General features: G+C 44.4%; 2 protein-coding genes, 1 non-coding gene and 4 pseudogenes across 7 annotated transcripts; 3 read left to right on the forward strand and 4 right to left on the reverse strand.

Moving 5' to 3' along the window:
* Positions 1–11,752: 11,752 nt before the first annotated feature.
* On the reverse strand, positions 11,753–13,076 carry LOC123462252 (annotated as a pseudogene).
* Positions 13,077–16,241: 3,165 nt separating this feature from the next.
* LOC123462255 lies at positions 16,242–17,060 on the forward strand (annotated as a pseudogene).
* A 17,752-nt stretch (positions 17,061–34,812) lies between these two features.
* On the reverse strand, positions 34,813–37,047 carry LOC123462254 (E3 ubiquitin-protein ligase Mdm2-like). 5 transcript variants are annotated; one of them, XM_045155368.1, is made up of 3 exons: positions 36,740–37,047; positions 36,491–36,583; positions 34,813–35,677 (listed from the first exon to the last, which is right to left on the reverse strand). In XM_045155368.1, exons 1-3 carry the CDS (start codon positions 37,042–37,044, stop codon positions 34,813–34,815), a joined length of 1,263 nt encoding a protein of 420 aa, XP_045011303.1. In that variant the 5' UTR covers positions 37,045–37,047. The 5 variants fall into 5 exon arrangements, with proteins under 5 accessions (XP_045011303.1, XP_045011301.1, XP_045011299.1 ...); XM_045155366.1 differs by lacking the exon at positions 36,491–36,583 and having other exon boundaries at positions 34,813–35,403; positions 35,461–35,630; positions 36,894–37,044; XM_045155364.1 differs by having other exon boundaries at positions 34,813–35,468; positions 35,595–35,677; positions 36,491–37,044.
* A 3,072-nt stretch (positions 37,048–40,119) lies between these two features.
* Positions 40,120–42,686, reverse strand: LOC123462248 (pre-mRNA-splicing factor SYF1-like). Its single transcript, XM_045155362.1, is given in 4 exon segments — positions 40,120–40,926; positions 40,928–41,382; positions 41,385–42,416; positions 42,419–42,686. Coding segments are annotated over 4 exon segments (2,562 nt in total).
* Positions 42,687–53,334: 10,648 nt separating this feature from the next.
* LOC123462317 lies at positions 53,335–54,569 on the reverse strand (annotated as a pseudogene).
* A 2,680-nt stretch (positions 54,570–57,249) lies between these two features.
* On the forward strand, positions 57,250–58,638 carry LOC123462251 (annotated as a pseudogene).
* Positions 58,639–67,787: 9,149 nt separating this feature from the next.
* Positions 67,788–67,952, forward strand: LOC123462663. Its single transcript, XR_006638445.1, has one exon. It is a non-coding gene; the product is annotated as a U1 spliceosomal RNA (small nuclear RNA).
* Positions 67,953–71,720: the final 3,768 nt, after the last annotated feature.

Here is a 71,720-nt window from a genome sequence, read left to right on the forward strand (position 1 = left end):
TGACCTTGGTGGTCTGAGGCAGGCTGCTACAGCCTATGGTGCGAGTTACTAAGGCTTACAGTGTAGGCTACTAAGGCTTACAGTGTGGGCTCTTAAGGCTTATGGTGCAGGCTATTTACAGAAACCAAATAAGTGGTTCACTTTATTACTCATTTCCCATCCTTGAGGGCTATCTCATGCCCTTTTACCTAGTTTTATATTAGGAGTGGGCTCTGATACAATGAGAAGAGGGATTCTTTACTTGCTTCTGACAGAGAGTAAAACCTGGAGTTTGAGGTATGCAGGTGGCCCGTTTAAGCTCCCTTTGGAGCGTGATAGTATTTCTGAGCTTCTGAATTCTTGGGCCTTTCAGTCTTGTAGGAAAAAACCCCCGCAGGGGGTCCCCCACGCTCTGCCCGGATAAGGCGACACCCCAAATCACTCACGAGAAGCGGTCTTGATGCAAACTGCAAGAGGATTTTATTCCAAGAGCGCTGGGGTCCACAGTCGTACACCTCACAGGGGTAGAGGACTGCAGAGCCCCGAATGCAGGAACAGGACAGTTTTACAGGGTTTCTAACAAAGCCTGTGCATTAGACCAATCATTTTCTAATATTAGGAGCCTCTCAGGGTGTTAGCCAGTCAGTGTGTGCCACCCCATAGTTTCTAAGCCAATTAGTTTATGGCCTTGGTGGTCAGCATTTGCGCAGGTCCTTGGGTGGGAGTAGCAGAGTGTGGTACCAGTCTCCTTATGACCTTGGAGGTCAGCCTTTGTGCAATTCCTTAGGTGGGGGTAGCAGAGTATGGTATCAGCCTCCTGTGACCTTGGTGGTCTGAGGCAGGCTGTTAGAGCTTATGGTGCGAGCTACTAAGGCTAACAGTGTGGGCTATTAAGGCTTATAGTGTAAGGCTTATAGTGCAGGCTATTTACAGAAACCAAATAAGTGGTTCACTTCATTACTCATTTCCCATCCTTGAGGGCTATCTCATGCCCTTTTACCTAGTTTTATATTAGGAGTGGGCTCTGATATAATGAGAAGAGGGATTCTTTACTTGCTTCCAACAGAGAGTAAAGCCTGGAGTTTGAGGTATGCAGGTGTGTCTGGAAGATAGTATTTTGTCTGATCTTGAACTAGAGACCCTTTCATCAGTCTTCCTCCCAAGTGCTAGATTTACAGATGTGAATTCACACATCCAACGCTGTTTGTTGAACTTTCTGTCCCCACCTCTCTTGTTCTTCCCAGTTGAAAGGTCCCATTTTTATTTTATTTTTGATTTTTCAAGGTAGGGTCTCACTCTAGCCCAGGCTGAGCTGGAATTTTAAAGTTTATTTATTTATTTTTATCTGAGAAAAGGAAGAAAGGGAGAGAGAGAGTTAAAGATAGAGAATGGGTGCACCAGGGCTTCTAGGCACTGCAAACGAACTGCAGAGGCATGTGCCACCTTGCGCATCTGGCTTACGTGGGACCTGGAGAATCAAACCTGGGTCCTTAGGCTTTGCAGGTAAGCACCTTAACTGTGAAGCCATCTCTAGCCCAAGACCTGGAGATTTAGAATTCACATAAATTGTTCAAGAAAGGTAAAACAGATGATCATTTGAAAGTGCTTTGGCCAAGAGCTAGGAAAAGAAACACTTTGGCATTGACTAATGATGGTGTGAAGTGAGTGGCCCATGCCTAGAATAGGAAGCTAAGGCAAGATGACTGCCTGAGATTGAGGCCAGCCTGGTCTACAGAGTGTGTGTCTCTCTCTCTCCCTCATACATACACACTAACAAATATAAACACAGGCAGTGCGCGTGCGAGAGAGAGAGAGAGAGAGAGAGAGAGAAAGGGCACAACAGGGCCTCCAACCACTGTAAACAAATTCCACATGTATGTGGCCCCATGTGCATCTGGCTTACATGGGTCCTGGAGAGTCGAACCAGGATCCTCTGGCTTTGCAGGCAAATGCCTTAACTGCTAAACCATCTCTCCAGCCCTGTGGCGCATGCTTTTAATCCAAGCACTTAGGAGGCAGAGGTAGGAGGATCGCTGTAAGTTCAAGGTTCACCTGAGACAACATAGTGAATCCCGGGCCAGCCTGGGCTAGAGTGAGACCCTACCTTGAAAAACCAAAATTAAAAAGAAAAAGAAAAAGAAAGTCAAAAAAATATTGACTAAACTACAAATTTAAGCTATTTTTTTTTATTTTAAGATTTTGCTTTTTATTTTTTGTTCTTGTTTTTGTTTTTTGTTTTTCAAGGTAGGGTCTCACTCTGGCCCAGGCTGACCTGGAATTAACTCTGTAGTCTCAGGGTAGCCTTCAACTCATGGCAATCCTCCTACCTCTGCCTCCCGAGTGCTGGGATTAAAGGCGTGCGCCACCACACCCGGCTTTGCTTTTTATTTTTAAACAGGGTCTCATTGAGCTTCCCAGGTTGGCCTTGTACTTGCTCTGTAGCCTAGCAGACCTCTATCTTTACGATCTCCTGCCTCAGCCTCCCAAGTAGCTGGGGTTATAGGCCTGTGCTTTTAGATCCACGTAATGCTATATATTTGAGGCAAAACTCAAGTGTTTAAGATAAATTCATAAAGTGTTTTTTCTTCTTTAGGGTAACCTTCAGTTGCTGCAGAACTGCCTTGCGGTTTTAAATGCAGACACATAAGCCATGCTCCACGTTACTCTTACAGAGGGCTGCCTTCCTTCAAATCTTCTTTCTGTTTTCTTACTGATGTTAAGCATTTCTGCTCACCGAAATCAACAACCAAGCAGCTGACAGCGCGTCTCCTCTCCTCCGAAAACAGTGGGCCGTGCTGTGCGCAGGCAGGGCCAGCCAGACCGTAGGGTGAAACGCTGGACTGTTCACTGGGCAGCGGGCTGTCATCGAGCACGGGTCCTACCAAGAAGCCCAAAGTCAAACTTTTTTTTAAAGTAGTCTTGCTGTGTTCATTTTATACATAGTAATTCTCCTGGCTGCTACTTTTATTTACCTTTAAGTTACCTCTGAAATTTAACCTTTCAGAATACATTGTTCAAACATGATAAAGATTGCCTTGAATTTTTAAAATTTTTTAAAAAAGTGTTGTATACCTGTCATTCTGTCATGTAGCCTTGTAAAGCATCTTACACTTACGGTTAACTAAAAGACATGCTTTGGGTCAGAATTTATGTCGTCTTTATAAGTTTGATTTCTGAGGAAAAACATGCATTAGTATGTTTGCCTTAAACTTGTGGACTAAGCCAATTATTGTAAAATAACCAGTGATGACAGTGGTAGTTTTTAACTCTGTGGTCATTGTATCAGACTAAAATTTGGAGTAGTTTTTAAGAAATCTACTCCAACATTATGCTTTACAGCATAGGTCTTAGATTTATATATTTTTTTATTCCTTTAAAAAAAGTGGCCTGTTGAATCAAGTTCACCAATCCCTTCTTTTTTTGTTCTATCTTTGCCTGGTTTTGGTATCAAGGTGATGCTGGCCTCATAGAAGGAGTATGGTAGAATTCCTTCTTATTCTATTTCCTGGAAATGCTTAAGAAGCAATGGTGTTAGCTCTTCCTTAAAAGTCTGGTAAAATTCAGCAGTGAATCCATCCAGGCCTGGGCTTTTTTTAGTTGGGAGATTATAGATAACTGTTCGGATCTCCATGTTTGTTATAGGTCTATTTAAGTGATTAATCTCATTTTGATTTAATTTAGGTAGGTCATATAGATCAAGGAAATCATCCATTTCTTTCAGATTTTCATACTTTGTGGAGTATATGCTTTTATAGTATGTCCCTATGATTTTTTGAATTTCTCTGGAATCTGTTGTGATGTTCCCTTGTTCATCTCCGATTTTATTAATTTGTGTCTCTTCTCTCTTTCTTTTGGTCAGATTTGCTAAGGGTTTATTAATCTTGTTTATCCTTTCAAAGAACCAACTCTTTGTTTCATTAATTCTTTGGATTGTTCTTTTTGTTTCTATTTCATTAATTTCTGCCCTAATCTTTATTATTTCTTCCCGTCTACTGATTTTTGGTTTGCTTTGTTCTTTTTCCAAGGCTTTAAGGCGAAGCATTAGGTCATTTACTTGCGACCTTTCTAATTTCTTAATATAGGCACTTAAGGCTATAAATTTACCTCTTAGAACTGCCTTCATTGTGTCCCAGAGATTTTGGTATGTTGTGTTCTCATTATCACTTGCCTCTATAACTGTTTTGATTTCCTTTTTGATTTCTTCATTGGCCCATTCATCATTTCGTAGTGTATTGTTTAGTTTCCATGATTTTGTGTATGCTCTATAGCCTTTCTTGCTACTGATTTGTAGTTAATTCCATTGTGGTCAGATAGAATGCAAGGAATTATTTCAATTTTCCTCAATTTGTTAAGATTTGCTATGGGTCCTAATATATGGTCTATTTTAGAGAATGTTCCATGTGCTGCTGAAAAGAATGTATATTCTGCAGCCTTTGGATGGAATGTTCTGTATACATCTGTTAAGTCCATTCTTTCTATGACCTCATTTAGTCCAGATGCCTCTCTGTTTATTTTTTCCCGGTGTCCTGCATCTTCTTTGATTCCTTTTATTTCCTCTTTGATTCCTTTGATTTGTTCTTTGACTTCTTTGAACATCTTTACAATCATTCTTTTGAAATCTTTCTCAGGGATTTCCTGTAACTCATTCTCAGTGGAGGTCATTTATGATGCATTAATACTTTTTGGTGGATTTATATTGTCTTGATTTTTAATGTTTCTTGTGTTATAATCTATATATTTTTGCATCTTTGATTATGTTAATGCTTGTGTTTACTAGCTAGCTGGGTATTCATAGTTGTATTAATTGATCTGATATTATATATCTTCAGGGTAGGAGCTTAAGGTGTTAGGTGTGGCTCTTAAGACTCTCAGAGTATCTACAAAGGTGTTCCTAGGGGTTGGGTTTGCTTGCTATGGGAGTATTCAAGTAGGCTGAGTGGAACAAAATACAGATAGATTCTAAAATATATGTAAACAATGTACACATTCAATGAAAGACAGCACCGAGTATTTATGCAAGAGTAGACATTATAACAATCAGATCATCTATCAACAAAGAGGTTAAGATTTCTGATCTGCTGAGGGTTCCAAGTCAGCTTGTGACCAAGTGAGATCCTTCCCTGGTGCAATCCTAGTTACCTTTTTGGATGAATTTGGTCTCAGTTATGCGTCCCTCTTTGGTTCCCTGTGGGTTCAAGTAGGCTGGCTGGATCGCTGGACTGCTGTTCTGTTTTCTGGAGCTGGGCACTGGCTTTTCTTGTGGGGCAAGCCAAGCTTGGCAACTGTGGCCCCACAGACCTGGCACTGCCACTGCTGGATCTGCCGCTGCTGCTGCTGGAGCCGGTGAGGCCAATGCCAGAGCTGGTGATGCCAGTACCGGAGCTGGAGTCGGGGCTGCCGCTGCTGGGGCCACTGCTTCCAGAGCCTCTTAGGTCTGCCTATGTGGGCTCTAGATGCCCTGCATCTCTCCTACTTCTCTGCTGATTTTTTTTTTCAATTAAAAAAGCATATTTTAGGGCTGGAGAGATGGCTTAGCGGTTAAGCGCTTGCCTGTGAAGCCTAAGGACCCCGGTTCAAGGCTCAGTTCCCCAGGTCCCACGTTAGCCAGATGCACAAGGGGGCGCACGCGTCTGGAGTTCGTTTGCAGAGGCTGGAAGCCCTGGCGCGCCCATTCTCTCTCTCTCCCTCTATCTGTCTTTCTGTGTCTCTTGCTCTCAAATAAAAAAAAAAAAGCCAGGGATGGCTTTAAAAAAAAAAAAAGCATATTTTATTTATTTGAGAGCGAGAAAGAGGCAGATGAAGGAGAGAGTGCAGAGGGAGAATGGGCACGCCAGGGCCTCCAGCCACTGCAAACGAACTCCAGACACATGCACCACCTTGTGCATCTGGCTCACGTGGGTCCTGGGGAATTGAACCAGGGTCCTTTGGCTTTGCAGACAAGTGCTCTAACCACTAAGAAATCTCTCCAGCCTTTAAAAAAATACTTTTATGCCAGGAGTGGTGGCCTACTTTTAATTCCAGCACTCGTGAGGGAGAGGTAGGAAGGATCACAGTGACTTTCAGGCCACCCTGAGACTACATAGTGAATTCTAGGTAAGCCTGAGCTATAGCAAGACTCTATCTTGAAAAAAACAAGCGAATAAAACATATATATGTATGTATGTATATATATATATATGTATATGTATATGTGTATGTGTGTATATATATATATATGTATATATATATATATAGTTTGTTTCAGACACATATGTATGTATGTATGCATATATATATATATGTGTGTGTGTTTGTGTGTATATATATGTATGTGTGTATATATATAAACATAGAGGTCTTGGGCCAGGGGTCTTCCGTCCTCCAAACAGAAGAGTGGACGCTTTCTTCTTTGGAAAGCTCCAGATGCCGAAGGAAACAACACTGCCAGCCGTTCACGTTCCACAGTGGGAAGCTCACCTGGTCTCCTTGCAGTGAAGACCACGGACAGGGGACAGAGCTGCTCATCAGCCTTCGACCCTGACACCTAACATGTCTGCTGCTTTTTAAATTTCTTATACACCTCACTTTTTAGTAAAAGTGTGTATTTTGCTGGGTATTCTTTGCCTTTTCCTCCACTAGGCTGCTTTGGTTTGGTTCCTAAGCCACCATCTTAACTGGAAGTCCTAGCCATTCTTTTTCTTTTTCAATTTTTAAGTTAACAACTTCCATCATTATAAGATTATCCCATGTAAATACCCTCCCTCCCCCCACTTTCCACTTTGAAACTCCATACACCCCATCTCAATCAGTCTCTCATTTATATTGATGTCCCGATCTTCTCCGCCTAACTTTGATGGTCTTGTGTTGGTAGTGTCAGGCACTGTGAGGTCATGGATATCCAAGCCATTTGTTTCTGGTGGGGAGCATGTTGTAAGTAGTTCTACCCTTCATTGTCTTTTACATTCTTTCTGCCACCTCTTCCACAATAAATCGTGAGCCCTGGAAGGTGTGATAGAGATATTGCAATACTGAACACACTCGCCAATCTTTCCAGCACAATGATGCTTTCAGAGTCATCCCAAAGTCACTGACATCTGAAAAGAGAAGATTCTCTACCACAAGTGACAGTAGCATTAATATAAGGGTATGAACATGAAGAGAAGAGCTTACTGGGCCATTTGATAAGCATAGTATATGCATTTTCTACAGAATGTTTTAATTTCATTAACTGTGTTCTTCATTGCTAGTAATTCTGACTGGTTTTTCTTTATTATTTCTTTTTCCTTATTTATGTCTTGTATCGCCTCCTTTATTTCATTAAATTGGTGTCTTGCATCTTCTTTGATTTCCTCTTTGATTCTTTTGATTTCCTCTTTGATTATTTGATTTGTTCTTTGACCTCTTTGAACATATTTACAATCATTCTTTTGAAATCTTGATCATCATGATCCTCCTAGCTCTGCCTTCCAAGTGCTGGGATTAAAGGAGTGTGCCACAATGCCAAGCAGAATTTCGCTTTTTGAATATACTTTTTTATTTTACATTAGGAAGAGCGAGAGAGAGTGAGAAAAATGGCATGCCAGGACCTCAGCCACTGTAATCAAACTCCAGAGGCTTGTGCCAACTAGTAGGCATGTGTGACCTTGCGCTTGCCTCTCCTCCGTGTGTCTTGCTAAGATTGGATCTGAAGAGTTGGAGATGGGTCATAGGCTTTACAGGCAAGCACCTTAATTACTAAGCCAACTCTCCATACCTTAACATAGCGCTCCACTGATAAACTGTATAATTATAGACAAACCATAATTTCCTACCCCCTCTATTTCCTTTTCCCAACTCCACTCTCCATCATGTATTCTCTGAATTGGTCTCTTCATTATTTTGATGTCATCTCTTCCTCCTATTATGCAGGTCTTGTGTACTTGATAACTCAGTCCTCTCATCCATGAAATGGGGGTTGAAAATCCTAGTGACATTACAGAAAACCATTGTGATGCTTCAGTAGGAATAGATAGACATCCTGAGAGCTGTTTAAAACACATACCAGCTCAATCTTCATCAGATATTATAATCAGTGCTCTTACTGCTATTAACAAACATTTAAGTACAATAATAAATGATACTCGATTTTGAGATATGATGTAAAGGTTATGTATTACATTGAGTCTAAGGTGGGTTTTTCAACATTAATCTCAAAAAGCTGTGGTGACCTTAATTTTGCTATATTTCCAGCCCAACATCCCACTAGGTATGCTTGTGGGCAGCACCTCCATGCTTGGCTAAACTGCTGTTGATCACACACTTCACCCCCTCTCTCATGGAAATGACACTTATAATTTTGGATGTTTTCATCTGTAATTGGCATGATTTAAACTTTTCTGTTAATACACAACATAAAAACAGCATCCAAGTAACCTTCCACAATAATCACCATGTCTGTGGCAGTTTTAGTCAACTCACTAGCAGCATTTCAGTACGTTTTATTTCTCTAAAGAACTATAGGTTCTTTAAAGCGTTTGAATAACAAAACGGCTCCAAAAAACCCACTCCAAACAAGGTAATCCTTCCTTTGATATACAAGAAACATTCAGCTAAAGGAATGTCAGAGTGCAAAAAATAAGTACAGAAGCCCCATTATATACTCGATATATACATTCTCTATTTTGGTAGACAACTCACTATTTAGTTGCCAATAGACTGCTACTAAGGGGGGAGGTACTAATAGGGGATTTGGGAACCAGCTAAGAGTTGGGTTTTGCTCTCCTAAATGAAGCTCTGGTACCTAGGCTCATCCACGGTGTACAGGACAAGATGCTGAGGAGCCTGTGGTGGGAATAAGACCCAGCATCCTCCATGACAGCAGCTCTTGGGGCTCCCTTCTCTCCTCTCCCATGGGCCAAGCCCAGAAGGGTGGCACTTCTCCGCCTTAGGCCCTGCTGCCAATCGCCCTTCCCGGCTGTCACACCTGTGGTCTCTCTTACTTTTTTTTCTTGTCCTTTGGGAAACGTGGTACATCCTAAGCATGATGAGATTGCGTATCTTGTCAACATCCACCAGGCAAGCATCTTTGGGTATCTTTCCCAAAGACTTGAACCCTGGCAGGAATCCAGCCTGCTCTGGTTTGGAAGCCCAGTACCCAAAGGACAGGAATCGCTTCATGGCAGAGTTTATGGCCTTGCTGGCCGCTTCTTTCCTGCAAGACTCTATCCCCCTCCTTTATCCCAGTTCAGCTTGTATTCACCCTCCCTCCCCACCACACTGTCTGTCTATAGTCCCCCCCACAGCCCTTCCAATAAGAATATTAGTAACCCAAGTCCCCAGTATTAGTGCTCATACTAAGCTATGCTAGTCTCAAGCACCATCAGAACACGCCACTGAAAGATGCTCTGCCTTACCATCTGTGGAACACTCAGACAAGAGGCAGCAGCAGCATCTGGTTGCCTAGAAACGTCATGAATCCATTGTGACAAAGTGGGCAGGTGCCAGCATGCCTCAGGACCAGTGACTACTGAGCCACATCCTCCAGCCTATCCTCTCCAATGATGGTTGACTAGAATTCCCATGAGATGTCAAACATAGACAAGACTTGGACAAGGGTTCTAGTCAAACTCTGTTTAGGGCCTGCGGAAAGCAGTCTTTGAGTGAAACTCATTTAAAGTAATGTGAAACTTGAGGGTCCCAGGAATCTCCTGTACACCTCTAAAATTTCAAATTGTGACCCTAGAAGGATCATGAAATCCCGGCTAGCTTGGGTTACATGGAAAGGTGCTTCCTCAAATTAAACAAGCCACTCTTAGATTCGCAATACATGCTGTCCCTTTCCCTCCCACATCACCTGCTAGCTAAACTCCATCGACTGGGATTCCACAACATTCTGTAACAATTTTTTTTTTCATGTTTTAAAAAGTATTTATTGCAAAGAATGCTGGACACAGTGCAATGCATGGTTGAAATCCAACGCCATCCATTCTAGGGAGAGCAGGATGATGCCTGCGGCCCAGGCACCTTGCAGCCACTCCAAGGCAGCTGAGGGAGGGGCTGTTCCCACGCATGCCCTAACTCCCAGACACACCTCTGCCCCATGCAGTCCCTCTTGTAACATGGCTCCTGCCTCCTCCTCCGTGCAGAGATGAAAGGCCTCGGTGGTCTTTTTGCAGGTGATATCAGGTAGATTCACAGCTGCCGACCAAAGGGATTCTCTATGGCTAACAAGTATGTCCAGATGACAAAAGTCACCCAAACTTGGAGAGACACAAAAGCAAAGGTTACACTCCCCATGTCCCAAAGGCAACAGTATGGTCTTCTGGACCCAAGATGGGGCTTAGGGCTCTGACAGGAATCGAGCCAAAGAGGGTCAGGCTCATTCCAGACATTTATTCCTGTTTGTCTACAGCTTTGACGAGAGAGAGAGAGAGAGAGAGAGAGAGAAAAGGGAAGAAGGGAAGGAGGGAGGGAGATGGAGGCCACTTGTCAGGACCAGGGACACTGACTTCTCTTAGGGCCTGGTGGACTGTGCAGGCTACAGATAGACAATGGGAGTGGCAAGGCTGAAAAGGCCCAGACTTGGAAAGGCTCTTGGATGTAGGGATCTGGCTTACCAAGGTCCCGTTTGTGGGCAGTGGAGCACCAGCCACTGGTATGGGTTCCAGCCCTGCATGTCAGTCTGTTGGCTAGCTGAGAAACTGAGCCATAATCGGCTTCATAAACCTACAAGAACTTAGAGGCTCCACAAGGTTGTTTTTATCAGACTCCCATGACATGAGACAAAGTTGTGACGGGCTGAGGACTTCTCCTTGGGCTAGTGGCTGCCTCCAAGGCCTGTTTTCCTCCTTCCTCAGTGCAACATGTGGACGGTAACAAACACCAGGGAGGAGCTAACAAGACTAAGGGTAGCTCTGAGCCACTCACAGCAAAGAACATCCTTGCCAGTGGTGCATAGTCCTGTGTGGACAGAGGTGACAATGACCAGGGAAGGAGAGCCCAGGCTCCTTGAGCACTTTGGTGTGTGCACAGTGAAGGTATCCAGGACAGCTGGCCCATCTTTCCATGGTCACCCAGTTCAGTTCTTGAGAACAGCTGGGCATATTTCGGCATAGGCCTTGGTAGAAGTCAGGAAAGGGCACCTCCAATGTTCCCTTTCCCTTCAGTGTCACCATGTGCCAAAACAAGCATGCTGTTCGAGGAATGCCGAATATGGGCGACTGCCCAATGGGCCTGGCCAGCGGCTGCAGCGCTTCCATTCCTGGAAGGGAGGGATGGGGAGAGTTGGCCTCGTCTTGAATAGGAGATACTCAGCACCCCAGGAAGACCTGGCTATGAAGAGGACAGGAAGAGCCCGGCCAGGGGTTGCCTTGTGCACCCAGGCAGCTGAGCCACAGTGAGGACTTGTCCGTGAGATGTTCCCTTTCACATTTAGGGCTGCACACTTCACAAAGCCACAACAAAGGGGCCAGAAAGTGGGGCAAAGGAGGAACTCAACCAGCTGCACAGCAAATAGCCTGGGGATTCTGAGCATATCAGCAGCCACATCCAACCCTGTCGCTGGCTGTCAACAAGAAGACCCTGGGCTAGGCTGAGGGCTCTGGGCCCTGCCAGCCAGGCACAGCTTCGACGGTGCTCCTGCATGGTGACAATGCCCCTAATGTAAACACGAGAGGAACCTGGAATGACCTCGTGTGGAGACTCAACCAACTCCTGCACAGGGGCCTCAGTGGATGGCATGTGGTCACTGGTGAGCAGAGACTGTGACAAGGGCTTCCTCTGGAGGCCTGGAGATGTCTACATTCTGCGGCCTGTCTCAGTGTGTATTCACAGCTGCCACTGTCAAGAATATGGACTTCACTTTACAACCGTAAGCCACAAGGGTCAGCTTCAGGACCGTGTGTAGGGGACACTTGAGGTAGGCCAGCTGTTCTGCTGCCTTGTCTTTGAAGTGTGCCAGGCGGCCTCGCATCACAGCCTGGTGGCAGATGACCAGCACGTTCTCCTGTCTCTCCAATTCCAAGATGACAGGCTCCAGTCGCTGGACCAGGTCCTCATAGGACTCACCCTTCGGATACCGGTAACGGTACTTGTCCTGGTCCTGCAGGGCGAACTCCAGTGGATAAATGGCCTGAATATCCTCGTATGTCATTTCCTCACAGACACCCGCATCTATCTCGTTGAGGACCTTCCAATGCTCATAGGGCACACCCAATGCTTTGTGGTCTGGATGGTTCTTTTCATCTGGCTGGTCCAGACCTTCAGATCCTTGATGTTCTGGTGGCTGATGAACTGAGTCAGACTCTTGGCAAACTCCCTGCCCCAGGGAGATAGTCCTGGGTCCCAGCCAATCTGGCCCTTGAGGTTGAGCTCGCTCTCCCCATGCCGGCACAGGTAGATGGAGCGGGGAGTCACATGGATGTTCATGAGGTAATATACGATTCGGCTCTGGATGTGGTCAGCTACACGGTTCACCATGTAGCTCTGCCCTGCGTCCATGATCTTGATGTAGGATAGATCCCTGTCCAGGTCCTCATCCAGTGGCTCATAGGAGTTCTCATAGCACTCGATGAGCCTCATGTAATCCTCTGTGGCTAACATAATCAGGGCTGCCCAGGTTCACTTACACGATGTTGGCAGCTATGACCTCAGGATCCATACAGATAGACTCAATGAAGAAGGTCTTGTAGCCATTCTGCTCCCCAAAATTAAAGATGGTTGCTCTCCGTTCTCTGGTGGTATTAGTTGCATCAAAAACCGACACATGTCCCCCATCCTCACTGAGAAAACCCCGCATGTCACAGAGAGCTGCTGGAGCACACTGCTTCTGGATTTTCAGGCTCTCTTCATCGTCTGGGAGGAAAAACTCAAAAGATTTATACGTCTTGACCATGTCCCGGTGATACTGGCCAAAGTTGAATTCCCGAGTGTGCACACCAATCCAGTTCAGGTAGTGGGTCAGCATCTCATAAATGTAGGTCTTGACCCTGGCAGGCAGGCCCACCATGGAGATGAGTGTCGGGCAGTTGGTCATGCAAACACCATGTTGGTTGGCAGGCGTGCAGAGCCGGCCGGCTGTTGCTGTAGGGCAACCAGATCTTCTTCCGGGGATTCTGGGTCAATTCTCTTGAGGACACCATCCCTCATTCCCCCACAATCCCCCTCCCACCACCACCCACGCCCACCGCCAGGCCGGGATGAATCAATCGGACTGCGTCCACATTCTGTAACAATTTAATGTAACCCCTTACTATTTGATATAACCCCTGAAGCCTATTTTCCTTTTAAGTTTTTTTTTTTTTTTTCTCTCCATATTGTTTTAGAGAGGAAGAGAGGTAAAGACATAATTGCCACACAGGGCCTCATCCACTACCATTGATCTCTAGACGCTTTTGCCACCTAGTGGCCATGTGGGAGATTGCACTTGCCTCCCTATTGGTTATTTGGTATACGTGGGATCAGCAGAGTTGAACATGGGTCTTTAGGCATCCCTGTCAAGTGCCTTAACCACTAAGCAATCTCTCTAATGCATGCCTATGTTCTCTAAGGAGTTTGAAACCGAATAAATATTTTAAGACTCAGTTTACCCATTTCATCTTATTCTCTAGTAAAAGCCTGTATTCTAGGAAAGCATAATATAACTTCAATGATCTGACAGATATGTCTATAAAGGACTGAAAGTGAGAGAGATAGTAAGAGCTTTTGTGGGCTTTGAGCATCAATGGGATTTCAAGCTCATGAATTGGACCTGCCATCTTCAGCATGAGGCACCAATATTGAGGAAGTGATGACTCCCTTGACCCCTGCCTCTTTCTCTACTGATATTTCTGGCACAATCATTGATCCTTGGGAAGAAGCCATAATCAGGTGTAATTATGATTATTAATGCACTGCCAAACCTCTGCCCAGACTTCTCAAGGATTGTAAATTCTCTTAAATGTACCTCAAGATTTTTCCCTAAATAAAATGAATAATTCATAATATAATCTTTGTTGTTGAAGATAGAAGAAAAAGTAGGGTGGGTTTATCTCACAAGCAGTGGTTAACTGCCCTAGGTGAACCCAACATTTTGGTGGATCTCCTACAGTCCTGGAGTGTCAGAACCTCCTCACTCATTCTCAATCAACTGTATCCATTTAAAGGTAGCCCTATAGGGATGGAGAGATGGCTTAGCAATTAAGGCACGTGCCTGTATAGCCTAAGGACCCATTTTCCATTCCCTAATACCCACCTACACCAGAAGCACAAGATGACACCTGTATCTGGAGTTTGTTTGCAGTGGCTAGTGGCCCAGGGGCACCCATTCTCTCTCTATATCTATCTCTTCCTCTCTCTGTCTTACTCTTTTTCTTTCTCAAATAAATAAATAAATTGTTTTTTATCTAAATGTATTAGCCATACAGTTTCTAAGTTTCTTGCCCACATAACTCCCAGAATCAGGGGGTTTCTCCCTCAAATACCAATAACCCTACAGAGGAAGGCCTCAGAGGAAAGGGGTAGAGGAGAAGTAGTATGAGAAGAATTTTCTACAAAGCAAATTTAAAATACAATAAAGGTCTTCTTATCTACAGAAAAGGAAAAAGGCTGGGGTACCAGATTATATATATATCCTTTCATTCTCAACTTAGGTTTCAGTTTGTAATAGTGGCACCCCATGTCAGCCAGTTTGATTCTCTTTTTGGGTTTGAGGAGCGAGCAAGTTCTATGATGGACTTGACTGGACGTGGTGATACATGACACATTGCTACTAACGCAGCATTCTGGAGGCAGGAGTAGGTGGTTGGCTAAGCTCAAAACTCACCTTGACTGCAGACTAAGTTCCAGGATAGCCCGAGGTATACTGAGACCCTCCTATTTAGGAGAGGAAAACAGAAAAAGAAAAGAAAAACCCTTTTTCATACAGATGTCAGATCTGGGCGTTCCATTGGTCAGACTAAACGTGGGCTGGAAGGATGCAGAGTCATGCCCAGTGCTGGAGCCCACTGTGGTAGCTCGAGATGCGGAGTTCCTCTGCACCTTGGGGTGGGGGATGGATAGAGGGAGCAGCCCTCCTGCACAGTGAGGCTCAGGGCTTTCAGGTCTCCAAGTGAATGCTTCCTGGGCTACTGCTAGCTTGATGAGCTGGCTTCTCTTGCAAACTAGGCTTGAGGCCAACTGCCTATATCAGGAGAGCTCAGGACCATGTGCTCTCCAAGGGAATGTTTATGAGTGTCCTCTTGATGCTCTGGGGCCCCCAGTGTTGTCTACCACTTAGCATACTGACATAAACTTTTGGACCCACTGTGAGTCTATGAGTAACAGGCATAGGAATCTCTAAATCATTATAAGATGGCTCAGTGTTTTAAAGTTTTAACTGGTATTGATGAGGATTCATAGCCTCCATTTTCCCTGACATTTGTTATTTATGGCTTTGTTGTAGTTACTCTAATTTGTTATTAGTTCATTGTAATTTGATATGTATATTCTTAGAAATTCATGATCCTAGGCTCTGCAAAATGATCAGTGTTAGTGACATTTAAAATTAACCACAATTCAGTGTGTTCATTACACAGGAATGGCAGAAATATTGAAATAATAAAGTTTTTAGGATACCTTATGAACATGCAAAAACAATACTTATGTCTGAATATGAAATCAGGAATACTATATGATTTACAATAGCATCAAAACCTTTAAAACTGTTGACAATAGAATGAGGCTAACCTGTGGAAGCATACACTGCAAACTATCAAAGGTATGAAAGAAATGATAGGCCTGCCTCCAGAGAGCCCCAACTTGTAGGCTTGGCTTTCGTCAATGGTCTGAGGGGTTAGCGGGGTGTCGGACCCCAAGGCAAACCTGGCGCCCAAAGAAGATGCTGGGGAAGTGTGGTTACAAGATTCATGTTATCCATGAACCCGGAACCCTGAGGAGACCAGGTCACCGGCCAAGCCACAGGGCGCTGCGGGGCTCGGTCTCCAGAGGTCACTGTCGCGGAGGTCGCGAACACTGCTCTCCCGCGTACCGGGGACAGCGACGCCGCCCGCAGCGTTCCTCGGGCTTCCTCCCCTCGGTGGACGGGTCCGGAGTCGTGTACGCGGAGATGGCCTGGCTATCCTGCCCCGTGAGCCTGAGACCTCGCAGCGGAGGGTCGCGGCTTCTGGAGCTTCCCGGAAATCCCCACCCACGCGCGAACGCGGGACAGTGCCGGGGGGCGGGGCCAGGCTCGTCCAATGGGAAGATCTGGTCCCGCCCTCCCGCCCTGGTCCCCTGCATCCCTCCGCTCTCCTCCCCTCCAGGGTTTCCAGTGCCAGGTTTTCAGGAAGATGTGCAAGAAAGCTGAGGCCTACCTCTGGACCACTGATCCGGTGCATCTTTCCAAGGATCTTCAGCAGTGGAAGCGCCTGAGGAGAGATATTTTATATCTCATCTTCTGGCTTTCTTTGCGGCCAATGACAGCATGTAAAAGGAAACTTGGTAGACCGATTTAGCCAAGGAGTTCAAATTACAGAAGCCCGCTCTTTCTCTGGGTTCCAAATTGCTATGGAAACATACATTCTGAGATATACAGGCTCCTTGTTGACACTTATATTAAAGATTCCAAAGAAATGGAATTCTTTTTCAATGCCTGTTTGAAGAAGTCCGAGGACCTTCCATTGGATTGGGGACAAAAGCGCTACTTCTGCAGAACGTGTTACAGCTCTTACTACTGTGGAAGGAATCTTTTGTGGGCTCAAGTAACAGGGACTGTTGCTGCCCTCACTTTTTCCAAGGAGCTTATTCGAGGAGATGAAGGTCAACACTGTGATTTTGCCCATCTGGGGTTCGAGCACCTGGTACACAGACCATCAGAGCACCGAGTTAAGGAAATAATTATTAATGCTGTCAGGAGGGAACAGGACTTCCTCACAGAAGCCTGCCTGTGAAGCTCACAGGGGTGAATTGCACGTTAATGAAGCAGTACATTGAAAACGCGGTGGACGGGCTTATATTGGAGCTGGGTTTAATAATTTTCAGAGTAGAAAACCGATTTGACTTTGAAAAGCAAGACTACCTTCTTTGAGAAGAGAGCAGGTGAGTATGAGAGGTCAGGAGTGATGTCAAGCCCAACAAAGAAGTCTTATACCTTGGATGCTGATTTCTAAGTGAACTGACTGGAGATGGGCTCTGTATTTTTTCCTGACATCTCCCCTTGTTATGAACAATCAGTTAATCCAACTACACTATGCATTGTCATTAAAGTTGATTAACGGCATCTGTAAAACCGTGTAGCTACCTCAACCAATCCTGTTCACTAATGCTGGAGGTGTCACTTGGAAAGAAAAGGCATATTTAAAACAAAAGCTACTCGGATTCTTGGAGAAGACTGTATCCTTGCTGTCTTTTGCAAGCCTTCTGGCTGCCCCAGACTTCATCCTGGCATTCACTGGAAGGCTGGGCTTTACCCTGAATGGTCACTTCCACGGGCAGTTGAAATGCTAGCCTTACAGTCTCAAATCAGGCTTCAACGTTTACCTACCTAGTTTGTAAATAAAACAAGCACTTTACACGCAAACATTGTACTGTCGGTGGGGGGAGCCTGATTTATTATTTTCCATAGCAAGTACCTAGTATTCTGTTTACCACTGGTGGTAGCCCATTCAAAATTTACTTAGTGACATAAGAAGGTTAATATTGACCTAGCGTAATTTTTTAAGCTTTGTTCACTTTAAGGAATTTGAAATGCTCTTTAGTTAGCTTTAAAGTCAGTCCACTGCTTCTGTAAAGCGTAGTCTGGTGTCAGTAGTAGACTGGGTTTTGCCCCTGTAGCCTGATACGGTGTCATGGTATCTGCTTTCACAGCCAAGGTCTTTGAGCACAGGGACTTCTAACGTAGAGTCACTAGGAATTGAGGAATGATCTGTGCCAACTGCTGGTGGCTGGGTCTTTACCTGATGCAATTTCACTCTGTCTCTAGAGTCACACTTTACCGACTGCCTGGTTAACATGGAGAGATTCTTGAGCAGGCTTCCTAGGTAGCAGCTAAGATCTTATTACAACTTCTCAAATCATCGTACAAAGGGAGCCATCTAACATCTTGCTCCTGTGAAGTGTTAAGATAGGACTGAAGTTTCCTCCTATAAGTTGTTTCTTCTCATTTTCACGTGTGAAGGCATACTGTACTGTTGAGACTTGATCCATTTATGTTAACACTTGTCTCTTAAATTGGATGGGATTTTTATTGTGTGCTCTTTTTTTAATACATTGGGGTGGAGACATCGCCCAGCATTTTCTTGAAGTTTGTAAATGGTAAAATGACTAAATTCTATCATTTGCTTAGATGTAAGTATCACCTGGCGAATTGTTATTTTATTTTATGCTTTAGGGACAAGCCTTGACTGGCCTGGAACTCACTATGTAGACCAGGCTGGCCCCAAATCTGCTAGGATGACAGGCACATACTACCATGCCCTGTCCACCAGGTGGATAATTAAGCGTTAGTAGAAAACTAGTGCTGCATGAACTATGTGTTCCATTCAAAGACAAGAATACACACTTGTGCAGTAGTGGCAAACAGCCTTTTTGGGTGAGCAACTGCCTTCCAATTGGACATGGGGCCTGCTCAGTGGAAGAGAATTCATATCTGGTACAGAAAACCAAGCCATCTCCAGATGGTCAGGAAAACCACAATATTGAGAGAGATGCCCCAGCATTCCCTGTACAAGATGAGTGGATTCCCTTGTTAAAGTGTCTCTCAAGCTCCTGGGCATATCTCCTTTAATCAAAACTGCTCTCACCTTTGCTGGGAGAATCTAATATTTTATAAGTAGCAGGGAATTTTGGAGAGAACCATGACCCATGAAAACAAGGAAAGACTGCTGAATACCCACAACGAGATGGGCCACCTCTACCACATCTGCTAGGATTCAGAAGAAAATACTAGGCAGCCTTCTACACCTAGGAAAATAGCAACGTTGTGGTGAACTGAAGCACATCAGCGCAGACACACACAGATTACAAAGCAGTCAGCGCTAACTGACCACCTGCTGAGGCACAGCAACTGTTGAGGAAGAAGAGATGGGTAGGTTGTAACAGCCAAAAAGCAGGTATAAATACCCTGAAACATAATACCCCCAGAGACAGGCCCACATCACCCCACAGTGAACACCCAGAAACCTAGTGAGGAGGGCCCCCCAGGAAAAAGGTGATGGGGGAGGCCACATATTACAACAAATGTTAAAGAATTATGTATTCAATAAAAATGTTACCAAATAAAGCCAGGCATGGTGGCGCACACCTCTAATCCCAGCACTTGAGAGGCAGAGGTAGAAGGATTGCCATGACTTCAAGGCCACCCTGAGACTACATAGTGAATGCCAGGTCAGCCTGGAGTAGAGTGAAACTCCACCTCAAAAATACAAAACAAAACAAAAAATTACCAAATAAAAAATGAGAGGGAGGGCTGGAGAGATGGCTTAGCGGTTAAGCGCTTGCCTGTGAAGCCTAAGGATCTCGGTTCGAGGCTCGGTTCCCCAGGTCCTGCGTTAGCCAGATGCACAAGGGGGCGCACGCGTCTGGAGTTCGTTTGCAGAGGCTGGAAGCCCTGGCGCGCCCATTCTGTCTCTCTCCCTCTATCTGTCTTTCTCTCTGTGTCTGTTGCTCTCAAATAAATAAATAAAAAATAAAAATAAAAAAAATTAAGCAAAAGTAGGCTAATCCTTTTTAAAAAATAGACTCTTTCTTGCTCCCCCAACTATATAAAGGAAGGAAATTTAAAAATTATTTATTAATATGATTTCTAAATTACAGTAAGATAAATTTAAGCCCACAAATCCTTAACTAAATTTCAAATTTACTTTATTGTAGGAAATGTATGCCCAGTCAGGTATACCTATCATTTCGTATTTTCCTTTGGTTTGTTTTATAAAGCCTCTGAGTTCTCACAGTACTGACTGTTCAAAGGAGAAAGTCAACTACTCTCAATTATACGCACGATTGTCTCTCAGTAGTGGTCAATGTAAAATGATAACAGTTACCAAACTTAAGAATACGGGCTAAAATTATCCATACTAAGGAAAGGAAAAGTCTATTCATATTTGAGAATTTTACCTTTGTATGTACATGACATTGCTCCACTTTTTATTTGTTTGCTTGTTTGTGTGATTTTCAAGATAGGGTCTCACTCTGACCTGGAATTCACTCTGTATTCTCAGAATGGCCTCAAACTAACACCAATCTTCCTACCACTGCCTCCCTAGTGCTGGGATTAAAGGCATGTGCCCCCACGCCTGGCACATTGCTCCCATTTTAAAGTTCCAGGATCAGGTGGAGCAGGCACTTGGAAAGCCTTCAGAATAAAAACATAAAATCAGGGCTGGAGAGATGGCTTAGCGGTTAAGTGCTTGCCTGTGAAGCCAAAGACCCCGGTTCGAGGCTCGGTTCCCCAGGTCCCACGTTAGCCAGATGCACAAGGGGGCGCACGCATCTAGAGTTCGTTTGCAGTGGCTGGAGGCCCTGTCGCGCCCATTCTCTCTCTCTCCCTCTATCTGTCTTTCTCTCTGTGTCTGTTGCTCTCAAATAAATAAATAAATAATTTAAAAAAAACATAAAATCATGGATGAGTTTGGGTTCTTCTGAAAATCAAGTGAAAGATCAGCTGGCTGCATACTAAATGACATTCTTAATGAATATTTTTAAAGATAAGCTGTTAAATAGGCTATTACCACTTTCTCTGCTTCAAAACTTATCCTATGCAATATTTAATGAATTTAATCATATTTCCATATCAATGAGTGATAGACAAAGACCAAGAATATTTTCAGACAAATAGTGTCTCTAGAAGGCTCAAATGAAAACCCAATTGCTACCTCACCTATCTTGCAGCTACCTGAGTTGACATGACCACAATGACAGAACAAGCCTGAAATGTATCCTTTTCCCTCTCTATACCCTGTATCTTAGTGAATAAGCTGTGAGCTAAAAATTGGCAGTCTTGGGTCTTTAGCATTGAAATCAAAAATATAAAAGACCCTACTATTTCCTTTACCCCAAACAGAACAGGGAGTCTCTGAATCTTTTTGTGTTATGAAGCTATATTTACTCAAGTCAATTAAAGAAAACTGTACATATTTTTACTGGCCATACCATTATAAGAGAGAATAAAACCCATTTTAGAAGCAATTGTTTGTCCTACATATGACATATGCACAAGAAAATAATTGTATTAATAATACCACACATATAGACATCCAAGAGGAGATATTACTGGAAAAGCAGAATTCAGGTCTTCCTTCCTATAGTATTTTACAACCTCAACAGACTCTCAGTAAGAAGGCCTCAGAATAGACTGGTTAACTATTACAGTTCTGAACCGTGTTTTCAGCCAGTCCTCCCCATCCTGCACATGACAAGGACATGGCCCTCACGTGTCATCGCCTCTGGGCCATTCATCCAACTTGTATTCTGCTAGCATTCATAGTTCCCTTTGTTGTACTCTAAATTGATCCAAAGCATATATTTGCACAATCTTCACCGGTACAGAGACTCTTCGGGTACTGCAAATTGTTTTAATATTGTTCAACACTAACCTCAAATGTTATTAGTTTCTACAATTAAACAAAAACCACTTATTTTTAGAATACTCGTGTATTCTGCATTTTAATTTACTTTTTTGACATAGAAATATAATGTAGCCCAGGTTCACCTGGAATTCACCATGTAGTCTCAGGGTGGACTTGAACTCACGGTGATCCTCCTACCTCAATTCATCTTTCCTACAGTGCTTAGTACTACCCAAAGCACACCTGCTCCTCCAGGAACCTCTTCTATTTCAATTCTTACATTCTAACATGGACCTGCTTGTGTACTTGTCTCATTTTTTCCTCAGAGATATCACTATTCTCTCCCATTTTATTATAAGATTGTTCACCTGTGTGATGACAGGTAAGTAAGGCTTCTAGCCCCAATGTTAAGGGACATGTGTTCAAAGGCATTATGGCTACTTAGTAAATTCAGATAAGTCTCCCAAATCCTGAAATTGTGTGGGTTTTGATATATTCTAACTTAGCTATGAGAAAGGAAAATAAATAACAAGAGAATCTAGCATAATCAATAATTCTAGGAAACTGTATTTCTTGAGAAATAAAACACTACAGACATGTTAAGGATACAGACAATACAGCAAACAGATATTGATAAGTAGAGCAATCAATGCAAATATCATCAAGATGTTAAATGTTCGGGCTGGAGAGATGGCTTAGCGGTTAAGCTCTTGCCTGTGAAGCCTAAGGACCCCGGTTCATGGCTCGATTCCTCAGGACCCACGTTGGCCAGATGCATAAGGGGGCGCACATGTCTGCAGTTTGCCCTGGTGCACCCATCCTTCCTCTATCTCTATCTGCCTCTTTCTCTGTCTGTCTGTCACTCTCAAGTAAATAAATTAAAATAAAAAAAATCATTTAAACAATATCAAATGTTGTAAGTAGTGGGATCTGCTATAAAACCGTTGCTTTAAGAAAGCAGTCATTGTTGTGACCATCAAAGTAAAAACATGTGGACCATCTATCAGATGATCCATAGCATTGGAGGAACACTGCACAGAAGAGCTTACACATAACCTAATTTTACATGTGATGTGATGGGAAGTGTACTTGAATCTTAGCTATATCAATCTACTCAAAAAATACATAATTCTCAGTTTTATTCATGTTTTCCAAATTACCTGATTTGAATTACTAAGTCTGGAAATCCTATCTTGGTGTAGGGGTGTTTCCAGTACTTTTAGCTCCTTACAAATATGAACGCAAAAAGGTACTTAAGTTAGCAATATAAAATAATAAAATGTACAGTAGAATAAAATATAACACAATGAAACTGATGATACATTGGTAAGATAAATCAATTTGTAACCACACCTCAAGTATTGTAGTGTGAATATCAATCATATTAGTGATTGAAACTCAATGAAGTAAGTCCTCTTCTGTTGCATTGTACATGTCATGCACTCAGAACATATAAGTCCATGTGAAAAAAAAAATGGAAGAAAGGAAGATGTGAAGGAAATAGAGAATGAAAGAGGGAAGGGATTAAAGAAAAAGGTGATGATTTCAGTGAGGAACTAAGGAAGGAAGTCATCACAAAGATGATGGTTCAAAGTACACTATCATGCACAGTAGCTATGATTGTAACTGAACATTAACAGACTGACAGAGACTGGTATTAAGTAGCACTTAAGTAATACTCCCTTATAATTTTGTCTACTCTTACAACTAATAGTTTGAGACAAGCTTCAAATATCAATTTGGCAGAAATACAGTTGCTATCTGATATGGCAAAATAGAGGAATAACTGAGCTGGAAAGATGGCTCAGTGTTAAAGTTGCTTGCTTGAAGGCCTGATGGCTTGGATTCAATTCTCCAGTACACATATCAAGCCAAATGTACAAAGTGATGCATGCATCTGGAGTTCATTTGCAGGGGGAGAGGTCGCGGTGCACCATGTTTGCTGGCACTTGTGTGTGCCCTACCTCTCTCTCTCTCTTCCCTTCTTGCAAATTAGCAAATAAAATACGAAAAAAAGAAACAAAAGGACAAGAATAAAACTACTATCTCATTCAAGCTTTAGAAATTACCAACAGTGTTCTCTGTATAATCAGAAAAAAAAAAACAATGTTTCTTACATCATTTACATCATTGATGACAGAATTATGAAGAATATCCACTGAGTGCCTGATCCATTGTCATACGCTCAATTCTAGCTACTGTCCTGTCTGCTAGTGTCTTTGGGGACACTGATAGTAACAGCAAGTGCTTTACCTGCCAGTGTCCAGTAACGGTAATGAGAGGAATAAGAACTGCTTCCCAGGCCCTGTGAGGTTTTCAGTATATTAGTTGGGGGGGGGGGAGTGGCTCTTAGACAGGTATATAATTACTGAACTAAGACACAAGCAAGGGAATTGCACCCAGCCCTGGGGCACCTAATACCAGTCACTGGTCTAATAGAAAACAAGCCCTTCAGGCTGGGGAGATTGCTTAGTGGTTAAGGCACTTTCATTCAAGCTTTAGAAATTACCAACAGTGTTCTCTGTATAATCAGGAAAAAAAAACAATGTTTCTTACATCATTTAAACAGTAAAAACTGAAAGTGGGATGCTCTTGGGTATTTTCCATGACAAGAATTCCATTCATAGAAAAGGAAGAAAAACAACTTAATTAATGGTGGCATAACTCTCTCTCTCTCTCTCTCTCTCTCTCCCTCACACACACACACACACACACACACACACACACACACACACACTCACTCACACCAAGTGACTATAAATGACTTTCTTACTGTGCTGTAGGAATTGAGTCTAAAGACTAGCACAGGAAAATAAGGATGGTTTTTAAAAACTTCAAAAGAAAAGTATTTATAAAAACATTGAAAGTGTTCATTTGTCACTCCGTGGAATAAGATAATGTGTTCTCCTTTTTATGTATTGATGGTATCTTGGTCTTTTCTTTCACTGACAGACCTTCTACTTGTGGTTCATTTTCCTCTTGGATATCAGGAAGCTGACCTTGTACAAAGGCAAAAGACCCAATACAGGAATGTACAACATGACACATTCTCCCACAGAATTTACAATCTTCCAACATCCCTATGAACCTGCTCACGGGCTGCACATGCTGAGTCAGCGGTGTGTCTCTTCCCTCGCCCTCCACTGTGCTTTCACATGTGCTTCGCTGAGTTTTGAAATGTGCCTCCCATGACTAGGATTGCCACACAAGGTCTCTCAAAACTCACATCACACATTCCAAACTTTCAGTAAGTTTGGTTTCTTCTTAAAAATTATTTATTGACAGTTTCCATAATTATACTCACTATGCCATGATCATAATTTGCTATCACCACAACCCCTTTGCTGCCCTCATTTACCCCCACCACTTACCCCCTTATTCTTTCCAACTAGGCTCTCCCCTATTTTGACGACATCACTTTTATAGTGATTTGCAGAGTTTATTTTTGCATTATTGAAACATATGTATTAATTCTTGTCCTTTCTCTGACTTTGTTGTGTCTTGTATATTCCTAGTCTTCTTTTGCCTAACAACTGTTTCAGTATGAATTTTCCCCCATAGCCTTTGAGATGAAATTATCTTTCTTTTCAGAATGAAGAATTCCCTCATGTCTGGTGGGAGAGCTAGGTTCCCATTCATGATCCACGTGGTTACTGAATTTGTATTTCTCAGCTTGGTTATTGTTAAGGCTATACATGTGTTACTCATTTACATGGAGATTTTCAAGTATACCTTGAAAGCTGTAACAATGTACTTTTTTGTAATACAAATTTCTGTAGCTTTTGTGTAAATGTCTAAATTTCCATAGATTTACATTTACACTCTTCTAAAGAGTGAGGTGTATAAGAAATTACGAATGGCAGCAGAGAAGTAGGAGAGATCCAGAGCATCTGAAGCCCACATAGGCAGGCAGAAGCGTCACCAGCAGCTGCGGCAGCAGGTTCATGGCAGCTCCAGGTCCTCGGCAGCAGCACGACCGTGGGACCACACTTGCAAGGCTCGGCTTTATCCACAGGAAAAACCAGATGAGGGGATTTTCCACTCACACTGGAGCTCCTCACAAACTCAAGAAATGTGAAGATAAGACTGCCGCAGCCAGCGGGGAGTTGAACAAGGACCCGAGGAGAAGTTAACCTGAATGGGAGAAGGCAAACAGACACAAGAAGGAGACCATGCTAGGTGTTCAGGCAGACATAGCTTATATATAGAAGACAGAACTTGTTTGATAATGCTTATGTGCCTAAGGTCAGGATCACCAGGGTCATATGTTAATCCCTCTATCAGGCACCCACTTCACCTAGGCTGTGTACTAAACAATGCTTTAGGATCAGGAGATTAGGAGATTAGAGATCACCCTAGCTCCCAAGGTCAGAGAGCAGCTGCAGATCACGAGATCTCCTTTGTATTAAGAGATAAGAGAACACCCTTAGTTCCCAAGGTCAAAGAGCAGCTGTGGCTCCCGATATCAGACCACAGCAAACAATGGGGTAGCAGATCACAAGGTAGAGGATCACGTGACCATGGGAGGACTAGAGCCACCATCCACAGCCTCCCCTCCCCTCCTGCCAGCACAAGCACCAGCAAGAACCAGAGACCTGGGGAAGGGAGTTCACAGCACCCAGCTCCTGTGACCAGAGCAGCAATCCAATTTCCCAGCCAGCCTACTTGAACCCACAGTGCACCAAAAACGGACCCAAGCAGGAGCGCACCATAACTGTGACCAAAATCATCCCAAAAGGTAACTGGGATTACATCAGTTCAGTACTCACGAAATAATTATGGTATATAGGCCTGAACCGCAAGTGCTAATTGCACCTTCCATAGCAGAATAAATTATATGTTAAATCTGATGGATCGTCGGATTTGCCTTTTTTTTTTTTTAGCACTTTTACTTTTACACTCTTCTAAAGATTTACATGTATGTTTGATTATGCAATATTTTCATAAAACATTAACTTCCCATTGCAGATAAGCTAGTGGATGTACAATATTCTATCATGTGGCTGCATCATACCTTAACCATCCTAACTGAGCTCAGGCTAACAAAGCATGAAGTAAAATCTGCAGAAGGAAGTAACATGACGCACACACGGGCCCTATCTATGCACATATACACAAACGCATCTTCATGCTGCCTGAACACGAAATGGCTGTGTTCTCTGCTTTTTATCCAAATGCAAACCACACACTGTAGTAGAGGAGGGGAGGTAATGCCCGGAGCCTTGACCTTGTAACAATGAGTTGCCCTGCCTCCTTCTCATGGTAAGACCTTTCCTTCTCTCCTTCTTCCCCATCCCATGATTTGGGACTTGCTATGTAGCCAGGCTGCCCTCACACTCACATTAATCCTTCTGCCTCAGCCTTCTGAGTACTGGAATTTCAGGTGTATACCACCTATCCTGGCTATAAATTTCAAAAAATACATTCAAAAACATTCAAGAATTTAATGAAAAAAGGTCACCTAGGAGAACCCCATTATCAACATATAAAGATGTGTTATTTCAAATAGCTTTTAAAAAAGCATGTGGTCTGACTAAACATTTTATTTAGAATTGAACTGCAATGCAATATCATATGTGCATACTAATATTTCAAGAAATTAGAAAATGGAAAAAACAAAATTTATATTAACCATAACTTTAAACAGTTATATCAAAATTATACCAACTTTTAAAGTGTAGCCTTTCTTTTCAAGACTCAGGAATATCTTCTGGTATTGCCAGCAAACACGATCTTGTGTCTGCCCACTGAGATACCCTTTCCTTAAACTGCCCCAAGGCCCATGGCTGTGCTTTTCTTGACAAAATTGCATGTATTTATTGTGCACCCTTATTTATTGTGTCTACTGTGAAATAACTGAGTCAAGAAGGCCAGTTTGTCCACTCACACTTCCTCTGTCATCTTCACTGGAGTGCATTCAGTATCCAAAGTAGTTGTCTAAAAGTTGCATTTGAGGGTTAAAATACTTATTTACCATATTTATAACAACTGTAACTGTAACTGCATTTGCCTGCAAAGCCAAAGGACCCCGGTTTGATTCCCCAGGACCCATATTATCCATATACACAAGGGGGCCCATGCGTCTGGTGTTCGTTTGCAGTAGCTGGCGGCCCTGGCATGCCCATTCTCTCTCCCTATTTCCCTGTCAAATAAATAAAAATACTTTTGTAAAGCCTATGGCTGGCCAGGCATGATGATGCATGCCTGTAGTCCCAGCACTTGGGGGGCATGAATAGGATGATCACATTGAGTTTCAGGCCACGCTGAGGCTACATAGTGAATTCCAGGTTGGCCTGGACTAGAGGAGACCCTACCTCAAAAAACAAAAGAAAACAAAAGAAAAAGGCTATGGCTGGAGCGATGGCGATGGCTTCGGGATTAAGGCACTTGCCTACAAAACGAAAGCAACTAGGCTCTATTTCCCAGGACACATGTAAATGAGATGCACAAGCTGAACAATGAAATTCATTTGTAGTGGCTGACGGCCATAGCACACTCAGTCTCTCACTTTCAAATGAATTAATAAAAATAAAATATTTTTTAACAGCCTATGACAGGAAAAGTAATAGCCATAGATGGATAAACTAGTATTATCTGGTTAAGTGAATGTATTATACATATAAAACCACCCTCTAAACACTTATGTTTATGTGTATATGTTAATGCTACTATCACTTTTGGTTACAGAACTTACCTTTTCAGATGGTGACAACCACTATAGAAACCCAAACCTCACCAAAGAGCTGAGAATTGGTGACAGTGGGGTGTTCCTGACTAAATGAGACATCTATATCACACCCTCTATAGTCCATTATAGAAGAGGTGGTAGGAAGAATCTCAGAGCCAAGGAAGGGGAGGAGTGCTGTGCAAGGCTCATCCTGTCACAGTGTCACTGTGATAGTCATGATATCACCTACAAAGACCTGCATTAACAACATGGAGAAAGTAATGTCATCAAAATAGAAGAGACACTAGTCAGAGTGAAGAAACTTGGTGGAGGGGACACAGGGAGGAAAAAGGGATGGTGGTGGGAGGGGATGATAGATGGTCTATATGTAGATGTCTTGCATTCTTACACACATTAGATTAAGTCCCCAGTCTAGTAATTCACTATGTCACCTTCAGAAATGAGACTTTTGCACAGGTAATAAGGGTCACATTGAGGTGACTGTGATGATTTGAGACAAAGTCACATGTACCCCAGGCTGTCTTCTACCTCACTGTGTAGGTTGCCCTGAACTCCTTACCTTACATCTCCAAGTGATGGGAAGACAGGCGCATGCCACCACGTCCAGTTTTATGACCTGTTGAAAGGCCACATTTCTGAAGGTGACATGCTGAATTACTAGACTGGGGACTTAGTCAGATGTGTGTAAGAAAGCAAGACATCCCCTCCACCGAGTTTCTTCATTCCAACTAGCGTCTCTTCTATTTTGATGGCATTACTTTTCCCCTGTTGTTAATGTCGGTCTTGTGTAGGTGGAATCATCACTGCCACAGTGACATTGTGACAGGATGAGCTTTTCAAAACATTCCTCCCCTTCCTTTGGCCCTTAGATTCTTCCTACCACCTCTTCTATAATGGCCCATAGACGGAGTGACAGATGTCTCACTTAGTGAGGAACACCCTACTATCACCAGTTCTTAGCACTTTGGTGAGGCTTGAGTTTCTACAGTGGTTGTCATCATCTGAAAAGATAAGCTTCTGAAACCAAAAGTGATAGTAGAATTAATGAAAATACATAAACATAAGTATTTAGAGGCTGGTTTTACATGTATTAATACATTCACTTAACTAGATTACTAGTTTATCCACCTATGGATATTACTTTTCCTGTCATAGGCTTATAAACATATGTTATTTGGGGGCTGGAGAGATGGCTTAGCAGTTACGTGCTTGCCTGTGAAGCCTAAGCACTCCAGTTTGAGTCTCAATTCTCCAGGACCCACCTTAGCCAGATGCACAAGGCGGCGTACACATCTGTAGTCTGTTTGCAGTGGCTGGAAGCCCTGGTGTGCCCATTCTCTCTCTCTCTCTCTCTCTCTCTCTCTCTCTCTCTCTGTCTTTTGCCCTCAAATTAACAAAGAAAAACAAAATTAAAATATTTTATTATTAATTTATTTGGGAGCAATTGCATTGCTAAGGCCATCAGCCACTACAAATGAACTCCATTGTTTACCTTTTGCATCTGGCTTACATGGGACCTGGGAAATTGAACCTGTGTCCTTTGACTTTGTAGGCAAGTGTATTAATCACTTAGCCATCGCTCCAGCAATAGGCATTTTTTGTTTGTTTGTTATGTTTTGTTTTGTTTTTTCGAGGTTGGGTCTCCCTGTAGCCCAGGCTGACCTGGAATTCACTATGTAGCCTCAGGGTGGCCTCAAACTCATGGCAGTCCTCCTACTTCTGCCTCTCAAGTGCTGGGAATAAAGGCATACACCACAGTGCCCAGAAAGCCATAGGCTTTTTTTTTTTTTTCCAGCCATAGGCTTTTGAAAAAATATTTTTATTTGTTTGACAGAGAAAGCAGGAGAGAAAAATAGAGAATGGGCACACCAGGCCCTCTAGCCACTGCAAATGAACTCCAGACTCGTGCACCCCCTAGAGCAATCTGGCTAACGTGGCTCCTGAGGAATTAAACCTGGATCCCTTGGCTTTGCAGGGAAATGCCTTAACTGCTAAGACCATCCCTCCAGCAATACACTTTTAAAAGCAATTTCATTTTTTATTTTTTTAAACTCTTGATCAAATATTTAATATTATATATTTGCAAATATATATATATATATATATATATATATATATATATATATATAGTAAATCTGTAATTTTAGACATTAGTAATCCACAAGGACATACAATGAGACTCTACTATAAATTCCAAATGAATAAGGCTTCAGTTCTAAGACTGCCCAAGCTCAAGTACTGGTTCCTTCTGTTGTTTCTCAAGTCCTGGTGGGGAGGCTGCTTTTGTTTCTGTTTGCTTTGTTTTGTTTTTTGAGGTAGGGTTTCACTCTAGCTCAGGCTAACTGGGAACTCACTATGTAGTCTCGGGGTGGCCTTGACCTCTTGGTGATCCTCCTACATCTGCCTCCCAAGGGCTGGAATTAAAGGTGTGTACCACCATGCCCATCTCTTTTTCTAAAATTTAAACTAAAGATGTACCATTAATACAAAATTATCTTTCTGCTACCCTGAACTTATGGTCCAGTTAATTTTATTTCCATACCTGAACATGTATAAACGTCATACATGGGAGAAAAATAACCGGGCCTTAAATTGAGGGCCATTTTCACTATTTTGCTCAAAATTCTTATGTTATATATCAAGAGGCTAATCTACTTAGAGACGTCATCTTAAAATAGCATTTGTGGACTTCCGGTTAAGATGGCCGCATAGGTACCACGCCAAAGCAGCCCAGGGTGGAAAAAGACCAAAAAAAACTCAGCAAAATACACACTTTTACTAAAAAGTGAGGTGTATAGGAAATTGAAGCGGCAGCGGAGAAGTAGAAGAGTTCTAGAGCATCCAGAGCCTGCACAGGCGGGAAAAGCGGCTCCGGCAGCTCGGCCAACTGCCTTGGCCGCGCCGCACTGGAAAGCCTCCAGGCTCGGCTTGAGCCGCAGGAAAAGCCAGGTGCGGGATTTTCCCCTCACACTGCGCTCTCTGCAACTCGGGAAACGTGAGGGGAGAGCGGCAGTGAGCAGCGGAGGAGCAGACCTTGAGGTAGAAGAACACATGGAACAGTGAGAGAACTGGAGCAGCTGCGGCTACCTCCCCTCCCCCACCACCTGAGCCCAGCTCTGGCGAACAGAGCAGCAGCCCAGGACCCGGCCACGCCAACTTGGGCTGACAGCGGGACACAAGAAGGAGCAGAGTTCGGCAGCAACATCAGCGGCTCCAGCACCGGTAACAGCGGCCCCAGCAGCAGCAGACCCAGGAGTGGCAGCAGCGGCAGACTCGACAGCAGCAGCTTCAGGGGGAGCAGCGGCAGTGGACACAGCAGCAGCAGCTTCAGCAGCAGTGGTGGCTCCAGCAGTGGCAGCTACAGCAGCAGCAGAGGCAGCAGCAGCGGTGGGTCCAGCAGCAACACCTTCAGCAGCAGTGGCTACAGTCCCAGCAGGGGCAGCTTGAGCAGCAGCAGTTCCAGCAGCAGGGGTGTTGATCTGTAGGGCCACACTTGCCAGGCTCAGTTTGCCCCACAGGAGAAGCAAGTGCCCAGCTCAAGAAATCAGAACAGCAGCCCGACGGCCCAGGCAGCAACGTGACTGAGACCAAAATCATCCAAGGTAACTGGGATTGCACCAGGGAAGGGTCTCACTTGGTCGCAAGCTGACTTGGATCCCTCAACAGACCAGAAATCTTAACCTCTTTGTTGATAGAGGATCTGGTCGTTATAATAACTACTCTTGCATACATACTTGGGGCTGTTTTTGATTGAATGTGTACAGTGTTTAGTTAAATTTTAGAATCTACCTGTATTTTATTCCACTCAGCCTGCTTCAATACTCCTATAGCAGGGAAACTCAACCCCTAAGAACATCTTTGTAGATACTCTGAGAGTCTTAAGAGCCACACCTAACATCTTAAGGTCCTACCCTGAAAATATATTACGTCAAATCAATTGATACAGCTAAGAATACACAGCTAGCTAGAAAATCCAAGCATTAACTTAATCCAAGATGCAAAAATATATACATTATATATACATTATAACACAAGAAACACTAAAAAGCAAGACAACATAAACCCACCTAAAAGCATTAATGCATCAGAAATGTCCTCCAGTGAGAAAGAGTTAAAGGAAATGCCTGAGAAAGAGTTCAAAAGAATGATTGTAAACATGTTCAAAGAAGTCAGAGAACAAATCAAAGGAGTCAAAGAGGAACTTAAAGAGGAAATCAAAGGAATCAAAGAAGATGCAGGACACTAATTTCATGAAATAAAGAAGGCAATACAAGACATAAATAAGGAAATAGAAATAATAAAGAAAAACCAGTCAGAATTACTAGCAATGAAGAACACAGTTAATGAAATAAAAAAACTCTGTAGAAAATCTCACCAGTAGGATGGATGAGGGAGAGGACAGAATATCTAAGCTAGAAGACCAGGTGGCAGACCTAATGCAGTCCAACAAAAAGAAAGACAAACTTATAGAAAAGTATGAGTGGGAATTTCAAGATATTTGGGACACTATGAAAGGATCCAATATAAGAATTCAGGGCATAGTAGAAGGAGAAGAACTCCACTCCAGAGGCATAGTAGGCGTCTTCAACAAAATCATAGAAGAAAATTTCCCCCAAATTGGGAAAGAGGTGCCAATGCAGATACAGGAAGCCTTTAGAACTCCAGCCAGACAAAACCCAGAAAGAACCTCTCCTTGCCATATTATAATCAAACTTCCAAACACACACACCAAAGAAAAAATATTGAAAGCAGTTAGAGAGAAAAATCAAGTTACCTACAAAAATAAGCCCATCAGGATTACAGCAGATTATTCAACACAAATTTTTAAAGCCAGAAGGGCTTGGAGTGATATATTCCAAATTCTGAAAGATAACAACTGTCAACCAAGGTTACTTTATCCTGCAAAGTTATCCATTCAAATAGATGGAGAAATAAAGACATTCCATGACAAAAGCAGGTTAAAGGAGTATTTGAAGACAAAACCAGCTCTACAGAAAATACTTGATAGAATCCTCCATGCTGAAGAAAAGGAAAAGCACACATATAAGGAACCTAGAAAAAACAAGCAATACTCAAATACTAGTTAACAGAAGAGAGTGCAGGTAGAACCAGAAACACACACACACACACACAAAAATGGCAAACAAAAATACACACCTTTCAATAATATCTCTTAAGATCAATGGCCTGAATGCCCCAACGAAAAGACATAGATTTGCAGACTGGGTTAAAAAGCAGGATCCTACAATTTGTTGTCTCCAAGAAACTCACCTTTCTACAAAAGATAGACATTATCTTAGGGTGAAAGGTTGGAAGATGGTGTTTCAAGCAAATGGGCCTAGAAAACAAGCAGGGGTTGCTATCCTAATATCAGACAGGGTAGACTTTAGTCCGACGTTAGTCAAGAAAGATAAGGAAGGTCACTTTATATTGATTAAGGGCACACTCCATCAGGAGGACATTACAATCCTAAACATATATGCACCTAACATGGGGGCTCCCAAATTCGTCAAACAAAAACTATTAGAACTAAGGTCACAGATAACACCAAACACAGTGGTGGTGGGTGACTTTAACACCCCACTGTCATCAATTGGCAGGTCATCCCGGGAAAGAACAAACAGAGAGGCATCATGCAGCCCAGGCTGATTTCAACTTTGCTATGTACCTGTGGTGGTTTGATTCAGGTGTCCCCCATAAACTTAGGTATTCTGAATGCTAGGTTCCCAGCTGATGGAGATTTGGGAATTAATGCCTCTTAGAGGTGGTGTATTGTTGGGGACAGGTTTATGGGGATTATAGCCAGTTTCCCCTTGCCAATGTTTGCCACATCCTCCTGTTGCTATTGTCCACCTTATGTTGGCCAGGGGGTGATGTCCAACCTCTGCTCATGCCATCATTTTCCCCTGCCATCACGGAGCTTCCCCTCATGTATGTAAGTCAAAATAAACCCTTTCCTCCCCCCCAAAAAAAAACCAATAGCATTTGTGTTTTAAAATGAATAGTTCTCAAATCTGAATTAATCTTTCAGAAGGCACTGGGTTTTAAAAATGTCCTAAAGCATAGGTCTGTTGACTGTGAGAAAACACATAACTAAGTCCAAAAAGGTGTTTTCAACTGGAAATAGCACCTACCCCACACACTGCAAATAGCAATGAATCTTTCTAGAAAATCACATGCATGCTTCAGCTTACATAGCACCACCTGTAACTCACAACTTCTAAAAGAAACTAAACAGTGTCTGAGTGTCTAAAATTTAAATGTTCAAACCTTCACACGTCCTTCTATTCCTTACATGAAAGGTACTTAATAAGTTACATGTTCTACTTACATTAAAAAAAAAAAAAAAAAAAAAAAAAAACAAGATACCTCTCACGTAAGTAGAAATTACTTAAAATATAAAGGGTAAGGATGAAAGATGAGCTATCCAGTCCCTGTAAACTACATTAAAACCCAAATATAAATAGAAACAGAAGTGAAATTTTCCTAAAAGGAATTTTCACAAGTCTTACTCCCAAGGGGGATAAATTATACTACAAATAAATTTACATAGACTAAGATTTTCCTTGCCATGTTATGTAAATATAAGTAAAGTCCATGTGGTCTAAACTTTCCGGGTTATGTAGTTAAGAGATACAGAACTGTTTTCTGGGGAGGTCGCTAGTTGAACTAGGTGAGCACAATCATTTGAATGGGCGGTCTGCACACTGGGCAGGGATTGTTCCTTTTCTTAAGCTTCTTTGCGCATGTGAAGCACGACATAAGATGTCCTGTTTTGCCATGAACAATGCAACCATTTTCAGGTCGACCTTGGCAAATTACACAAGGCTCAATGGCATTAAGGGGGAAACTAGACTCCATACTTTCTTCCTTGTCTTGTGTTTCTTCCTTCTTCATCTCTTTCAAGTCTTCTTGGCTGCTACAAATCATGCTGCTAGAAGTCGATGGCTGAGAATGCTCTTCACTTTCTTGAGACTGGAAGGCTTGCGTGACTTGATCATCATTTTCCTCAATCCATGTCTCTCTGGAGTCGTTCACTGCAGTTATTTTTTTACCATCAGGCACATCCAAGCCCTCTTCTGTCTGAGCCAAGTTTTTTAGTTTGGCTTTTGCAAAGATTTCCCCTCTATCTTTCCCTTTATCATCTGGAAGCCAGTTCTCACGAAGGGCCCAACATCTGTTGCCATGTGGTGGAAGTGGAGGATTCATTTCATTACAGGATGTACACTTCCAATAGTCCGCTAAAGAAATTTCAGGATCCTCTTCAAATGAATCTCTATCACTCTGTCCTGCCTGATACACTGTGACTTGAGAAACCCCATCATCTTCATCTGAGAGTTCTTGACCTTTTTCACTAATATAATCTTCTGAATCAAGAGATTCAAGTTCAAATTCTACACTAAATTGATCAGAAACTGAATCTTGATCCAACCAATCACCCGAATGTTCACGTACACCATCATCAAGCTCCTGATTGGAGGGGGCCTCTGTGGACTCGCTGCCACTGCTTCTTTCACAGCACAGCTCCCGTATTGAAAGACAGGATGGAAAATTTTAAAGTAAACTTGGTGAAGAAATAGCTGGTTGCTACAGGTAGGGGACAGCCTGAACTGTATATTTAGAAGTAAATAAAAAATAGGCTAAAAGATAGACTGCGAATGGCCCAAGATATGGGTTGGTCGGGTCAACCTAAACTTTATGACCCGGGAAGGGGAAAAACAAAAATACAGTTTTGAGAAAAACCAAAATAATAAAATAGTTTCCCAAGACAGCCTGACCAAGGACTTAAACTCTGGTTATGCACAAATAAGATATGAAGACATAACTGTACATGCTTGGCAAATACCCTTGTGAACCCCCCCCACGCACCCCTTTCTCTTCCTTGCTAAAAACCCTATAAAAAGAAACACCTAGGGCTAGAGAGATGGCTTAGTGGTTAAACGCTTGCCTGTGAAGCCTAAGGACCCCGGTTCGAGGCTCATTTCCCCAGGACCCACGTTAGCCAGATGCACAAGGGGGCACACGCATCTGGAGTTCATTTGCAGTGGCTGGAAGCCATGGCACGCCCATTCCCTCTCTATCTGTCTCTTTCTTTCCCTCTCTCTCTGTCACGTTCAAATAAATAAATGAACAAAAAATATTTAAAAAAAAAAAAAAAAAACACCTAATAGGGCTCAGGGTCGACTCTTCTGTCTCCTGCATGAGATACGTGCCAACCCCAGAGCTCTGGTTTCCCGAATAAAGCTTCATGCTTTTGCAGCAAGTTGGGTCTCCCGTGTGTCTTTGGGTGCGTGGTATCTCGAGACTTGAGTGAAGGTCTGGGAGGGGGGATGGGTCTTTCAGTATCACACACAGAGCCAGGCTTTCATCAAAGGAAAGGGATTTGTGGCGCTTTCTCTGTCGTTCACCAGTTAAGTCATCTGAGTTTTCCTCTGTCTCACTAATTGTTCTCCTTCTAGATGAGGTAGAGGGTCTAGAAGCCAACTCTGAAGATGGAGGCGTCTCTTCTTGCAGTTCTTGCACAGGGTCCTTTAGATCACTCCCACCTTCAAGAGGACAACCATTCTCATTCATAGATGTTCCAGAGTTTGATGGCTCTTGCTGATTTACTACTACCAAGTTTTTGTAGATCATTGTGTATATTTTCCTGTGCTCTTTCACAGAGAAGCTTGGCACACCAAACAAATCTCCAAGAAGATCATTTGCACAATAAACAATATGTTGCTGCTTCTCATCATATAATCTTTTACTCATAATATACTGGCCAAGATAAAATACAACAGTCTTTAACAACTTCAAAAGCAATGGCTTGGGCCTAACCAGGGTCTCTTGTTCCGAAGCTGGAATCTGTGAGGTGCTTAGGGCACCGGCAGTAGACACAGACATGTTGGTATTGCACATTAGCCTGGATCAGGGTGGGAGGAAAAAAGGAAGTGCAGTTCTAGGGGTGGGTGAGCGCGGGCACAGCTGCCCCTCGGCGCCCCGCTCCCCCTCACCGCACGCGCGGAGGCACGACGCCCTGGGCCGCGGCCACCATGTTGCTTGGGGGCCCGGAGCACCCGGAGTCCCGCGAGGAAGGCGGCGTTACCCCAGGCCCGCTTGCGAGCCGCTGCCCCCTCAAGACCCATACAGGCCCCCAACAAAGCGCAGGATGGCGGTGCGCGACCCCTGCCGTCCGCCGGGAGTGCACAGGAAGTGTCATTTCTTATTTTTTTTTAAGAGAATTGGCATAGAGTAGCTTGGGTACACGATGGCTTACTCACACTGCAAAGAAACACCAGATATGTGTTCTTTGTGAATCTGGCTTATGTGGATGAATGCAGGCCATCAGGCTTTCCAAGCAAGAGCCTTTAACTGCTGAGCTCCCAGTCATATGTGTTTCATTGTTTTCAATACCAGGTATGAATCCTCTCTCATGGAGCAAGCCTCAAATCCAATCAGGGAGCAGCTGGTTTTCCCCATAACAGACATGCCAACATTGCTCTAGTTGTCATATTTGGTCTGGCTGCCCAGCCATAAACTTTGCCAGAACTACTGCTGATTAAGAGCACTGATGACTTCTCCTGCAACTGGCTGAATGACTCTCTCCAGCATCAAGACAGCCAGCCAACAGGGAGGAGGGTTCCACCCAGGCTTCTACTTAATTTCTCATTATCCTGCAGCCCAAATGTGGAGATTTTTTTAAATATCTTAGGGCTGCAGTAATGGCTTAAATATTATGGCACTTGCCAGCAAAGCCCAATGATCCAGGTTTCATTAGCCAGGACTCAGATGCAAAAGGTGGGGCATGCCCCTGGAATTTGTTTGCAATGGCTGGAGGCCATGGTGTGCCCATACTCGCTAAAATATAGCAATAAAATCAATAAAACAGTAAAATATAATGAACAATATTTTGAAATATTGATTTATTTGAGAGAGAGAGAGAGATTATGAGAATGTGTGTGCCAGGGCTCTATCCACTGCAAATGAACTCTAGACACATGCAACACCGTGTGTATCTTGCTTACCTGGATCCTGCAGAATGCAACCTGGTTCCTTAGGGTCGCAGGAAAAGGCCTTCTCCTCTGAGCCATGTCCCCGACCTAATGTAGAAGTTTTAACAATCGGGTTATACCATCTAGTTTTGGTGTGTTGCCGTCTGGTTCACATGGCTGGTAGAAATCACACAACCAAGAGAAGCTTCTGGGAAAAAGAGATTTATTTTGGCTTATAGGCTAGAGGGGAAGCCCAATGATGACAGGGGAAAATGAGGACATGAGCAGAGGGTGGACATCACCCCCTGTCCAACTTCAGGTGGACAATAGCAACAAGAGGGTGTACCAAACACTGGCAAGGGGAAACTGGCATAAGCCCGCCCCCAACAATACCCTGCCTCCATGAGGCCTTACTTCCCATATCTCCATCCACTGGGAACCTAGCATTCAGAACACATAAGGTTATGGGGGGCACCTGAATCAAACCATCACATTCCACTCCTGGTCCCCCAAAACTGATAACCATACATGATGTAAAGAGAAATACAAAGAAAGGAAGAGAGTAAGTAAGAGAAAATCTCATTTCTGTTTTATTATGGCATTGGGATCCTTTCACAAGTCTCTATGTACCAATGAGTAACTTAGCAAGACTTTTAGTTTTAAGAATTTATTACTCATTTCTTTTACAAAATAGGGTTGATTCTTCACGATGCATCTGATCTCAAACTGCTAGACTGAAGCGACTCTCCCATCTCAGTCTTCCTAGGAGCTCGGCTTACAGGCACGCGCCATTGTGCCCACCTGTTGTCCATTTCTTCCCTTGCTTGCTGCATACCGGAGTTGTCACTTCAGAAGGAAAATCCCTTAGACAACTCTTCCATTTGCTGGGGGCACCCTAGGAAATAATGAGGAAACAACATTTCCTAAAATATATTATGATTCAAGATAGTAAAGGATGATTGTCAAATGGTCTTTAGTCCTAGTCTCACGAGAAGCATGAAGGGCCTTCACACAATATGCTTTAGGGGCACTGCAGGGAAGGACCTGTAGGTGACCCAGATTTCGTTCTCGGATTCCCTGACTGAAAATGCTCATGCACGGCGTGCGTAACTCTTGCAAACAAATGCGTGTTTTCCATAGAAGGCTTTCAGAATGCTCCAGGAGATGTATGGCTCTTTTCTCCTCTCATTTCATCAGCCTCAACAGAACTTCTGGGAGCTGTGCCTCCAAACAGAGTGTCCTTGGGAGGTTTCCCTCCGCAGCACTGTGTCCTCTCAAACACACATGAAACCCTGTCACCTGGCCAGGGAATTTCTGCAGCATAGACCACCAGAGCTGGTGAGCATATGTCTTGCTCTGTGGTCATGTTTTCAGCCTGTGCATGAGTCTTGTTTGTTTCCTTTCTTTCAAAGCCATCAGAAGAATGGGACTGCGGTGTTTGATGATAAACTGAAATCCAGGCCACTGGTGAGCAGGGACAGGCCATGGGGACTGCCCCACTGGAAAGGTGGGATGGAAGCCAAGTGCACAAAGACATGGATGAGACAGACTTCCATTGCTGAAAACTAGAAGCAGAATACAAGCCAGTAACTTCTCTGCATCTCATACCCATTACAATATTCCTCCACCTTTATGACCACCGCAGTGGTTTAAGTAGTTATCATGTGGAAATCAGAGCTTCCTGCTTCCTTGAGATCCCGTGTCACCATAAAGATGACATGTACCCAAACAGTGGAACCTGCCAAATGCCTCACTATCTTACTATGGTTTTTTAAAATTTAGTTTGTGGCAGCAATTTTTTAAATTAGTTTTGTACTCAGTGAATACAGTCAAATTTCTATCATTGTTAGCCTCTTCCCTGTCTGTCTTCCGCCCCCTGGCTCCTCTTTGTTGACATCAATCTTTTCTTTTTTCTTTTTTCTTTTTTCTTTTTTTTTGATGTGCAAGGAAGGGCTGTATACAAGGGTGGTATGGGGGAGAGGCTGTGGAGAGGAAGGGTGGGTCAGTCTTCCTTTAGACTCCCAAACACAGCAGCTGGCACACTCTGCTGCTCCAGTCGGACTTCACTGGGCTCCAGATCCATCTCCTCCTCATCTTCATCCTCACCCAGCTGGATCTCCTCAGGGTTGGCCTGCTGGGCCAGCTCTGCCAGCTCCTCCCGAGATGCATCACTCCTTACAAATGAAATCTTGCTCTGGGCCCGAGAAGGCTGGTCTCGCTCTGCTTCAGCTGCTAGCTGTTCTGCACGCTGCTCCAAAAGTTTCATATCATCCATCCCGCTCTGCCCAGGGTCCAAGTCAGACACAGTACCTGTGGCACTGCCTGACACCTTAAGCATCTGTGAGGCCATGAAGTTGACCTGTGTGTTGTATGTGGCTTGCACACTACGGCGGATTCGCAGCATCTCTCTGATGGTGTCTTCATTGCCATGCTGCACCTCAAAGTCTTTCCACGTTTGCCAGAATGCCCCAGTTGTCCAGGGGTCGCAGATCTGGGAGCAGAAGCTATAGATGGCCCGAGCACGGTCGATCTCTCCAAGCTTGCATTCCATGTCAGCAAACCGTAGACACATCTCACGGGCATGCTCATCAGATAGCACCTCAATAGCCTTCTGGTAGATGCCACGGGTGTGGGTGACGCCATAGATCTCTGCAGCTCGCTTGATATAGATGTTGAACATGTCATACTGCTGGGCAGGCTCCACAGCCCTTGTGGCACGGTCATACACAGCCATGACATGCCGGGCCAGGCCCCACTCCTCCTCCAGCTGTGCGTATAGCAGATACAGGGTTTTAGCGTATTTGGAGGGGGCAGCCATCCAAAGCTTGCTCGAAAAGGTCCCGTGCCCGCTCCAGCTTGCGGCCCCCATAGCGGGTGATGAACTTTGTCAAGTAGGTGCTCCAGATGTCAGACACATTGGGCCACTTAAACAGTGAGATACCACGCTCATATGCCTTGAAGCTCTCTTCAAAGTACTTGTGCTCATCCAAGAACATGACATAATTGATGACAATCTGTGGTGTGGCTATGCGCAGATCCAGGATGCGGTCATACACGGCCTTAGTTGACTGGAAGGTACCCAAGCTCTCCTCCAAGTCTGCAAGCATCGACCACAACTTCAGTGACGTGTATACACGGTTCTGCACAGGCTCTGAGCCATCCAAATAGTCGGCTCGGCGGGCAGGCAGTGCAGTTGCCTTCTGCAGCAGCCGCAAAGCCTCATCATAATTCTCATGCCGGAGCTCCAGCTCCCCGCATTGGCACACACACTTGCCAGGTCATCAACCTGCTTGAAGTTCACTTTGGTGGCCTTCTGCAGGATGACACGGGCATCGTCCAGCTGCCCATTGTCCTCATAAAACTTGGCAAATGCGACCCACAGGGTGTGTGGCTTCCCTGTGGCCTTGAAGGGGTCCACTGTCTGAACAGCTTCTGTGTATGTGTTGAGGATTTCCTGGGGATGGCCCTGATGCAGGGCCACACGTTTGTGCCACTCATGGACGTCGTGTGGGTTCTGACGCAGCCGGACGCTGTTGAGGAGCAGTGGCGGTCGGCTGATAAGCTGCTCAAAGCGGGCCAGGCGTAGCTCAAGATCCACGTCATCCTCCTCCTCCCGTCGCAGCTCAGATGTGGTCTCCATCTTCGCCGCAATCATACTCTCTTCAAATTGAGCATAGCTGTCAAATACCTGTGTGAAGTCCCACACGGTCATCACAGTGCGGATGGCCTCCTCATACACATCCCGGGCCTTCTCAAAGTGGCCTAGGCGGATGTAGTAGTCTGCCAGTGAGAGCCAGAGCTTGCCCAGCTGGTCAGTGAAGCGGGTAAGCCCTCCATGGATGATGGCATCCACGTTGAGGGATTGTACCATGTCTGGGTTCTGGGAGATGAGGTCGCACAGCTCTAGCCACAGCTGGTAGTTGGACTTGCCAACCTTGGATACAAAGTTCTCATCATTCACCACAGTGGCCAGAAGCTGTGCAGCCTCATCCAGGCGGTCAATTGACTTGAGGTTCTCGATGTACTCCTCAGCACTCTCGGGGCTCAGCTTGAGGAAACGCCGGTAGACTCGAACAGCAGTCTCAGGCAATGGGTGGGAGCGCACAAAACGCAGGTACAGTGGCCAAATACGAGAGTGCTGTGTGATAGGTAGAGCCCGGAGGGCACGGTCAAAGGAGCCGCTTGTACGTGTGACACATGCCTGCTCCATGAGGAACTGGCAGTAGTCAAGCCACAGGCGGGGCATCTTGTGCATAAATACCAAAGCCCTCTCATGGCAGTTGTTGACATCTTCATAGGCGGGTCAGTCACACAGAGATGCTTGACCTGTGCTCGGCGTGCCTTCAGGTAACGATACCACAGTTTGTAGCTGCAAGGCAGCAGTTTGAGTGCCCGCTCATATAGCTGATTGAGCCGGGGCTTTGGAGCCCCTTGCTTGAACTCAATGTAGCGGACCCAGCATTTGACAGAAAATGGGTTTTGCATGATTTCTTCCTCATAGGGAAGGTCCTCTTCCTCAAAGACAAGATCCTCTCGCTCGGACCGCTGAATTCGCGCCATCACCTCCATTGTTCTGGCTCCCTGCATCAATCTGTTTTTAAAATAGGAGAAAAGGGTTTATTTTGGTTTACAAACATGTGGCGAGACTCTATGATGGCAGGGAAAACATGGCATGAGCAGAGGGTGGACATCAGCTGGACAACAACAGAAGAAGAGTATGCCAAACACTGGCAAGGGGAGGCTGGCTATAACACCCGTAAGCCAACACACCACCTCCAGGATGCTCCAATTCCCTAATTTCCACCATCCAGGGACGTAGCATCCAGAATACATGAATTTACTGGGACACTAAATTAAAACCACTATTATCACCATGTGAGTTTGAAGCCAGCCTGGGCTACAGAGTAAAGAGGCCAGCTCCTCCTGGCCTTGTAGGGTAAGAACTTACCTTCAAAAAAAAAAAAAAAAAAACCTAACTAACAGGGCCAGGTATGGTGATACACATGTCTAATCCCAGCACTTGCAAGGCTGAGGTAGGAAGATCACCATGACTTCAAGCCAAGCCAGGGACAGAGTGAGACCCTACCTCTAACAAAACAAAAAAAGAAGCCAGGGTTGGAGAGATGGCTTAGCAGTTAAGGCACTTGCCTACAAAGCCTAAGTATATACATTTGATTCTCCAGGTCCGACATAAGCCAGATGCACAAGATGGCACATGCTTCTGGAATTTGTTTGCAGTGGCTAGAGACCCTGGCAAGCCCATTCTCTCTCACTAAGTTAAAAAAAGAAAAAAGGAAAGAAAGTGGAATTGAAAAAGGCAAAGGGGAAAAAACATAGCTCAGGCTAGCCTGGAACTGTGTAGCTGAGGATGATTTGATCTTATCCTCTTGCCTCCACCTCCAAAGTGCTGCAATACAAATGTGACTGCCACACACCCAGCCTCCAGACGATCTTGTGTCCCCCCCTTAAAGGCTATTGTGTACTGAAGCATGGTAACAACCAGCTACCCACTCTCTTCTTCTGACAGCTCTCACACACAGCTGACATCAACAAAACAGCATCTAAGTTTTTATTCATGTGGACTGTTAAAGCATCCATACCAGTGTGACTGGGGGTGGGGAGCAGGGCAGAAGAAAGAATTCTGCTCTATTGGTAATAAAGCTCCAGGTTCCTTCCATCATTAATTTCATAGTCTCCCAGTGATACGTGGTCCTTAAATATCGTGTACCATTTTTTAAGGACAACTTGTCCCCACAGGTGCCAGTTTGAGCTGTGATCAGTTTAAAGTCCCCAATGGCGTCATCGGTGTTGCACTCCATGCAAACTTTCTTCCCCAGACAACATCGGTCATTCTGACTGGAGCTATAGAGTAAGTGGTGGAAGGCAACAGAATCAGGGTTTCCTGGGTGTACCCAGGCCCCAGAAGCCCCAGATACAAGGACCCCCAGATCCCAGGAACTAAGATATGTGCTTAAATTGTCTGTTAACTTCCTCTAACCAGACATCAATTTTTAAGGTAGAGTCTCGCTCTAGACTCATGCTGGCCTCAAATTCAGTGACCCTCTCTCTCTGCATCCCCAGTGCCAGCAAGTGCCACCACACTCAGCAATGGTGTGATCATACTTGCCCCTATTCTTTCTTTTCTGTCTCCCACTGAACCACTGCTTCTCTATTAGTCTCCTACTTTAATGTCGTTTTTCCCTACAAAGGTTACTTGCACGCACATGGGCGTGGAGGGTTTCATGGAGCCTGGTGATCTTACCAGTGTGTAAACACTGAAGGTGCCTCAGGGAGCGATGGAGGCTCTGGAGGTCCTGGAGCTCAAACCACAGCAGGCATGCGGACTCACACCTGACATTCCATTTGGATTACCTTCAGTTCCTGGCCTGTCTGGCTACAGAGTAATGCCCTGTCTCAAGGCAAAATATAAAATTCCAGGGCCCTGGGCTGAGATAGATGGTTTTCGGCCTTCCTGAGACTACATAGTAAATTCCAGATCAGCCGTGGCTAGAATGAAACCCTACCTCCAACAACAACAGCAAAAATTTCAGGTCGGTCTGGGGCTCAAGTGAGATTCAGATTCAATTCTTCAGTACCTATGAAAGCCAGATGCACAAGGTGGTACAGGCATCTGGATTTTACTTGCAGTAAGCGGAGGCCCTGATGTGCCCAATCTCTCTACCTCTTAACCCCACTCCCTCATATTAATGAAAAAAAAAATTTTCAACCTGGACTCGAGTAAGACCCTACCATGAAATACAAAAAAATAAGCCAATGGTGGTGAAGCATGTCTTTAATCCCAACTCTGGTGAGGCAGAGGTATGAGGGTTGCCACGAGTTTAAGTTCACCATGAGACTACATTGAAATCCAGGTCACTCTAGGCTAGGGTGAGACCCTTCCTGGAAAATAAAAAATAAAAAATGAGAAATACAAAAACAAACATATAAAAGAATAAATAAAACATTGCAGTAGAGTAACTTGACAATCAGAAAATAAGAACAGAGCTGGGTGTGGCAATGCACGCCATTAATCCCAGCACAGGTAGGTGGATGTTTCACTGTGAGTTCAACCATCCTGAGAATACAGAATGAATTCCAGGTCAGCCTGAGGTAGAGTGAAACCCTACTTCAGAAATAAATAAATAAATAAAACCAGGCGTGGCAATACACACCTTTAATGCCAGCGGGGAGGACACTGATGTAGGAAGATCTATCACTGAGCATTCAACAATAGGCAGGGACTACATAGTAAATTCCACATTAGCCTGGCCTAGAGTGGTATCCTACCTCAAAAATTAAAATAAAATAAAAACTTTCAAATATAGCTAGGGGTATAATGCTTGCCCATTCTCCTAACCCTGAACATAAAGACAAGGTAGTTAGTCTAGAAGGATCGCAGAAAGTTCTAGGCCCAACTGGGCTACAGGGTGAATTTCAGGTCAGTCTGAGCTAGAGTAAAACCCTGCCACAGAGTTATACCTCAGCTGGGAGTGCTAGCATACACCTTCAGTCCCCACAATTGGCAGGCAGAGTTAGGATTGCCATGAGTTCAAGGCCGTCCTGAGACTACATAGTGACTTCCAGGTGAGCCTGGACTACAGTGAGGCTCTGCCATGAAAGAAATAAACAACACAAAATCAGGCATGGTGACGCACTCGGGATGGAGAATTAGGAGACCTTTGTGCGTTCAAAGCCACCATGAGACTATATAGTGAACTGAAGTGAGGCACCACCCACACCATGCCCAACTTAATAGAATCTCACTCTAGGCCAGGCTGGCCTTGAACTCACAGTGATCCTCCTTCCTAGGTCTCTGATGCAGTGCTGGGATTAAAGGCGTGTGCTACCAACCACACCTTATTCTTGTTTTGTTTGTTTTCTGTAGGGTCTCACTCTACCCAGACTGACTTGGAACTCAATATCACAATCCTACCTAGGACTTGATACAGGGCTGGGGTTAAAGGTGTGAGCTAGCAAGCCTGGCCTACACTATTTTTCTTTTCTGATGCATGGTCTCAGTCTGTGGAAGCTGACCTGGAACTCACCACCTGGATCCTCTGACCTCAGCCTCCCAAGTGCTGGGATTAAAGGTTTTATGAAGGAGTGGAGAAATGGCTTAGCAGTTGTAGCATTTGCCTGTGAAGCCTAAGGACCCAGGTTTGATTTCCCAGGACCCAGATAAGCCAGATATACAAGGGGGCACATCTGTCTGGAGTTCCTATGCACTGGCTAGAGGCCCTGGAGTGCCCATTCTCTCTTTCTATCTGTCTCTTTTTCATAAACACATAAATAAAATATTTGTTTTACAAAAGTTTTATCATCATCCTTGGGTAGCACAGACATACATTGATTGATTGATTGATTGATTGATTGATTGATTGATTAATGTGAGTGAGAGAGACAGAGAGATAAAGAGAGAAAATATATGCCTCTAGCCTGCAAAGGAACTCCAGAGACATGTGCAACCACGAGCTTCTGACTTATGTGTCCTCTAGGCAATGGAACCAGCATCCTTTGGCTCTGTAGGCAAACACATTAACCATGAAGCCAAGTCTCCAGCCCACTTACAGTTTTTTTTTTTTTTTTGGAGTAGGTCTCACAATGTAGCCCAGGCTAGCCACAAATTTTTACTCCTTCACAAAACTTCAGACTCTCATGTGGTGTGATTATAAGCATTTGTCCCTACCCAGACATCAACCACCACCATTCACTGTTTTGTTTCATTCAGAGGAGGTCTGCCAGTTTACCCAGGCTGACCTTGAACTCTAGATCCTTCTGCCAAAGACTGTCAAGTTTGTGTAAGGATTACCGCTGCAGAGTCTAGGTCTGCCCTTCTAGAACCCTTGCCTGAGTCCTCTCCCAGTTTTCCCTCTTTGGGGCTGGGATGCAGTGCAGTGGTTCAGCACTATTCTTAATATAGATTTGTTTTTAAAATACATTTTTTTCGCCAGGTGTTGTGGCGCATGCCTTTAATCCCAGCTATTGGTAAGTAGAGGTAGGAGGATCACCGTAAGTTCAAGGCCACCCTGAGACTAAATAGAGAGTTCCAGGTCAGCCTGAGCTAATGTGAGACCCTACCTCGAAAAACAAAAATAAAGAAATAAAAATATATTTTTTTAAGCCAGGTATGGGGTATGTACCTTTAATCACAGCATTTAGGAGGCAGAGGAAGGAGGATTGCCCTGAATTTGAGGCCACCCTGAGACTACATAGTAAATTCAATATCAGCCTGGGCCAGAGTGAGACCCTACCTCGAACCCCCTCAAATATATATATATATGTTTGGAGGAGAGAAAGAGACAGAAGAGAGAGAATGGGAACACCAGGGCCTCCTGCCACTGCAAATCAACTCCAGACACATATGCCCCCTTGTGTATCTGGCTTATGTGGGTCTTGGGAATTGAACCTGGGTGCTTTGGCTTTGCAGGCAAGTGCCTTAACTGCAAGCCATCCCTCCTGCCTGCACTGGGGGTTTTATGTCTGCAGTGCAAAACTGGATTATATCAGTGGCAGAAATGCATACTTCAAAAAATTTAGGCTGGCAAGGTATGGTGGGCACGCATTTAATTCCAGCACTGGGGAGGCAGAGGTAGGAAGATCTTTGTCAGTCCAATGCCAGCCAGGGGTACACAGTGAGTTCCAGGGAAGCCTGGAGTGAGACCCTACCTTAAAGGCAACCACACAAAGGCGGTGCAGGTGATTAGGTTAGATCCACATTACTCTTGGGTCTCAGTAACCAGCCTGCTGTGTTACTTATGCCTGTAATTTCTTTTTTTATTTTTAATAATTTTGTTTATTTTGTATTTATTTGAGAGTGACAGACAGGCAGAGAAAGAAGTAGAGAGAGAGAGGTAGAGAGAATGTATGGACGTGCCAGGGCCTCCAGCCACTGCAAACGAACTCCAGACATGTGCTCCCCCTTGTGCATCAGGCTAACGTGGGTCCTGGAGAATAGAGCCTCAAATCGGGGTCCTTCATATGCAAGTGCTTAACTGCTGAGCCATCTCTCCAGCCCCATGCCTGTAATTTCTACATGTGATAGGCTGGGCCACATCATGAGACTCCCATCTTCAAAAGTAAAAATAAGGAAGAGCGAGGCAGGAAGAAAGGAAAGGAAAAAGAAAAGAAGACCTTGTGTCAACTGTAATATCCAGTGTCTACACAAAGCTTTATTTCTTCAACCCATATCTCTTCCCTTAGAACAAAGTCAGTAGAATCAGGATGCTGAAAATCATACTGTAGAAAGACAATTGGAGGGAGCATTGAAAATCTTCTTCTGTCTCTATCTCTCTCTCTCCCTCTCTTTACTTCCTCTCTTTCTACTACTATTTTATTTATTTCATATACATATATACATTTATTATTTATTATTACATATACACGTGTACATTTATTAAAAAATTTATTTATGCTTTGTTTGGGTTTTTTTTTTTTTTTTTTTGTTTTTTTGAGGTAGGGTCTCACTCTAGCCCAGGATGACCTGGAATTCACTATGTAGTCTCAGGGTGGCCTCGAACTCACAGTGATCCTCCTACCTCGGCCTCCCAAGTGCTGGGATTAAAGGCGTGCGCCACCACGCCCAGCTGTTTTTTTTTTTTTTTTTTTTTTTATGATAGGGTATTCCTCTAGCTCAGGCTGACCTGGAACTCATGGTGAACCTCCTACCTCTGCCTCCAAAGTGCGGGAATTAAAGGTGTGTGCCACCACGCCTGGCTGCTGCTGCCTCGGCTTCCTTTTTGTTGTTGTTTTTGTTTTGTTTCTTTTATGTTTGAGGTAGAGTCTCCCTCTATCTCAGGCTCTCCTAGAATTCACTATGTAGTCCCAGGGTGGCCTCAAAGTCAAGGTGATCCTCCTACCTAAGCCTCCCAAGTGCTGGGATGAAAGGTGCACACCACCAAACCTGTTTATTTCGTTCTCAAAAATTATTTACTAGAGAGAGAGAGAGACAGAGAGAGTCAGGGATGGGGTGGGGGAGGGCAGGGAGGAGAGCCACACTGTGATTGAGGCCAGCCTTGGCTACATAGTGACATCAAGGCCAGCCTGGGCATGTTGCTGTTGTTGGTCATGTGGAGACCCATCCTGGTGGCTTATGATTTCTACCACTGAGCATTACCTCCAGCTGCTTTGTTCCTAGGATTTAATAATTATTTATTTATTTACTTACATTTAGTGAAAAAGAGAGAGGGAGACAGAAGGGAAATAGAGAGAATAGGCATGCTGGGGCTCCTGTGACTGGAAACTCCACATGCATGTGCCACTTTCTGTCTCTAGCTTTATTTGTTTATTTGTTAAGTTTTGCAGGCAAGTGTCTTAACTGCTGAGCCATCTCTCCACCATGAAACTTTGGTTGGTTTTGGTTTATTTTTGTTCATTTAATTGAGAGCAACAGAGAGAGAAAGAAGCAGAGATATATAGAGAGAGAATGGGTGCACCAGCGCCTCCAGCCACTGCAAAGGAACTCCAGACGCGTTCGCCCCATTGTACGTCTGGCTTCTGTGGGTCCTGTGGAATTGAGCATGTATCCGGAGTTCATTTGCAGTGGTTGGAGGCCCTGGTGTGGCCATTTTCTCTCTTTCTCTCTGCTTCTTTCTCTGTCGTTCTCAAATAAATAAATAAAAATAAACAAAAAAAGAAAGCTTCAGCTGGGCAGGGGGATGCACGCCTTTAATCCCAGGACTTGGGAGGCAGAGCTTGGAGGATTGCCATGAGTTCCAGGTCATCCTGAGACTACATAATGACTTCCAGGTCACCTTAGGCTAGAGTAAGATCCTAACTTGAAAAACCAAACACATCCAACAAAAACAACAAAAAACCTTATTGGGCTGGAGAGATGGCTCAGCAGTTAAAGTGCCTACCTTTGAAAGGCAGGAAGGAAAATTTTAAAGTAAACTTTGGGAAGAAACAGCTGGTTGCTACAGAACAGCTAGGGGTCAGCCTGAACTGTATATTCCTGGAAGAAGTAAATCAAAGATAGGCTAAAAGATAGGCTGTGGGTGGCCCAAGATATGGGTTGGTCGGGTAAACATAAACTTTATGTCCTGGGAAGAGGAAAAACAAAAATATAGTTTTAAGAAAAACCAAAATAATAAAATAATTTCCCAAGATAGCCAGACCAAGGACTTAAACTCTGGTTATAGACAAATAAGATATGTAGACATAACTGTATATAAGCTTTGCAAATACCGTTGAGGAACCCCCCCCCCTTTCCCTTCCTTGCTAAAAACCTATAAAAAGAAACACCCAATAGGCTCAGGGTCAATTCCTCTGTCTCCTGCGTGGGATAAGTAATGACCCCAGAGCTCTGGTTTCCCGAGTAAAGCCTCATGCTTTTGCAGCAAGTTTGTCGTGTGTCTTTGGGTGCATGCTATCTCGGGACCTGAGTGAGGGTCTCCCTCTGGGAGTCTTTCACCTTCAAAGCCTACTAAACTCGGTTTCATTCCTTGGTACCCATATAATGCAAGATGCACAATGTGACACATGAATCTGGAATTCATTTGGAGCAACTGGAGGCTCTGGCACACCCATTCTTTCTGTCTCTCTCTCCCTTCTCTCTGTCTCTCTTTGCTAGCGAATAAGTAAATAAAAACATTTTCAGTGTGGAGAGATGGCTTAGTGCTTAAGGCACTTGCCTGTGAAGCCTAAGGACCCAGGTTCAATTCCCCAGTAATCACATAAGCCAGATGCACAAGTGGCACATGCGTCTGGAGTTCATTGGTTCTCTCTCTTGCTCTATAATAAAAATAAATAAATTATGTTAAAAAAATTTTAAAAATAAAGCTTCGTTCTCAGGGTGGCGTCCAACTCTCAGTGATCCTCCTATCTCTGTCTTCTGAGTGCTGGTATTAAAGGTGTACACTACCATGCCTGGCTCAAGAGTATTTTTTAAAATAAAAAAGATTATATTTAGCCACACATGGTTGCATATACCTATAATGTTATCACTCAAAAAGATGAGGGCAATAGGATCAGGAATTTAAGGCCAGTCTGAGTTACCATGAGATTCTTTTTGTTGGTGGTGCTGGTTTTTCAGGGTAGGGTCTCACTCCATCCCAGGCTGACCTGGAATTCACTATGTGGTTACAGGCTGGCCTTAAACTCACTGTGAACCTACTACTTCTGCCTATCATATGCTGGGATTAAAGGTGTGCACCACCACAACCTGCTATGAGATTCTTACCTCCAAAAAATATATATATCTTCCGGGACAGGGATATAGCTCACTGGTGGAGTGATTGCACTGAAAAATAATGATAAATATGTATATAGCGTAACTTAAAGATTCCACAAGGACAGAATTGTTAAAAAATAATCTTACATGTAGATAGCCTCCAACTAGCAAATAGCATTGCAGTCTTAAGTTCTAAAAATTGGAAAATACACAAAAGAATTGGTCTGGAGATAAAGATCACAGTAAGCACTTATTTGCCTGAAATATGCAAGGCACACTGTAAATTAGGTTGTGTGTGTGCACACGTGTTTAAATTAAATATAAACAAACCAGTGAATATACCGTAAAAAATGAAGCTTCTTGCCATGGGATATTGTTTACAATCATGGAAGTTGTTAAGAAGAAATAAATTAAACAAAAAAATTTAAAACAAAAGCTTCTCTTTTCAGATGGTATTGAGCAATGGGGAGATTCAAGAGTTACCAAAATGCTGAGAGGTGACAGTGTCATGTTCAGCACTAAGTAAGACAATCTATCACACTCTCCATGATTCAGGGACAACTTTCAAAGACGTGGCTGAAAGAAAGTAAGAGCCAAAGAAAGGAAAGAAGTGCTTTGCCATACTGTCTTCCAGATACAAAGTGGTGGTGGTTTTCATGACTTCACTTTAGAGACAGGCTGTCATGTATCTCAGGCTGGACTGAAACTCTCTATACAGCTGAACTTGACATTCATCTCCTGATCTGAGCACTTCCTACAAAACCTCAGGACTTCTGTATCGCTCTCAAGCACAGACATTCAAAGTTAACCATACAGGCACTAGAGAGATGGCTTAGTGGTTAAGGCACTTGCCTGCACTGCCAAAGGACCCAGGTTTGATTCCTCTGTACCCAGTTACGCCAGATGTACATGGTGACGCATATGTCTGGAGTTCCTTTGCAGTGACAAGAGACCCCGGCACTCCCATTCTTTCTCTCATTTTCTTTCTCTTTCTCTCTCCCTCTCCTTTTCTTTCTCTATCTTTCTCTCAATTTCTCTGTTATTTGTAAGAAAAAAAAAAAGGAAGGAAGACAGAAAGAAAGAAAACAAAGTTAACCACATAGTTGCCAGAAACAGATTTCCCCCTCAAGTGGAGAGGCATGGTGAGAGAGAAAAAAGAGATGGCGGGAGAGGATTGTGATCATGATACACTGTGTAAATGTGTGGTAAGTTGGTTGTTGATAGAGAGTTTAACTCAGGTGTGGTGGTGCACGCCTTTAATCCCAGCGCTTGGGAAGCTGAAGAATGACGCTGAGCTCGAGGCCATACTGAGACTACATACTGCATTGTGGGTCAGCCTGAGCTAGAATGAGACTGTACCTTGACCAACCAAAAATGAATAAATAAATAAATGAGTTAAAAATACTGGGCTGGAGAGCTGGGCGTGGTGGCGCACGCCTTTAATCCCAGCACTCGGGAGGCAGAGGTAGGAGGATCGCCTTGAGTTCAAGGCCACCCTGAGACTACAGAGTTAATTCCGGGTCAGCCTGGACCAGAGTGAGACCCTACCTCGAAAAACAAAACAAAACAAAACAAAAATACTGGGCTGGAGGGAGAGGTACATGGTTAATGTATTTGCCTGCAAAGCCAAAGGACCCCATGGTCCTTTGGCTTTTTAGGCAAGCATCTTAACCGCTAAGCCATCTTCAAAGAATTTATTTTTAGCTCCAAAGACTTGAGCCACATTCTGAGCACACGAACTTTTGCTTTCTCTCCTTCCCTCGTTACCTCCACATCCCACCCAGGACCACTGTGCTCTAGCTATGCACATCTGCATTTTAGAAGAGCCTTGTCCATTTGTGTTTCTGCTTTATAGTCAGGAACTGCTGACATACTGTGAATAGACTGTAAAACTTGAAACAATGCAGATTTTGAAGGAATAATAGGTGTCTTTTGCTTTAAGACTCTCTTGTAGGATTATTCTCTAGGCAGATGAACCAAACAACTATGTAAATCACAAAAACTGAAAATGAACCAAACTGAAAAGGAAAACTTCCAGGCAGTATCTTTCTACTGTATCCTGTCATTGAAGAGAATAAACAGGACGCAAAACTCATTCCAAATTACTCTTCCTGGGCCAGAGAGAAGGCTTAGCGGTTAAGTGCTTGTCTGTGAAGCCTAAGGCGTTTTCAATGTACTGCTTCATTAACGTGCAATTAACCCCTGTGAGCTTCACAGGCAGGCTTCTATGAGGAAGTCCTGTTCCCTGCTGACAGCATTAATAATTATTTCCTTGACTCGGTACTCTGATGGTCTGTGTACCAGGTGCTCGGAACCCAGATGGGCAAAATCAGTGTTGCCCTGATCTCCTCTAATAAGCTCATTGGAAAATGTGAGGCCGGCAACAGCCCCTGTTTCTTGAGCCCAAGGAACAGCAACGAAGATTCCTTCCACAATAGCAAAAGCTATAACACGTTCTGCATAAGTAGCGCTTTTGTCCCCAATCCAACTCAAGGCCCTCTGCCTTCTTCAAACAGGCACTGAAAAAGAATTCCGTTTCTTTGGAATCTTTAATATAAGTGTCAACAAGGAGCCTCTATATCTCAGAATGTATGTTTCCCTAGCAACTTGGAACTATGAGAAAGAGCGGGCTTCTGTAATTTGAACTCCTTGGCTAAATCGGTCTACCAAGTTTCCTTTTACATGCCATTACTGGCCGCAAAGAAAGCCAGAAGATGAGATATAAAATATCTCTCCTCAGGAGTCAGGGCTTCCACTGCTGAATACCCTTGGAAAGATGCACCGGCTCAGCGGTCCAGAGGTAGGTCTCAGCTTTCTTGCACATCTTCCTGATAACCTGGCACTGGAGACCCTGGAGGGGAGGAGCGCAGAGGGAAGCAGGGGACCAGGGCGGGAGGGCGGGACCCGATCTTCCCATTGGACGAGCCTGGCCCCGCCCCCGGCACTGCCCGGCGTTCGCGCGTGGGTGGGACTTCCGGAAGCTCCAGAAGCCGCGGCCCTCCACTGCGAGGTCTCAGGCTCACGGGGCAGGATAGCCAGGCCATCTCCGCGTACACGACTCCGGACCCGTCCGCCGCCCCGGCCACCGAGGGGGTGAAGCCCGAGGAACGCTGCGGGCGGCGTCGCTGTCCCCGGTACGCGGGAGAGCAGTGTTCGCGACCTCCGCGACAGTGACCTCTGGAGACCGAGCCCCGCAGCGCCCTGTGGCTTGGCCGGTGACCTGGTCTCCTCAAGGTTCCGGGTTCACGGATAACATGAAACTTGAAAGCACACTTCCCCAGCATCTTCTTTGGGCGCCAGGTTTGCCTTGGGGTTCGACACCTCGCTAACCCCTCAGACCATTGACAAAAGCCAAGCCTACAATTTGGGGCTCTCTGGAGGCAGGCCTATCATTTCTTTCATACCTTTGATAGTTTGCAGTGTATGCTTCCACAGCTTAGACTCAATCTATTGTCAACAGTTTTAAAGGTTTTGATGCTATTGTAAATCATATAGTATGCCTGATTTCATATTCAGAAATAAGTATTTTTTTTCTATGCTCATAAGGTATCCTACAAACTTTATTATTTCAATATTTCTGCCATACCTGTGTAATGAACACACTGAATGGTGGTTATTTTTAAATGTCACTAACACTGGTCATTTTGCAGAGCCTAGGATCATGAATTTCTAAGAATATACAATAATCAAATCACAATGAACTAATAACAAAATAGAGTAACTACAACAAAACCATAAACAACAAATGTCAGGGAAAATGGGGGATATGAATCCTCATCAATACCAGTTAAAACTTTAAAACACTGAGCCATCTTATAAATGATTTAGAGATTCCTATGCCTGTTACTCATAGACTCACAGTGGGTCCAACAGTTTATGTCAGTATGCTAAGTGGTAGACAACACTGGGGGCCCCAGAGCATCAAGAGGGCACTCATGAACATTTCCTTGGAGAGCAGATGGTCCTGAGCTCTCCTCAAGCCCAGGTTGCAAGAGAAGCCAGCTCATCAAGCTAGCAGTAGCCCAGGAAGCTTGGAGAGCTGAAAGCCCTGAGGCTCACTGCGCTGGAGGGCTGCTCCCTCTATCCATCCCCCACCCCAAGGTGCAGAGGAACTCCGCATCTCGAGCTACCACAGTGGGCTCCAGCACTGGGCATGACTCTGCATCCTTCCAGCCCACGTTTAGTCTGACCAATGGAAAGCCAGATCTGACATCTGTATGAAAAAGGGTTTTTCTTTTCTTTTTCTGTTTTCATCTCCTAAATAGGAGGGTCTCAGTATACCTCGGGCTATCCTGGACCTTAGTCTGCAGTCCAGGTGAGTTTTGAGCTTAGCCAACCACCTACTCCTGCCTCCAGAATGCTGCGTTAGTAGCAATGTGTCATGTATCACCACGCCCAGTCAAGTCCATCAGAGAACTTGCTCTTCCCTCAAACACAAAAAGACAATCAAACTGGCTGGCATGGGATGCCACTACTACAAACTGAAACCTAAGTGGAGAATGAAAGGATATATATATAATCTGGTACCCCAGCCTTTTTCCTTTTCTGTAGATAAGAAGGCCTTTATTGTATTTTAAATTTGTGTTGTAGAAAATTCTTCTCATACTACTTCTCCTCTACCCCTTTCCTCTGAGGCCTTCCTCTGTAGGGTTATTGTTATTTGAGGGAGAAACCCCCTGATTCTGGGAGTTATGTGGGAAAGAAACTTAGAAACTGTGTGACTAATATATTTAGATAAAAAACAATTTATTTATTTATTTGAAAGAGAAAAGGAGGAGACAGAGAGAGGAAGAGACAGATATATACAGAGAGAATGGGTGCCACTGGGCCACTAGCCACTGCAAACAAACTCCAGATACAGGTGTCATCTTGTGCTTCTGGTGTAGGTGGGTATTAGGGAATTGAAAATGGGCCTTTAGGCTACAGAGGCACATGCCATAATTGCTAAGCCCTCTCTCCATCCCTAATGGGCTACCTTTAAATGGATACATTTGATTGAGAATGAGTGAGGAGGTTCTGATACTCCAGGACTCTAGGAGATCCACCAAAATGTTGGGGTCACCTAGGGCAGTTAACCACTGCTTGTGAGATAAACCCACCCTACTTTCTGTTCTATCTGCAACACCAAAGATTATATTATGAATTATTCAGTTTATTTAGGGAGAAATCTTGAGGTACATTTAAGAGAATTTACAGTCCTTGAGAAGGCTGGGCAGAGGTTTTGTAGTGCATTAATAATCATAATTACACCTGATTATGGCTTCTCCCCTGGGATCAATGATTGTACCAGGAATATCAGTAGAGCAAGAGGCAGGGATCAAGGGAGTCATCACTTCCTCAATATTGGTGCCTCATGCTGAAGATGGCAGGTCCAATTCATGGGCTTGAGATCCCATTGATGCTCAAAGCCCACAAAAGCTCCTATTATCTCTCTCGCTTTCAATCCTTTATAGACATATCTGTCAGATCACTGAAGTTATATTATGCTTTGCTAGAATACAAGGCTTTTACTAGAGCATAAGATAAAATGGGTAAACTGAGTCTTAAAATATTTATTCAGGTTAAAAACTCCTTAGATAACATAGGCTGACATAAGAGAGAGTGCTTAGAGGTTAAAGCACTTGACAGGGATGCCTAAAGACCCATGTTCAACTCTGCAGATCCCAGTAAACCAAATACACAATAGGGAGGCAAGTGCAATCTCCCACATACCCACTAGGTGGCAAAGCGTCTAGAGTTCAATGGTAGTGGATGAGACCCTGTGTGCCAATTATCTCTTTCCCTCTTCTCCACTCTAAAATAATATGAAAAAAAAATTAAAAGGAACATAGGCTTCAGGGGTTATATCAAATCGTAAGGGGTTACATTAAATTGTTACAGAATGTGGACGCAGTCCGATTGATTCATCCCGGCCTGGCGGTGTGCGTGGGTGGTGTGGGGGGGGGGGTTGTGGGGGAATGAGGGATGGTGTCCCCAAGAGGATTGACCCAGAATCCCCTGAAGAAGATCTGGATACCCTACAGCAACGACCAGCCGGCTCTGCACGCCTGCCAATGTGGTGTTGCATGACCAACTGCCCGACCCTCATCGTCATGGTGGGCATGCTTGCCAGGGGCAAGACCTACATTTCTAAGACGCTGACCCGCTACCTGAATTGGATTGGTGTGGCCACTCGGGAATTCAACATTGGCCAGTATTGCTGGGACCATGGTCAAGATGTATAAATCTTTTGAGTTTTTCCTCCCAGACAATGAAGAGAGCCTGAAAATCCCAGAGCAGTGTACCCTGGCAGCTCTCTGTGACGTCTAGAGGTTTCTCAGTGAGGATGGGGGACATGTGTCGGTTTTTGATGCAACTAATACCACCAGAGAACGGAGAGCAACCATCTTTAATTTTGGGGAGCAGAATGGCTACAAGACCTTTGTCGTTGAGTCTGTGTGGATCCCGAAGTCATAGCTGCCAACATCATGCAAGTGAAACTGGGCAGCCCTGATTTTGTTAGCCACGGAGGATTTCATGAGGCACATGGAGTGCTATGAGAACTCCTATGAGCCACTGGATGAGGACCTGGACAGGGATCTGTCCTATATCAAGATCATGGATGTGGGGCAGAGCTATGGGGTGAACCGTGTAGCTGACCATATCCAGAGCCGAATCGTATATTACCTCATGAATATCCATGTGACTCCCCGCTCCATCTACCTGTGCTGGCACTGGGAGAGCGAGCTCAACCTCAAGGGCCAGATTGGCTGGGACCCAGGACTATCTCCCCAGGACAGAGAGTTTGCCAAGGGTCTGGCTCAGTTCATCAGCGACCAGAACATCAAGGATCTGAAGGTCTGGACCAGCCAGATGAAAAGAACCATCCAGACCGCAGAGGCATTGGGTGTGCCCTATGAGCAGTGGAAGGTCCTCAACGAGATAGATATGGGCGTCTGTGAGGAAATGACCTACGAGGAAATTCAGGCCCATTATCCACTGGAGTTCACCCTGCAGGACCAGGACAAGTACTGTTACCGGTACCCGAAGGGTGAGTCCTATGAGGACCTGGTCCAGCAACTGGAGCCTGTCAACTTGGAAGTGGAGAGACAGGAGAACGTGCTGGTCATCTGCCACCAGGCTGTGATGATGAGGCTTCCTGGCATACTTCCTAGCCAAGGCATCAGAACAACTGCCCTACCTCAAGTGTCCCCTGCACACGGTCCTAAAGCTGACCCTTGTGGCTTACGGTTGTAAATTGGAGTCCATATTCTTGAACGTGGCAGCTGTGAATACACACCGAGACAGGCCTCAGAATGTAGACAACTCCAGGCCTCCAGAGGAAGCCCTTTCACAGTCTCTGCTCACCAGTGACCACATGCCATCCACTGAGGCCCCTGTGCAGGAGTTGGTTGAGTCTCCACACGAGGTCATTCCAGGTTCCTCTCGTGTTTATATTAGGGGCATTGTCACCATGCAGGATCACCATCGAAGCTGTGCCTGGCTGGCAGTGCCCAGAGCCACTCCCATTGTCTGTCTGTAGCCTGCAGAGGCCACCTGGCCCTAAAGGAAGTCAGTGTCCCTGGTCCTGACAAGTGGTGTCTCTCTCTCTCTCTCTCTCTCTCTCAACCTACCTCCCCCCTTCTCTCTGTATCTCTCTCTCTCTGTCTCTCGTCAAAGCTGTAGACAAACAGGAATAAATGTCTGCAATGAGCCTGATCCTCTTTGGTTCGATTCCTGTCAGAGCCCCAAGCCCCCTCTTGGGTCCAGAAGACCATACCATTGCCTTTGGGACATGGGGACTGTAACCTTTGCTTTTGTGTCTCTCCAAGTTTGGCTGACTTTTGTCATCTGGACATAATGGTTAGCCATAGAGAATCCCTTGGGTCGGCAGCTGTGAATCTACCTGATGTCACCTGCAACAAGACCACTGAGGCCTTTTATCTCTGCACGGAAGGGGAGGCGGGAGCTACGTTAAAAGGACTGCATGGGACTGCAGAGGTGTGTCTGGGATTTAGGGCATGCGTGGGAACAGCCCCTCCCTCAGCTGCCTTGGAGTGGCTGCAATGTGCCTGGGCCGCAGGCATCATCCTGCTCTCCCTAGAATGGATGGCGTTGGATTTCAACCATGCATTGCACTGTGTCCAGCATTCTTTGCAATAAATAATTTTTAAAACACGAAAAAAAAATTGTTACAGAATGTTGTGGAATCCCAGTCGATGGCGTTTAGCTAGCAGGTGATGTGGGAGGGAAAGGAACAGCATGTATTGTGAATCTAAGAGTGGCTTGTTTATTTTCAGGAGGCACTTTTCCATGTAACCCAAGCTAGCCGGGAATTCTAGGGTCACAATTTGAAATTTTAGGGGTTTACAGGTGATTCCCAGGACCCTCAAGTTTCACATTACTTTAAATGAGTTTCACTCAAAGACTGCTTTCCGCAGGCCCTAAACAAAGAGTTTGACTAGAACTCTTGTCCAAGTCTTGTCTATGTTTGACATTTCATGGGAATTCTAGTCAACCATCATTGGAGAGGATAGGCTGGAGGATGTGGCTCAGTAGTCACTGGTCCTGAGGCATGCTGGCACCTGCCCACTTTGTCACAATGGATTCACGACGTTGCTAGGCAACCAGATGCTGCTGCTGCCTTCTGTTTGAGTGTTCCACAGATGGTAAGGCAGAGCATCTTTCAGTGGCATGTTCTGATGGTGCTTGAGACTAGCATAGCTTAGTGTGAGCACTAACACTGGGGACTTGGCTTACTAATATTCTTATTGGAAGGGATGTGGGGGGAGACTATAGACAGACAGTGGGGTGGGGAGGGAGGGTGAGTGCAAGCTGAACTGGGATAAAAGAAGGGGGATAGAGTCTTGCAGGAAAGAAGCGGCCAGCAAGGCCACAAACTCTGCCATGAAGCGATTCCTGTGCTTTAGGTGCTGGGCTTCAAAACCAGAGCAGTCTGGTTTCCTGCCAGGGTTCAAGTCCTTGGGAAAGATCCAGAAAGCTTCTTGCCTGGTGGACATTGACAAGATATGCAATCTCGTCACACTAAGGATGTACCACGTTTCCCAAAAGGACAAGAAAAAAGGGTAAGAGAGGACACAGGTGTGACAGCCAGGAAGGGCGATTGGCAGCAGGGCCTATGGTGGAGAAGTGCCACCCTTCTGGGCTTGGCCCATGGGAGAGGAGAGAAGGGAGCCCCAAGAGCTGCTGTCATGGAGGATGGTGGGTCTTATTCCCACAACAGGCTCCTCAGCATCTTGTCCTGTACACCGTGGATGAGCCTAGGTACCAGAGCTTCATTTAGGAGAGCAAAACCCAACTCTTAGCTGGTTCCCAAATCCCCTACTAGTACCTCCCCCCTTAGTAGCAGTCTGTTGGCAACTAAATAGTGCGTTGTCTACCAAAATAGGGAATGAATATATCGAGTATATAATGGGGTTTCTGTACTTAATTTTTTCACTCTGACATTCCTTTAGCTGAATGTTTCTTGTATATCAAAGGAAGGATTACTTTGTTTGGAGTGGGTTTTTTGTAGCCATTTTATTCAACGCTCTAAAGAACCTATGGTTCTTTAGAGAAATAAAATGTACTGAAATGCTAGTGAGTTGACTAAAACTGCCACAGACATGGTGATTATTGTGGAAGGTTACTTGGATGCTGTCTTTATGTTGTGTACTAAGATAAAAGTTTAAATCATGCAAATTACAGTTGAAAACATCCAGAATTATAAGTGTCATTTCCATGAGAGAGGGCGTCAAGTGTGTGATCAACAGCAGTTTAGCCAAGCATGGAGGTGCTGCGCACAAACATACCTAGTGGGATGTTGGGCTGGAAATATAGCAAAATTAAGGTCACGATAGTTTTGTGAGATTAATGATGAAAAACACACCTTAGACTCATTGTAATACATAACCTTTACATCGTATCTCAAAATCGAGTATCATTTTATTATTTAACTGAAATGTTTGTTAATAGCAGTAAGAGCACTGATTATAATATCTGATGAAGATTGAGCTGGTATGTTTTTTAAACAGCTCTCAGGATGTCTATCTGTTCCTACTGAAGCATCACAATGGTTTTCTGTGATGTCACTAGGATTTTCAACCCTCATTTCATGGATGAGAGGACTGAGTTATCAAGTACACCAGACCCTCATAATAGGAGGAAAAGATGACATCAAAATAATGAAGAGACCAATTCAGAGGATACATGATGGAGAGTGGAGTTGGGAAAAGGAAACTGAGTGGGTAGGAAATTATGGTTTGTCTATAATTATACAGTTTATCAATGGAGAGCTATGTTATGGTCTGCAGAGTTGGCTTCGTAGTTAAGGTGCTTGCCTGTAAGTCCTATGACCCATCTTCAATTCTTCAGATCCACCCTTAGCAAAACACATGGAGGTGAGGCAAGTGCAAGGTCACACATGCCCACTAGTTGGCACAAGCCTCTGGAGTTTGATTACAGTGGCTGAGGTCCTGGCATGCCATTTTTCTCACTCTCTCTTGCTCTTCCTAATGTAAAATTAAAAAGTATATTAAAAAAGTGAAATACTGCTTGGCATTGTGGCACACTCCTTTAATCCCAGCACTTGGAAGGCAGAGGTAGGAGGATCGTGCTGAGTTAGAGACCAGCCTGACTACCTAGTGAATTCCAGGTCAGCCTGAGGTAGAGGGAGTACCTAAAACATAAAATGACCGGACTAAGAAGTGGAGAAGTGAAGTTTTCCAATCATCAGTCCACACGTGCTGTCCATGTGTCTTGTTCCTAATCCGGGAGCTGGTCATCTTCAGAGAGTGTTCAGCACCCACTTGCAAGCTTGATAAGAGAGAAGCAAAACTGAAGGAAGGACTGCTATGAAGGGGGCTTCCTAGGGGGCTAACCAGAGCCCGGAGTCAGCCCAGAATGACTCTGTCTTGTTTCCCAGAACCCTGTCTTTCCTGGTCGCACTGCCTTTCTCATACCCTGCGCAAGCCCTGCTGTTCTTCCTGTTTGTTCTTTACTGTTTAAAACTCTCACATCCACTTTAACCATTACATTCTCAGGGTAAGGACAAAAGACAGAACTGTTAATCATCTTTGAAAACAACCCATTGCTGTCACCTGCAAATGTCATGTCACACACATTCATGTAGCTATAAGGACCAGAATGGGTAACAGACTTAATATTATCCAGGAAATTATTTTCTTAATGGCTCTGACAAACACCCCTTTTCTGAAGATCTGCCTTCATCCCTGCCCAGCATCACCTAACAGGCTCGAGGAAGGAACCTTCTACCTACGTGTGACAATGGCCTGTCATGTGATAAAGTACATAATTTTCGGCCAAAAAAAAAAAAAGGAGCTAAAAGGTAAAGTTCATAAAAGCTACATTGTGTTTCTAGAACTTCAGCAGCTGTGGAGAATTCAATGTTGCCTGTTTAGAGCAAAATTATCTTTGGCTGTATTAGCCCCACGGAATAGCTCCCTTATGGTCCTTCTGTATGTGATTGACATCTCTGACCAAATGAGCCCCCTGTTGCTCTGAGCTGCAGTTCTAGCTCTGCTCCCTTCAAGGTAAGCCTATGGCATGCCTCTGAGCATAACTCACTCTGCTTTATGCCAAGGCTCCCCACACCTACAGTTCACCCTCTATCTTGCCTCCCTTTCAACAGAACTAGTTAGTGCTTCCTCATTAACCATTCTGGTATTCATAAGCCTCTCTCAAGCTTTTTGAGTGTCCAGATGCAGATTTCCCCTTACCCTGATGCAAGAATACAGCTAAAGCCCGGATGGTGTCCAATATAATCTTTAGGGATATGGCCAAAAGAGGTGTAGCTGGGTCTCACGGTAGTTCTATTGTGAGCATTTTGAGGAGTCTCCATATTCTTTCAGGTATTGCTCAAGATTTTAAATAGTATAGAGTAGGTATGCAGATCTTCAGTCCAAATACTTTCAAGGAATTTTATGACAAATTTTATAGGTTTTAGAATGCACAGAGAAAGAAAAGAGTTTTCAGAACAGGTCTACAGGAGACCAGTAGCTTAATACACAAACCTTCATGCAAATTATTCTAGCTTGAAATCAGAGGACACATCAGGGTTAGCTGCAAAAAGCAAGCAGCAATGTTAAACTGCTAGGGGTGTCTCCAGCCAGAGACAGAATCCTGAAGGAGTGGGAGGAGAAAAGGAAAGCACTCGGTGTCCCTCTAGTGGAGAGACATTCCGTAGCTTATTCAAGACCTCTGCTGATGCTCAATACTCCCATGTTCTCTCTCTTTCAGTGTGTGATGCTATGGAAATTAAAATGAAATTTGCAATGAAATTGTTATCTGGACCTGAGTAGTGAAGTAAGCCAGGTACAGAAAGCCAAACTCCACATGTTCTCTCATGTGGATTCCGGCTTCAAATGTTCAGATTTGTATGAGTTGAAGTAAAAGTCAATAATAGAGTCCAGAGAGGGAATATGAGGGAGGGGACAAAGGGAGGGCAGAATACATAGTGAATAGGGGTGGGGAAACTCCTGGGGCTGGTCTAAGAGGAGGGTATAAAGACAGCTGTGAGGAGAGTTATTCAAAGTTCATGATTTATCACAGGACCCTGGCGGGGGGGAGGGCGTAAGATGAAGCCTACCATTAATTTTTAATTTTTTTTATTTTTATTTGTTTACTGATTTGACAGAGAAAGGTGGAGTGAGGGAGGGAGAGAATGGGCACACCAGGGCCTCCAGCCAAGGCAAATGAATTCCAGATGTGTATGCCCCCTTCTGTATATGGCTAATGTGGGTGCTAGGGAATCAAACCTGGGTCCTTTGGCGTTGCAGGCAAATGCCTTAACTGCTAAGCCATCCCTCCAGCCCCTAACCTTAATTTCTTCCTGTTTCTCTCTTTCTTCTTTCTGTTTTATATAACCTTTCATTTCCTTCCTTATAAAGCTGCCAGGCTCTGCTTGAGCTGCAGGAAAAGCCAGGTGAGGTGAGCTTACACTCACACTTGAGCTCTCCGTGAACTCAAGAAACGTGAAGGAGAGCGGCAGTGAATAACGGAGGAGCAGATCACAAGGTAGAACAACACGTGGAACAGTGAGAGAACTAGAGCAGCATCAGCAGCCTCCCCTCCCCCACTGCCAGTGCCCAGCTCCAGGGAACAGAGCAGCTGTCCAGGGATCCGGTCACACCAACTTGAACCAACAGCGGGACCCAAACAGGATTAGAGGTAACTGGGATTACACCAGGGAAAGGTCTCACCTTGTCACAAGCTTTCTTGGAACCCTCAACAGATCAGAAATCTTAACCACCTTGTTGTCAGGAATAAGGGTGTGGGTGGGGCACCACACACCCTAAGGGACAGTTAAGGATCTGGTTGTCATAATTACTACTCATGGATAAATAACCTGAGAGTCTTGAGAGCCACACCTAATGCCTTAAGCTCCTACCCTGAAGCTATATAACATCAGATTATCTGATACATCTAATAATACCCAGCTAACTAGAAAATCCAATCATTAAATAATCTAGGATGCAAAAACATAAATCAATGAAATCAACAAATCAGTAAGATAAAATTAATGAACAACATTTTAAGATATTGATTTGAGAACACAGAGAGAATATGAGAATGTGTGTGCCAGGGCTCTATCTACTGCAAATTAACTCCACACACATGCACCTCCTTGTGTATCTCGCTTACCTGGGTTCTACAGAATGCAACCTGGTTCCTTAGGGTACGTAGACATGGGCCTTAATCCCTAAGCCATGATCTGTCCCAATGTGGAAGTTTTAACAATCGGGTTATACCATGTAGTTTTGGTGTGTGTTGCAGTCCAGTTCACATGGCTGGTAGAAATCACACAACCAAGAGAAGCTTCTGGCAAAAAGAGGTTTATTTTGGCTTACAGGCTAAAGGGGAAGCCCCACGATGGCAGGGGAAAATGAGGACATGAGCAGAGGGTGGACAACAACCCCTGGCCAACATAAGGTTGACAATAGCAACAGGAGGGTGTGCCAAATATTGGTAAGGGAAAACTGGATATAATACCCAAAAGCCCTTCCCCCAAAATACACTGCCTCCAGGTGGCCTTAATTCCCATATTTCCATCAGCTGGGAACCTACATTCAGAACATTAAGTTTATGGGGGACACCTGAATTAAACCATCACATTCCACCACTAGCCCCGAAAAGCTGATAGCCATACATGATGTAAAGAGAGAGACAAAGAAAGGAAGAAAGAGAATATCTCATTTCTGTTTAATATGGCATTGGGATCCTTTTCAAAGTCAGTATGTAGCAATGAGTAATTTAGCAGAACTCTTAGTTTTAAGAATTTGGGCTGGAGAGATGGCTTAGCGGTTAAGCGCTTGCCTGTGAAGCCTAAGGACCCCGGTTCGAGGCTCGGTTCCCCAGGTCCCACATTAGCCAGATGCACAAGGGGGCTCACGCGTCTGGAGTTCGTTTGCAGAGGCTGGAAGCCCTGGCGCGCCCATTCTCTCTGTCTCCCTCTATCTGTCTTTCTCTCTGTGTCTGTCGCTCTCAAATAAATAAATAAAAAATTTTAAAAAAAAAGAAGAATTTATTGCTCTGTTCTTTTACAAAATAGGGTTGGTTCTTCATGATGCGTCTGATTTCAAACTGCTGGAATCAAGCGACTCTGCGATCTCAGTCTTCCTAGTAGGTCGGCTTACAGGCATGCGCCATTGTGCCCACCTGTTGACCATTTCTTCATTTGCTTGTTGCATAATGGAGTTGTCTCTTCGGAAGAAAAATGCCTTAGACAACTCTTCCATTTAAAGGGGGCACCCTAGGAAATAATGAGAAAACATACATGTCCTAAAATATATTATGATTCAAGATAGTAAAGAATGATTCTCAAGTGATCTTTAATACCAGTGATACACATTTTTAATCCCAGCACTTGAGAAGCTGAGGTAGGAAGATCACCTGATTTCCAGCCATCCAGGGACAGAGTGAGACCCTACCAACACCAGGGCTAGATAGATGGCCTAGCAGTTAAGGCTCTTGCCTATAAAGCTTAAGGATACAGATTCGATTCTCCTGGTCCCACATAAGTCAGATGCACAATATGGCACATGCATCTGGAAGTTGTTTGCAGTGGCTAGAGACCCTGGCATGCCCATTCTCTCTCTCTAATTAAAAAAAAAAATGAAGGAAAGAAAGTGGAAGTGAAAAAGGGAAAGGGGAAAATACAGTGCTCTCACATAGCTCAGGCTAGCCTGAAACTGTGTAGCTGAGGATGATTTGATCTTATCCTCCTGCCTCCACCTCCAAAGTGCTTCAGTCCAAACAAAAACTGCCCTGTGGTTGGAGAGATGGCTCAGTGTTGAAAGGCACACCCCAAGGTTGCTTGCGGAGTTCAGGCCCCCGGCACTCCTGTAAAGCCTGACACAGTGGCTCAGGCATTCAAAATCCCAATGTACCTCCAACAATGGGAGGGAGAGTCAGGAGAACCTCAAAGCTTGTGGGCCAGCTAGTCTGGCCTTCATAGCTTTAAACAAGAAGAGACCCTGTCTGTCTCAGAGAGTTCCAACACTCCAAAGTTTTCCACTCACTTCCCCATAGGTAGTGTGGAACGACAAACACCAATTTTAAAGCAAAGCGGGAGAGATGGCTTAGTGCTTAAAGGCACTTGCTTGCAAAGTCGGCCCCAGTTCAATTCTCCAGTACCCAAGCCAGATGCACCAAGCTGTGCATACGTGTCAAGTTCATTTGCACTGGCAAGAGCCCCTAGCATGCGTGGTGGCGCTTTAATCCCAGGCAAGAGATAGGAGGATCGCTGTGAGTTCAAGGCCAGCCTTGGACTACTAATTCATGGTGAATTCCAGGTCAGCCTGGCTAGAGCGAGATCCCACCTGGGAAAAAAGTATAGCTGCATGTTGATCGTATATGGAGACAAAAGAAATTCTTTATTCAAACCGAATGCCAAATGTCTTGGGGTAAAGCTGGTACAGCATGGTTTTAGCAAGCAGGAAGCCATGGTAAGGAGTTAAGGAGTCAGAAGAGGCAGAGCTAGGAGAGTCGCCATGAGTTGGAGGCCAGCCTGAGACTAGAGATTGCATTCCAGATCAGCCTGGGCGACAGTGAGACCCTACCGCTCCAAAGAAAAGAGAGTGTGAAAAAAAAGAGAAAGTGATGTGTCCTAAGAACAGCATGAGATACTTGAGTCCTCGGAAGGGTCATGGTTTGGGGGCGCCACCACGGCCTGCACGTTTTTTTGCTAAAAACAACTCAGTTGCGTCAATGCGCCCTCTGTGGGTCCACAGAAGCCGGCCAGATCCTTGTCGGGTGGGCGGGGTCTCTAGGAGGGGCGGGGTGCATGCAGATTAGGTCGGCGCGGAGGCTGCCGGTCCCCGTGGTCGCGGGCCTCCGCGTCCTTCATGGGCCGTTTGTGGCGGGAAGAAGGCTTGGGTGTAGAGTGCGAGCCGAGCAGGGGAGTGTGCGGGGGGAAGCCGCATGCGGACGGCCGGAGGGCGAGCCACCGTGAGTTGCGAGGCGGTCTGGCGGCGTGGTGAGCGTGCGTTGGGGCTGGCGGCCTCATACTTACCTGGCGGGGGAGATACCATGATCAGGAAGGTGGTTTTCCCAGGGCGAGGCTTATCCATTGCTCTGCGGATGTGCTGACCCCTGCGATTTCCCCAAATGCGGGAAACTCGACTGCGTAATTTGTGGTAGTGGGCGACTGCGATTCGCGCTCTCCCCTGGCTTCGCGGTGCAAAAGTAAGAAATTATTGGGCGCAGTTGTGAAGGCTACTGGACAGTCTTCCCCGTTGGAATTGTACGATTCCTTTTCGTTCCTATTCTCTGTCTCCTTAGCCACTAGGTACAGGTATTGGAAAAAGAGGTAATTAGGGCTGGAGATATGGTTTAGCGGGCACGGTCAGAGGCTCCATATCCCAGGACCTACGTAAGCAAGCCAGGTAAGGTGGCACATGCATCGGGAGTTCCTTTGCAGTGCCTGGAGGCCCTCATGCGCCCATTCTCCCTCTCTCACTCACTGCCTCTTTCTCTGCCTGTGTTGCTCTAATAATAATAATAAAAAAAGTTAAAAAGGGTGTTTGTCAATTATCTGTAGTTTCCTTAGTGAATCATTTATTCTGGTGATTAACAGTAATCTCATTCTATCAGGCCTTAAACTTATTAGTTGAGAGCGCTTTTTTTTTTGTAGTTTTAGTATTTTTTGTTGACAACTTCCATAATTGTAAACAATATCCCATGGTAATTCCCCCCCCCCCCCCGCCCCAATGTCCCCTTTGCAACTCCACTCTCTATCGTATTCCCCTGCCCCATCAGCCTTTTATTCTGTCATTCTCTTTTCCTCCTATTATGATGTCTTGTGTAGGTAGTGTCAGGCACTGTGAAGTCATGCATATTCAGGTCATTTTCCTATTTACACTTCTTTATTGGAGAAAGAATGGACGCACCAAGGTCTCCAGTTAATGCAAACTGCTTTGGCCACTTTGTGCATCTGGCTTTCCTGCTTAATGAGGAACCCAACTGCTCTCCTTTGGCTGGGCAGGCAAACGCCTTAACGGCTAAAGTCCTCTGGAGTTTCTTTGCAGAGGCTGGAGACACTGGCCGGCCCATTCTCTATTGGCCTGTCTTTCTCTCTCTGAAATAAATTGTCATCAAAGCCAGGCATACTGACACTCGAGAAGCAGAGGCAAGGAGGGTTGCGCATTCAAGCCAGCCTGAAAAACCACGAGAAAGTCAGCTGAGCCCTCTCGTTCCTGTGAACGTGACCAGCTGCTTCATGCTCCTGCCTTCCCTATGAGATGGACTTTCAGCCATACAAACTTCCTTCCTTCAGTAGCTTCTGTCAGGTCTTTTGTGGCAACAATGAGAATAATACAGGAATTCGCCATGCAACTTGCTACTCCAAAGATGCAGTAAATCACCTACCTGGGCAGGTGGTTGTCACAGCATCCACTTAATGAGGGAGGGCACAATTTACTGAGGACGGTGCACATTGTTAACCCCATGTCAGTCCACAGAAGGGTATCTTTGACAGCTCTTTTTTTTTCTTTATTATTATTTTTTTTTTAATGCATTGTGGGCCAATGGGTCTCTTTGAATCAGGACTCCAGCGTCTTTCTGACAGAACCAAAGCAGTTCTGGGGTCAAGAAGTCTGAGATCCGGGCTTCATGATGACCATTTCTGGTGAAGGTCCACTTCAAGGTTAGAAATAGCTAGTCTGTTAGCCTTCCCTGGCAGAAGGCGGTGCCCTCTGCCAGTCCACACGTGGGAACACAACATGTCCACCTACTGGGAGTGCAGAATGGATTGCAAAAGTGTAAGGAGATCATCATTGCCAGTACTGAAAGGAAAATTCATTAGAGTGAGAGAATGGGCGCACCTGAGCCCCTAGCTACTACAAACAAAAGTCCAGATGCATGTGCCACTTTGTGCATCTGGCTTTAGGTGGGTATTGGGGAATCAAATCAGGCCACAGGCTTTGCAGACAAGTGGCTTAACCACTGTGGCATCTCTTCAGCCCTAGGATTTTCTTTTTTTTTTTTTCCTGAGGTAGGGTCTCACTCTAGCCCAGGCTGACCTCACCTCAGACTCATGGTGATCCTCCTGTATCTGCCTCCCAAGGGTTGGGATTACAAGCATACGCCATCATGTCCAGCCCCTAGAGTACTTCTTTTCAAGATCTGAGCTCATGGGTATCTCTCCAGTCTACTATTAAGTTTTGTTTTGTTTTTTTTTACATATAAGAAAATGTATTTTCCTAAGATATTCATTATGGACCAGTAATGCATTTAAATGCAATGCTTTAAAACGTTAGGCACAAAGAGCTTACAGATCACATTTAATAATAAAACATCTAGTTGCTTAATACATGTTTTTGAGATTACAATTTAATTTTCAAAACCAAACAAATAAGTATTAAATATATCACTTCATAGCAAAGGACATTTAAGTGGATTGCACAAGCAGCAGGCAGACTTGTGTTATAAGAGAAAGAAGACAATTATAATTAAGCCCAGAACTTAAAAGACAGTATTCAGACAGTTCTGCTTAACTGAGGCCTAATTTTATAAAGAGCCGGGTCACTCAGTACTAGATTTTTATAAAAATAGAATTACCTGAATCAGCTGGTACCCCCTGCTTTGATAATTTGTGATCGATATCTAGTAATTTCCCAAACCATTAATGTAGCTTTCATATGCTGTGTGTGCTACATTTTCTTATGAATAAAACTGAGGCCCTGTAACACTCAAACATGTCAAGGTAAAACTTGGTCCTAGAGCTTTATCCATGGATGTAGCGAGTAGTTAGTGAGAACCTGCCTTCCCCTCGCCTCCAGAGCGCACTACTGCAAATGCAGCTGCTCAAGTCCCGGCTCTGAGTCATGAGCCTTTAATTCATCCTTCAAGACAGCAGAGATCAAGGTTTTCTCTGTATGGACAAATCTTTCTTCGGACCTTCATCAAGGGTATTTCTGAGGTGTTTACATTCATATAATATAGCCTCCTCTCTGTCATCTGGTACTTAATCTATGTCATGTATTTTGTCTTCCCTTTCGCTTTTCTACATCCTATTCTTTTAGGTTTGTCCAGCCCGTGGACTTTTCCTGCAGCTCGGCGCTGTTCCTTGTCACTGCTGTCCTTTGCTTTCTTGTCCCAGTCGGGCCATCGGGGCTTGCCCATCTTCCTCCCAGGCTTCTTATCCACAAGATGACTAGTAGTGACACTGCCTTAAAGGCCAGGTCTTTAGCGAGTTCTGCTCATCAGCACGTCCAGTCAGTGCTGCTTTGCTCAAAGCCACGCGTACACTTCAGGTCTCCTCTGCAACAACCTTCTTTCTGAACGCTGTTCAAAAATATCCTCAAAAAATGGTTTCTTGAGGATTTCTGTCATGTAAGTTGGTATTAAAAGAATACATAACTCAACAAAAGATGTTTCTACATTTCTCAATTCAATTATAAACACTGAATTTTGCAAGATCGCAGTTAAAATATTTATAGATACAATGGATAGATCTAAAAATTCACCTTTTGGCTTCATGATGAGAAATTAAAATTTATAGGATATATTAAGGTTGAAACTTAAAAAACTAAGATTTTTTTCACTGAGATGTCTATTAACGTCATCAGACTATAGAGTAATCAAACTACGAGTCTGCAAGTAAGATAATGTCAAGTCAATTGTCATCCATTGTTGGGGACCACCCTTAAAAGAAATCCTTCATCTTTCCCTTACCCCCTCCTCCACCCCTGCTGCATTCTGGCTAAAGAATAAACATTCTGCTCTGCGCCTGCAGTATCAAGGCCCCTGAGTTTTGACTTCTCAGAACAACCACAATGTCTCTGGCCTGAGGCCAAGAAGAGTTTGTAACCTTCCACCACCTAGGTTACCCTGACCCCCTTTCATATGATTCATGTCTGCCATATGATTCATGCCTTGTGCAAGAAGATTCTGTACTGTCTCACCCTCTACGCCCCTTACCCCTCCCCTACCTAAAA

The sequence above is a fragment of the Jaculus jaculus genome, chromosome 7 (assembly GCF_020740685.1).
Source record: "Jaculus jaculus isolate mJacJac1 chromosome 7, mJacJac1.mat.Y.cur, whole genome shotgun sequence".
NCBI lineage: Eukaryota > Metazoa > Chordata > Mammalia > Rodentia > Dipodidae > Jaculus > Jaculus jaculus.

Excerpts from the sequence above, each read along its gene's own strand:
- LOC123462254 (XM_045155367.1), bottom strand. The coding sequence starts at position 37,044 with ATGTGCAATACCAACATGTCTGTGTCTACTGCCGGTGCCCTAAGCACC. Across the intron at positions 35,678-36,490 it reads GAAAGCCTGGCTCTGTGTGT|AATACGGGAGCTGTGCTGTG; the intron begins GATACTGAAAGA and ends ATCCTGTCTTTC.